Source organism: Phodopus roborovskii, unplaced genomic scaffold (assembly GCF_943737965.1).
Source record: "Phodopus roborovskii unplaced genomic scaffold, PHOROB, whole genome shotgun sequence".
NCBI lineage: Eukaryota > Metazoa > Chordata > Mammalia > Rodentia > Cricetidae > Phodopus > Phodopus roborovskii.
The window spans coordinates 8,936,964-8,997,677 of NW_026126546.1; the positions used below are offsets into that span (position 1 = coordinate 8,936,964).

At 48.0% G+C, this 60,714-nt stretch overlaps 3 protein-coding genes and 1 pseudogene across 3 annotated transcripts; 2 read left to right on the forward strand and 2 right to left on the reverse strand.

The window, feature by feature from the left end:
• Positions 1–17,819: 17,819 nt before the first annotated feature.
• Tacc3 (transforming acidic coiled-coil containing protein 3) lies at positions 17,820–31,115 on the reverse strand. The gene is made up of 15 exons (XM_051200300.1): positions 30,800–31,115; positions 29,044–29,206; positions 28,767–28,909; positions 24,878–24,959; positions 23,894–24,584; positions 22,535–22,587; positions 22,163–22,266; positions 21,309–21,396; positions 21,123–21,224; positions 20,598–20,674; positions 20,475–20,518; positions 19,705–19,865; positions 18,514–18,620; positions 18,303–18,423; positions 17,820–18,069 (listed from the first exon to the last, which is right to left on the reverse strand). Exons 2-15 carry the CDS (start codon positions 29,203–29,205, stop codon positions 18,004–18,006), a joined length of 2,001 nt encoding a protein of 666 aa, XP_051056257.1. The 5' UTR covers position 29,206; positions 30,800–31,115; the 3' UTR covers positions 17,820–18,003.
• Positions 31,116–31,186: 71 nt separating this feature from the next.
• Tmem129 (transmembrane protein 129, E3 ubiquitin ligase) lies at positions 31,187–36,214 on the forward strand. The gene is made up of 4 exons (XM_051200313.1): positions 31,187–31,819; positions 33,599–34,073; positions 34,533–34,692; positions 34,797–36,214. The coding sequence occupies exons 1-4, from the start codon at positions 31,615–31,617 to the stop codon at positions 35,043–35,045; spliced, it is 1,089 nt and encodes a 362-aa protein (XP_051056270.1). The 5' UTR covers positions 31,187–31,614; the 3' UTR covers positions 35,046–36,214.
• Positions 36,215–37,284: 1,070 nt separating this feature from the next.
• Slbp (stem-loop binding protein) lies at positions 37,285–50,274 on the forward strand. The gene is made up of 8 exons (XM_051200316.1): positions 37,285–37,416; positions 37,530–37,646; positions 40,596–40,700; positions 45,351–45,410; positions 45,644–45,781; positions 47,360–47,509; positions 48,568–48,649; positions 50,027–50,274. The coding sequence occupies exons 1-8, from the start codon at positions 37,358–37,360 to the stop codon at positions 50,141–50,143; spliced, it is 828 nt and encodes a 275-aa protein (XP_051056273.1). The 5' UTR covers positions 37,285–37,357; the 3' UTR covers positions 50,144–50,274.
• Positions 42,703–43,214, reverse strand: LOC127233745 (60S ribosomal protein L23a-like; annotated as a pseudogene).
• Positions 50,275–60,714: the final 10,440 nt, after the last annotated feature.

Sequence of the window (60,714 nt, forward strand, 5' to 3'; positions counted from 1 at the left end):
TAGCCTCTAATAGGCATATTGACTATTCCTCTGAAACTCTACAGGGGCAGAGCCGTGCACACTTCTGCTATGCCCATCCCAAACTCAGCCGCTGATAGGGCTGTTCTCCCAGTTTTAGGTCTAATCTTAAGGAGTCTCTGATCCTGCCCACCCAGACTTCCAGGCCTGGCCTGGTCTATTCTGACTGGCCGTGGTCTGGTCTCTTAGGAGACCTAGGTAGGGCTCACCCTGCCATCCTCAGCACTCTTCAGCTTCCCAGTTAGGGTCCTGGGCTTTCCATAGTTCTGCCTTCTGCTTTTTGCTCAGGCCTCGTTGTTACAGGCTTCTGACTCTCAAGCCGCTTTAGAAAGGCTGTTGACCAGAAGGACCAGGAATCCTGGTCCTGTTTTCTGAGTCTGTGGGTATACTTGCCTAGAGGGGTCAGGCAGAGTTAGGAGACCTCCTGAACAGCAACCTGTGCCTGGAGCAAATGCAAAAGACAAAAGGCCTAGGGACATACAGCCATGTCTGGGCTTTAATCTCCTTGTCCAGTGTTGATTTCAAGGCTGCTGGGTCATATTCCTGGGAATGGGGAGATCAGCACTTCTAAAGCCTTTTACCCACTGAACAGTTTGTACTCCTTTCCCCAAAATGCTCCTGGTGAACTCTGCCAGCATACCCACTTGCCTCCAGGGAAGGGCTATCCCCTTTTAGCCTCCAGTCCCTGAATGCTGTCCATATACCACCTTGTGCCCCTGGTGCAGCCTTAGGCTGCTCCTCCCTTGCTCAGGGCTTTGGGGTCGCTAAAGCTTCTACCCTAGACCTCACCCTGCCTCCTGTACCACCAACCCTACCCTTGAGGTGGACTCTCATTCATTCCTTAAGACAGTTACCTGCTCCGTGGCCACACATCTCTGTCTGTTAGAGTGGGGAAAGGGAGGCAGGGCCTGAAGTCCTCCTAGGGGCAGAAACTGGTTCACAACTGGTTCTGAATTTCTTCTACCTTCCAGAGTCGGATCTTCCAGGGATGGGGGAGGTGGACAGCATTCAGAGTCCCACCCAGGCAGGCAGGCTGTGCCAGCGCTTTCAGTCTGGAGGAGGGCAGGTTCTCACATACAGGAGACACGCAGGCTGGACTCGTGTTCCTGGGTCAGGAAACGGGAAAGCCTCAAGTGTAGAAGGAAATGATGGCGGATGGGCGTGCGGTGTTCTGGGCCTGGGTCCAGCCGTGACCCACCCACTTCACAGCCTGCTCTGTACTGGGCAGCAGCTGGGTAATAAAGGGTGGGACCCTGGCCCTGTTTCTGGAGGTGAAATATGCACCTTGTTTCCTGAATCTCCTTTGGCTAGCGATGGGTACAGCAGAGGGGCCTGGCCAGCATCAGGTGGGCCCAGTATGAGGGCCTGACAGGGTTAATGAGCTGCCTCTGCTCCCACCATTATAGCGTGGTCATTAAAACCCCATCTCCTGCCTCAGTCCCAGCCCTCCCAGGGCCTCCCAGGGCCTTTGTCTCTCTTTCTAAGGCTCTGACAGGATCAGGCGGGTGGGGGCCCCAGGAAGAGAAGGAGGCTGCAGCGTACAAAGCCCCCGGCCCCTGGCCCTGGTGCTTCGTCTGCCAAAATGCCAGCTATAGCCACTCCCAGGATGCCCTCCTCAGGGGCTGGCACGGGCCAGGCTGGGAGGGAGTCTCCAGAGTCCAACCCTGGATGGATCCACCCTGGCCGCACCCCATGGCCACCCCCGCGTCTTTCCCAGGCCTGGTGAGAGCCCCCAGCCCTTCTGAATTTGTCCATGCTTGGCTGCAGGTTGCTAGGAGCCGGACGGGAGTGGGGGTGTGCGGCCTGCCGCCAGGCCAGGCAGAGGATCCGGGTAGGGGGGCTGGTGCCCAGGGACAAAGCCCGCCTGTGATTAAGTCATCTGCAGGACGGCACCACGCGCACCGTGCAGTCAACTGAGGGCTGGACCTGCCTCAGGCTGGGTCTTCAGCTCTGACTCATTCTCTGGGGTATCTGCCTACCCAATGCCCAGGTAGCTTCTATGCTCCAGTGCCCATGGTGACCTACCAATGCCTGTCATTCTCCTGCCCTTCAGCACCGCTGCCAATCTGTAGGTGACCAGACCCATGTCCTCGGACCTCATTATGCCTCCGGCTGGGGAAGTATTTGGCCATGTCCAAAGTCTAAAGTATCTGCAGCTCTTGTACTCTGTAGCCTGTGATCTCCACGGCTGTCAGCTCCCAAAGTTGGAGGGCTGAGCAGGGCAGCTGGTGGGCACAACCACTTTGTTCAGGTATCTGACCCCATCTGTCTTTCTGTGGTCCTGCCTGTCTACCTCTGGGACCTGGGGGAATTGAGACAGTTTCCCCCAATCTGGTCAAGCAGATTCTTTCCTGCAAGCCCGGCCTTACTCCAGGAGTCTGGCATGGTGGGAAACAAGCTGTGGCAGAGACATCTCGCTGAATCGTGGGCTCCCTGGGCATCAGCCATGCAGAGCTGGCCAGAGTCAAGATATAGAGAACTTACTTTTTGTGTGTTTTAAGGCATAAATGGCACAGGTCAGTTCCTGCCTCATTTCGGTCACCTCTTAAAGTAAGGCTGTGAGCCCCTGGAGAGGAGGTGGCTGTTGATAGGGATGATGACAACGGAATTATGGCAGTGAGTTAAAGAGATGGGGTTTCAGGATGGGGTGGAAACTTCCTGGGATTTGCAACTAATCAGGCCCGGGGCGGGACACTAGTTGTATTTTGTTTTTTCTCCCTCAGACCTTATCTCTGAGCCTGTCTTCTGGCAAGAGTCTCAGGAGTTGGGGAAGGGAGTAGGATGGGAAGGGGTGTGGATGGGGCTCTAGGGCCTCCAGCCTCTCTGTGGGACTGAGCCAGTTTTCCCTTCCAGTAGTGAAACTGGGGCCAAAGCCCAGCAACTCCTTAATATGCCCCTGGAGTCCAGCGGTGGAGCCCCCAGGATCCCACTTAGCTTGACCTTATCCTCTGTGGGTGACAGGTGAACATGGCTGAGATGCCCAGAGAAAATGAGATGAGGGAAGGTCTTCTTGCCGCATTCCAGGCTCACTGAGGAAAGGGAGTACTGGGTCAGGCTGGACCCTGCTTGCCACCCCAGATGGGAGACAGACATTGGACATGACTATGCAGAACCATGTTCACGCTCTGCTGGCGTCAGGCCCAGAGCACAGGGCACAGGGCTAGCCCAACGAAGACACACTTATCCAGTGCTGTTGTCCTGGGAGGTCATGGCCACCAGAGGCACATGAGGGCTCTCTGAGTCAGTACAAAGCTGTTCTTCATGGCCAAGCCAGAAATCCACCAGTAGCAGGCTCGAAGTGTCATGAGCTATTTAGGAAGGAGGGTGGTGAGGACCCTGAAGTTCCCAGTCAAGAAAAGGTGCCAGGCTGGAGGCCAGCAATAGGGGAAGAGGGGCTTCCATGGCGATGCCTTTTTTTTTTTTTTTTTTTTTTGAAACAGGGTTTCCCTGTGCAGCCCTTGCTGTCCTGGCACTTGCTCTTTAGATTAGATCAGGCTGGCCTCGAACTCACAAGACACCCACCTGCCTCTGCCTTCTGATTGCTTGGCTCTGGAGGCTAAGGCAGATGGAGGTGGCAGTGTGTGGATGTGACCTGCCACTCCACCTGTACAGTCCTGGGCAAAGGGCTCCTGTATTCCTCTATTTCAGTGAAGCCTCCCAGACAGCCCCAACACTCAAGCTGGTCCATGGTGCACTGAGTTCTGCTCAGTGTTTCTCCCACAGATCCAGAAGCTCTGCTGCAAGGTCCCCTGAGTTCTGCTCAGTGTTTCTCCCACAGATCCAGAAGCTCGCTTCCTTCCTGGGAGCCCTAACTTTAGGTACACAGTGGGTGCTCAGGAGTTCTACCCTGGGACTGTCCCTCCAAGTACTTAACCTTCATGGGCTCCCTCCCCTGACACCTGCTATCCTCTCGACCTCTCCCACCAGGTCCACCCATCATGACCGCCAGGACACCCATCAGAGCCAGCTGGTGGCCCCTCCATCTGGCTTATTTATTGACAACAACATCACACAGGCAGGGGGCAAGCTCCATGAGAACTTGGCTTCTCCCCAACAATACAGGGACAATACACACAGTTGGTAAATGTTTGCCAGCAGATAAATGGACGGACCACCAGCAGGTGGACAGAGTCATCTGGGGGTGGGGTGGGGCGAGCAGGGTGGACATGGACAAGGCTGGCTAGGACCCTGGGGACGAGGGGAAGATATGGTGGGTAGGCTCCATAGTGGGCATGGAGGGTGCAGCTGTGGTGGCCAGAGATCTGGAGGCGCTGTAGTCTACAGATGGCTTCACTGCCCCTAAGTGTAGTCTCTGGAGTGAAGAGTATGAGGGGTGAACTCAAAACAGGGGTCAAATATGTGGGAAGATAATAGGAGGTAGAGGGACCATGAGCACCCGATAGGAATGCTATGTGGAGAGAGGGGTCATACAGTAAGGCGTGGTGGAGGTGTGAGGGCAGTGTGGAAATGGAACTGGTATTTTGGGGGACCCCGGGAGCGGGCACTTGCTTGGGGTAAGAAGATAGGTGATAGGGGTGTGGAGTATAGAGAGTGGAAATTGAGTTGGCATCCCCAGAGATCCTGGCACCTGCAGGTATATATGGTTTCTGAGCTGCCTGCCATGGGAGAAATGAATCTCGAAGGACAGGCAGATAGCCCGTCAGTCCAGGTTACCCCATCTCCTGTGCTGTTGGGCCCCAGTGAAACTACAAAGAGCACTTAGAGACAGTGAGGGTCTAGCTTGGAGATACCTGGCACAAACAAGATTGCTTCTGTCTCCCCCTGCCTAGAACAGAGAGCTGGGGGCCTTCAGTGGGCAGAGAGAGATGAGTCATTGCCTTGGAAAGCCCATGTAAACAAGCACCCGTACTTGCCTTGGTGGGCCCAGTGGGTGCCCCCACCTCTTCTGCACCCAGCAGGCATGAGGCTAAAAGAGGATGAAGTCATGTCTGCTGTGGGTGCCCCAGGCCTGGCGGCAAGAGTGAACTGGCCTGGAGCCCAGGGCACCATGTGCCTGTACCTTGACCCTGGCAGCCTATATCCACTTAGGTCATGTTGGGGTCACAAGGAAGGTAGAGAATTGTGAAGGAGATAGAATAGAGTCTGGGTACCCACCCCTAATAAGCCAACCGGTGACCTTCAGACTGGAAGCCCCTCCGTGGGTTCTAGGCACTTCTGAGCTCCTCACATTCAGCACTAAGCTGTCCTGCCTAGCGTGGCCCAATGTTCCTCTTTCCTCTGGCCTCCTGGTAGAGCCAGGCTGGGGCTGGGGTTACTTCTGTGTTGCTGGCTTTGGGCAAATGTGGGCAGCAGAGCTTGCCCTATGAGCAAGGTCATGACCTAGATGTTATTGTTGGTGATCCATGTGTCTTTAACCTAACAGGACCACTGGGTCACCTGCCCCTTCACTTCTAGATGTTCATTTCTCAGAATTGAGGCAGGTCTGCCGGCAGCCCTGACTCTGAACCCAGAGCTGGTCCACCTGTCTGGGTAAGCATCACTGGGCTTGGGCCAAGGCTGAGCATAGTGCTCTTCTGCTACCCAGGTGCACTGTAATCACACTCAGAGGCTTGGCCAGTTCTGCCTCCAAAGCCTTGTAGGTCCAATTCCTTCATACTCATTTGTTCATTTGTTTTTTGAGGTTTCTCTGTGTGGGCCTGGCTGTCCTGAAACTTGCTCTGTAGACCAGGCTGGCCTCGAACTCACAGAGATCTGCCTGGCTCTGCCTCCTGGGTGCCGGGACTAAAGGTGTGTGCCACCATTGCCTGGCTCCTCTCTATTCTTTAAAGCTGTCCTGTTCCTTAGCCTAGCTGGCCAGCTTCCATTGGACAGGGTGAGAATGGGTTTTGGATGGGGTCTCCTGGAAGCCCTCTGGTCCCTTGCTGCCCATCCATCTCCTGTACAGACCTTCCAAGCTGCAGTAGAGTGCAACCAGGCAGGATAAAGGATCTCTAGACTGACCATCCAGGCAAACCCTCCATGGGAAGTGACAGGAAGACAAAGGGGGCAGATCTTATGAGCTGGCAGACTACTGAGGTCCCCATCATTGACCGTCTAGTGCCCCTCCTCCTTGCTGCCCAGGTAAGATGAGATTTGGAGCCATCCGTCCTGTGTGTGGGACCCTTGGATCGGTTCTTCTAAGCAGGTTGCATGAAATATCATCTTGGACTCTGCCAGTCACTGTTCTGAGTTTTGTTCTAGGCTTTGTTCACCCCAGCAATTTCCCAGCCTGAGCACCAACTGCCATTCTTACTGTGTCAGCTCCTCCAAACTTAACTCCCCGAGCCTCAGTTTCCCCATCTGTCAAATGGAAAGTACGCTGGAGAGTAATAGACACTCCTAGCCAGCATAGCCTTCTTGGCAAACACTGGGGCAAGCCCTGTGCCAGGGGCCATGGTCAGCATGGGGTGGGTCTGTGGTCTATGTCCCCTCCTCTACCCCACTTGGCTGGGAAGAGTGCCCATTCAGGGTCCCCATCTGGAAACAATTGCACTGGTGGTGTTCAAAGATATAATTAAAATATATCGAGTTATATGCTCCATTCTCCACTGGGGCAGAATCCAGACTAGTTATGAAATCAGATCATGCTGACATTGAGCTTGGGGGCACACGGACATAGAGAGCTTTTCTGGCTCATCTGGCTTCATGGCTTTCTTCTATTATGGTATCCCCCTGGAGAATGAGGCCACAGCTTCTTGGTGACAAAAGTCTCTGCCTCAGCAAACTGGTGTTCATGAGCAAGGCCTAGGGCAAGGATTCATACCTGGGACATCCACAGAGGCAGCCACCATGAGCATCAGGAGGGACATCTACGCTTGCCCTTTGCTGGCCCTTCCTATAGGTGCTTCCTAACTTAGAAGTACCTGCTGATTGAGGGGACGCCCACCTCCCCATAGGGTGGGGTGATTACTGTGTGACCAGGAGACTCAGAGCTTGGTTATTATACCCCCAGCCCCGGCTTGGCAGCTGCTGCTCTAAGACTCTCACGATGACTCCTTTAAGAGGGCACAAAGGGCTGGGCATGGTGGCACACGACTTCAATCCCAGCTCTCAGGAAGCAGAGGCAAATGGATCTCTGTGAGTTCAAGGCCAGTCTGGCTACAAAGTGAGTTCCGGGACAGCCAGAGCTGTTACACAGAGAAAGCTTGTCTGGAAAAAAAACAAAAACAAAAACAAAAAAACAAAACCAAAAAACCAAACAAAAGAAGGCCCAAAGGAACCCCATCTCCAGCACTAACCAATTCAAGTCTCAGAGACCATGTAACCACTGCAGATGGCACTCAGCACATCTTTACCCTGTCCTTGGAGCTCCCTGAGTCCTGTCACTTTTTTGGACTTGAGTTTCCCTGTTTAAACATCCCCATGGTCTCAGTAATCTGTGACTTGCAGCCAGAAAGCTGACCACCCTCTTCTTCTCTCAAGTTCAAGTTCCAGCTGTGTCTCAGTTGTGGGGGAAAAAAAAAAAATGTCTGTCTATGGCTAGGTGGAGCCCATGGTTCCCGAGCAGGAAGTGCTCTTAGACTGTAGGGCCTGAAGCTAGAAACTCTGTGAGGGAGGAATTTCTGGGCTCAGGCTCATCCAAGGACCTCCTGCTCTACAGGTAGTTGCCGGGCTGGGCAACAAGGGTCTTGAGACCTCTCACTGTATTGGATGTGCAGCCAGAGGGGGCTTCTTTCTCTTCCCCATGGAAGCTGGTGGCCAGAAGTTGGCCCAGCCTCCTATATCAGTAATTGTCACTATGCTGGATCCCCTGCCTCCCTGCCTCCCTGCCTCCCCCCTCCCTGCCTCCCTCCCTCCCTCCCTCCCTCCCTGCCTCCCTGCCTCCCTCCCCCCCTGCCTCCCTGCCTCCCTCCCTCCCTCCCTCCCTGCCTCCCTGCCTCCCTCCCTCCCTGCCTCCCTGCCTCCCTGCCTCCCTCCCTCCCTGCCTCCCTGCCTCCCTGCCTCCCTGCCTCCCTCCCTCCCTGCCTCCCTGCCTCCCTGCCTCCCTGCCTCCCTCCCTCCCTGCCTCCCTCCCTGCCTCCCTCCCTGCCTCCCTCCCTCCCTGCCTCCCTGCCTCCCTGCCTCCCTCCCTGCCTCCCTCCCTCCCTGCCTCCCTCCCTCCCTGCCTCCCTCCCTCCCTCCCTCCCTCCTTCCCTTCCTCTTTCCCTCTATGTAGCCCTGACTATCCTGGAACTAGCACTGTAGACCAACCAGGCTGGCATCAGACTCACAAAGATACACGGCCTTTGCCTCCCGAGTGCTAGGATTAAAGACATGTACCACCTCTCAGCATGGCTCTTCTTTCCGTGGACTGTTGTTGGTCTAAAGAGGCTGCATATTCTCTTTATGGGTAAGATTAAGGGTTTGGGTTTTGATGTTCAGGTCTGAAGTCTTTAGGAAGATGAGGTCCAGGGCATGGATGGCTATATAGAAAAATGAACGGCTAGGGAAAATAGGTAGTACCCTCAGCCAAGGCCCCAGAGCTACTACCACCTGCCTCTGAGATGAACTCCTCCTCCCTGGAGCATCCTTCATCAGCCCAGCCCACACCTCTCCTTGGCCCCAGTCCTATACCTTTTGAGGCTCAAGATCCTTCCTGCTACAGGAAGCCTTTTCTTCTGGCTTCTCTGGCCTCACCCAGTTATCCCCAGCTGAAGGAGGGGACACTGCAGCGGGGCCTGGTGGGGCACCCGGAACCAGACAAGCCTAGGCTCAGGGCAAGGGTACATTCCTGTTTTCTGGGTGTGTGGGGAGGGGGGTTCCCAGAAACGCCAAGGAGGCCTGGCTGTCAGCCCACAGGGAGAGCCCCTGGCACTCACTTCCTGCTTGGCTAGCAAGAGCAGAGGCGAAACATGTCAACAACAACGACCCTAACTGCTGGCCTATGCTTGCACAGAGCCCCCTCTGCCCTTGGCCTGGAGTGGTTTTGCTGGTGCCTAGGCTCCCGTCTTTCGAAGCCTGATCCAAGGGGCTCTGGCATTGCCTGCCTCAGATGGGACATCTGCCTTCACATCTCTTGGTGTCTTGAGCCAGTTGCTAGGGCTCAGTTTACTGAACACAGAACCCATCTAGTGAGCCTGCAGGACCCCCCTGCTCTCCCTGGCTTCTGGTCAGAGCTTATTGGCAATATCACCATGCATACGAGACTGGGATTTCTATGAGAAACCAACAGGTCCAGGCCCCCTGGAGTGTTCCAGGAAGTGGTGGGCTGGGCAGTTAGGGGCAGGGTGGGGAGCCAAAGAGATGGCTTTGTGACCTCGGGCAAGTCACGTTGCCTGTGGGGTGGGGACGCCTCTCCCATCCTGCCCCAGGGTCGAGGTGAGCTCATGTTCTTGGCAGAGCAGCAGCACCTGGCGCATCAGGCCTCCTGAGGGAGCAGGCAGGCACGTTGGGGCAGCACAGATCTGGCCCAGCCCTCCTGCCTTGGGCAGTCCTGGGACCAGGCAGGGCCTCCCAGAGACATAGTAGATCCCTTGGAAACTCGGAGGTTGGACAAGTGAGGCCTTAACCAGCATTTGAGGCCTCTCCTAGAAGGAAGGCCCCTAACCCTGAAGGCCTTATTCTCTCTGCTCTGGGAAGCCCCTGGTTTGGTAAAAGGGCACTGCCCCAGCCCTACACACACTAGTCTGGCTCATAGTGTCTTCTGTGGAGGGCGATAAGGAACAGATCTGGTCTCTGCCATTGGTGTTTAGTCTCTAGTGTAGAGCAGCAGGGATCCGTTAACAAAATGCTTAGGAGTGAGCACAGGGTGGGGAGACTTCCTGAAGTCTCTAGGCCCAGGTCCTTTAGGCCAACGCAGCTAGCTAAAGCTAAGACTAGCTAAATGGTAGATGGGCTGTTATGTCTCTGATGGACAGGCACTGGGAGACTAGAAGACCCAGCAGTCCCTGTCACATGGGGTCCTACGCTTACGTGACTGTGGGTAAGTTGCTCATGGGCTGGGTGGGAGACACTGTGGGAGGACAGTTCCAAGGCCATCAGTTCCCCCAGGCAGAAGGCCTAGCCCTCAGAGACCATACCTGAAGCATATTCTCTGCTGTCCTCATGGGCTCAGCTCTGGTTACTGCCCTGTTAGATGGTGTACGATGTACCCAGTACAGCTCAGAGTTTTCTTTAGGGGCTCCCTGGATTATCTGTAACCCAGCTCTGCCTCAGCTCTTCCTACTCAACTCAGAGGATTCCAGGATGCCTTCACCTCCCAGCCTTAGTAAGCACAGTGTAGGGGGCCTGGGGTTCTACCTGCACTGAAGTTCTTGGCAGAATAGCATTTCAGGCATAACCCTCCATGACTTCCCACAAATCACCCAGTCCTCCAGGAGTAATATACCTTAGAGAACTAGGGACCAGATGACAGGCCTTTCTTCATCACAGGGCTACCACCAGCAGTGCACACAGACAACTCACAGGTGGCTTGTCTGTCACATGGGGGTCCTGTCTCTTCTAGAAGGCCCCTAGTGAATGTCACACTCAGCTAACAAACGGCTCTTCTTGCTCTTGTTCACTTGCTGTGGACAAACGCTCCACAGTTCTGGCTGCAGCCCTGCCAGCTCTTGTGAAAGCAGCCCCCTGCCCCTGTAAGTCCAGCCCAGACTGGGGCTGTTAGCACCAGGAGTGTTTGAGGGGTGGGCAGAAGGTGAGGGGGACCCTGCAGGATGTCACAGCAAGGAAGTGGCCTTCGAAGAGATGTGAATGAAACTCAAGTTCAGATTGACTTTGTGAACAGGAATCAGACTTCAGGGAGTCTAATGCCAGGTGGTTCATTGTCAGTATGTTTAAAACACAGGACAATCTGGGGGAAGTTTCCAGGCAACAATCAGTCCTTGAGGTGTGAGTACTTAGAAACTTCTTACAAAGTACATGTGATCATGAGAATGGGTTCTATAGCTAAAAGGCCTGGGATGTAGTGTGGCCTCTGACCAATAGCACAGATGTCAGCAATACATGTGACTTCTCCCCTAAGGGTGGGTTCCATTAACTGGGAGCTAGGGAGGAAGAATCTGGAATAAACATTCTGGGGAATTTGGGTGAGGTGTGCTTCTGTAACAAAAGGTGGGTAAGGTCTGCCTCTGTAGACAGAAAAAAACAAAACAAAACAAAACAAAACAAAAAAAAAAAAAAAAAAAAAAAAAAAAAAAAAAAAAAAAACAAACAAACCGGGTAGTTAACAGTACCCACTCTAAGCTTTCTGGATGGAATGTGGGTATTTTATTTCATTTCCCCCACTGAGGAGATACCCCTGCATGATTAATATTCCTGGTTTTCCTGGATGCCTGAGGTGCAAGGAACTTCATGCTACACAGAGGGCCCCTAAGATACAGGGATGATGGCCTTCGGGAGCCGCTTTCAGCCTTGCTGGGCATGGTATCTCATCTACTTGCTGGCCTGAATAGAAGAGAGAAGCATGTGTGAGTGCCTTAGTCTATATAATTCATTTAATTCATTCCACATATACTTGTGATCTTTCAGTTTGGAGCTTGGTGCCAGGTTTTCTGGTGGTTTGATATAGATATGATAGGGTAAAAGGGTAGATTATTGAATATATTTTTATGGGGGAGGTGTTCAAGACAGGGTTTCTCTATATTGCTTTGGAGCCTGTCTTGGAACTCGCTCTGTAGACCAGGTTGGCCTTGAACTCACAGAAATCTGACTGCCTCTGCCTCCCAAGTGCTGGGACTAAAGGAGTGTCCTACCCAGCTATTGAATGTACTTTTAAACCAAAAAAGCAACTACTAGTCTTAAATATTTTACATAGGTATGGATTTTTGTATACTGAAACAAATTTAAAGTTAATTTGTTATACGTATATATGTTTCTACTCTTGTTTGGATTATTGTGCTTATGCAACTCATTTTAAAATATATAATGAAAAACACAGATTAACAGTCTTCTATAATAGTCAGACTTATTGTCATATTAGATATATTTTCAAGTACATAAACATATATTTAGGTAGATGGTCTTCAAATACTTCAAAGACCTACAGAATATGGCATTTAATATGTCTAATAACCTAAGGCTTTTCATGACAGTGAGACATGTCTGCTTCTGGCAGCACCAGTCTACTTCAGAGAGGATGATGGGCACTGAAGAAACTCCATATGGAGTTTGCTTTCTTTGTGGCAAAAGCTATCCATTAGGGCAAGAAACTGCCCTTGCTTCAACTGTTGACAGTATGTGCTTATCCATATTGGACAAGCAGAACACAAAGAAAGGCTACTTCTGAATTTTGCCAAGATAGGACAGTCCTTCAAAATTTCCTGCTTCTGAAAAAAAAAATCTGTCAGATATTCTAGGTCTGTAAGCCAAAGATGGATGCCCCAACGTTGCAAAGGAACTTTGGGTGACTGTCTGGGCAGTCTGATATCCCTGTCATTAGGTAACTGCTCATCCTTCTGAGGTCTTTGATGGAGTTGAAGACTAGATAGTTACAGTTTTTCTTAGTTATGATAGAAGGCAAATTAGCTACAAAACGTTGGAGTTACAAAGGTAAGTAAAAGAATATTTTCTTTTATGTTGTCAAATACAAATGGACTGGATATTGTAACTGTAATTGTTACTTAATAATTGTTTTTGTTGCATATAATCTTACTATGTTAAAACCTTCCTTTGTAACTTGACAAAAAGGGGGAAATGCTGTGGAATTCTTCTGTACATTGTGTCAATATATGTCACTGTGTTTGGTTTAATAAACATACTGACCAGTGGCTGAACAGGAAAGCCAACCTGAGAATGCTGGGAAGGAGATGGGCAGAGAGGAGTTTCCAGAAGTCACACAGGGAGCAGGACATGCTGAAGAACACGTGAAGCCACAAGCTGCATGGCAATGGATGAGTAGAAATAGGTTAAAATATGAGTTAGCTAGTAACTAGCTAACTGGATGGCATTTATAATTCATATTAAGCCTCTGTTGGTTATTTGTGAAGCAGCTGCTGAAACACAGAAAAACTCCACCTACAGGGGTTTCTGGCCTGCTCTTTTAATGTGAAGGGGCATAGGGTAGCAAGCCCTACGTTGATGATGGTGACTGGGAGTTTAGGGGACTTAGTGGTTCATAGGATGCAGGGTCCACATATGCTCACCACCAAGCCCTGGGCAAGGTTTTATTTTGCTATGGACTCCTGTCCTACGGCGTGGGATGGTGCCTGCTATGACTAGTTCCTACCCTTGAGGGCCTGGGACCTCTTTGCTATGGCCTTGTATGGGGTTCCTCCTGAAGAAGGCGGATTTGTGAGGGCATTCATGATCAGAGCTATAACTAGCTGGTCAAGATCTGATGAGGGCCAAAAGGGTCCTTAGCGCCCCAAGGGTATGCGACTAGAGGTCCAGGTGCAAGAGCCTGGAAGTATAGGACTGGCTTGATACAGCTCTCATGCGCTACCTAAGCGGTTCAGACCTGTCCAATGGTGCCCCCTGCAGGTTGCCTGACCTGATGGCTGATAAATGCAAGGCTTGGGATCAATTCCTGGGGTCAGGGAACAGAAGCCACTAAGTAGCACATACATAGGGCCACCATAGGAATTCTCTTTATTCCTTGGATATACCTCAATTCTGTTATCGATCCTTGAGCACACCCCAGGAAGACAGAGTCCATTTCACTATTGAGGTGAGTCTACCCATTCCAGAGGGTAACTATTTCCTGTGTGGCCACCTTATAAACCTTGCCTCTCTGAGGACTTCTCCAGAGAGACAAGAGACATGGATTGATCCCACTTTAGGCAGAAATGGATTCAGAAGAGGGAATTCAGGGTTCTGGTTTGGGTGGCGAGGTTCCACTAGCACAAACACCACTGAGGGCTTTCTAGACACTGGGGCTCACTAGTGAGGACTCTGAGAGGGTTTAGGGTTCATCTTCGGCTGGGTCCAAGAGGGGACAGTGCTGGAGTAAGCCAGGGCTGTGGATGGGCAGGGCACCATCTTGTGGGTGATAATGGTCAGTTTAGAGATCCAGTTGCAGGGTCCACTTAGCCCTCTCTAAAGGGTCTTGTCTGGCCCAGAGAGGCAGCTTGGGCCCTCTCACTCTTATGTGGTCTTGGAACCCGGAGGTGACTAAGCTTCTTCTGATGGGGTTCAAGCTCCCAGGAGCATCACCCTGGCCTGTGACTACTGATTAAAGGGTGGGCTGTGGCCAGGCTGCTCCTCTGATGGTGAGCTTATTTTACCAGGCCTGTAAAAATTACATGGGTAGGGGACATAAACAAGACAGTGATCCCTGTGGCTGGACAGTATGTACAGCACGTTCAGTGTCTGGAAAAGCAGTTGCCTTGGCCTGTACTATGCATGGTCATATGGCAGAGGATGGTTTGAGACAAGGTCTCATTTTGTAGCCCTGGCTGTCCTAAAACTTACTCTCAAACTCAGAGACCTGCCCCACTCTGCCTCCCAAGTGCTGGGGTTAAAGGTGTGCACCACAACACCTAGTTAACACTCCTCTTATCAGGCTTTCTACTCTCATGACCTCACAGATAATAATTACTAAGATCTCATGCCATCCTGTTGGGAGCTGGATGTCAGCACATATACTTTTAGGGAGACTCGCATTTCAACAGTGGATGGAGTGTGAGTACTAGCTGGCAGAGGCTGTGGCACTGTGGGAAGGGTTTCTGTGATGCTTTTTACCTCTGTGCACTGCAATAGCCACTCCCTCCAGTTGCCTCTAGGGTATTCCCTGTTCCCATGTTCTGCCCTGGCAGGAGGCCCACAGCACCCACTGTGTAATATCAAGGGACACAGGGCTACGGAAGTCTGGCCCTGCTGCTGTGTGCCCAGCTAGGGTCATGTTTACTCATGGAGGACCAGTGCCAGAGTCCCCTTCAGCCCCCAGGATAAATGCCCATTCAGCCATACAAGGCTCCTTTGTCCTGAAGTGGCTCAGCCCAGGCTGCTGCTGGGCGGCCGGTGTCCTTAGCATGGCCCCAGGCCAGGCTGGCTACCCTACCACATCCAGCTGCCCTACAGGACTTTCTCTGGACAGACTCTGGCTTGGCTGGGAGAGGCCCTAGCAGGGGATAGATAGGGCAGCTCTCAGGACTGGAGAAGCCAGGCAGACAGAGCCAGTGAGGAGGCCTGACTGCAACTTCTACCTCTTAAGGCCTTTTTAATAATGCTCCAAGCAACAGGAAACCCTTGCAACCATATTGCTGCCCTGTTTGTGGGTAGCTGGTCAGCTCCAAGGCTTCGGGCTCTGCTGGGCCCTTAAACCAAGGTGAGAGAAGCCCTGCATCTGACTATAAGTGCTCAGCTAGTGAGTGCTCTGCTTCTCTGAGCCTCAGCACCCCTGTCTGTGGAGTGAGCCTCACAGGCTCTGTCATCTCAACAATGAAGAGCTTCAGGGGGGAGGAGAGGAGGGGAAACTGGTTAGAATTAAAATAATGATGAACCCCCTAGATGAGAGTGTGCCTGTCCTAACTTTATCTGTGTAGGGCTGCTGTGGGTGGATGGGTCTTTGGCAAGCATGTTCCTAAGAGACTATCCCATGGATCTGAAAGATCATGGTAGTGCATTTGGAGACTTGGGCTGAGGAGAGAGACCCAAGGCCCAGGGACAGCTGGCCCCACAAAGCTGGTCAGGTATCTGTTCCAGTAATGCCTAATCTAGCTCTACTGGCCTTCTGTCTTAGTCAGGCACTATCCTCCAAATAGCTTCAACACAGGATACTGGGCTTCTAAGTCTGTTCTCCATAAAGGTCCCCATTTACCTCTGTGGTAGCTCCCCTAGATTCTTGTGGCCCATGAGTGGCTTTAACTCCTGGTGGTAGCTACCTGGGGACCTCCAGCTGCAAACTAGCAGGTAGACTCCACAGCAGGTCCTGGCTGAGGGGTCCTTGCTTCTGGAGTGGCTGGACCTTGGCCTGGGTCTCTTGTTGGGTAGGACCCATATTTAGAGGAAACACTTTACCTCAACTTCAGCCACAGGCATGGGTACCTGTCCCTGTATGCTGTGTTCTAGCCTCTACAGCAAGTCTTCTGGGAGCACAGGAGCAGTACCGATTCTCAGTCCTACCCACACATGCAAATCTCCTCAGCCTGCTTGATGGTTCTTGGGGCTGACTAGGTCACAGATGAGTTTGGGACCAGAGGCTTTGCCAATGCCTGTTCAGAATTCCTGGGCTCTGTAAAGCTTCTGGGCCTGTCCAGGAGTCCTCGGCACACATGTGCCCATTCCCACTCCTGTGCTACAGGCCAGGAGAGCATACAATGGGGTCTGTCTTTTGAGACGCTAACCTTGGTTTGCTGCCTGACTTGAGATGGTCTAATTACCCTTGGCTTTAGACACGTAGCTTTTACGTGTCTGCCCTGGTGTACCATGGTCCACAGATTTCTTTCATTATCTGCAGAATGGTGGAAAGTTGGAAACCACAGCATTTCTTTTTCAGAGAAGTCTGTTTGGGCTCCTTGCTCCATGGAACAAATCTCTAGACTGTTTGCCTTAGCAGCCATTGATGTAGGTACCTCTATATCCTTGTGCCAGGTCAGCAGAAAACTCATCAAGCCTGGTCTGCTTCGCTTTTGGTTTGGTGTAGAAACTTGGGTCTATTTGGATTTGATCAATATAACCCCAAGGTCTCTGGGATAGGGTGTGTGGTGGTTTTGTTTGAGTGCTTGGCTCATGGGTGTAGTGAGATAGTCCTTCTGTGGCACTGACCACGCCTGATGGGGGGGTGGAGCCATGGGCAGAAGTGACCTGTGGAAGGAAGTCGGAGGGAGAGCCGGGAAAAGCTCTCTTGCTGGCGTGACTCGGACAGGAGAGGATTGGGTTGAATTTCCTGGTGTTCATCTGTCTAGGTTGTAAGTTATTTCTCCCTGAATAAACATCTATTCGGCCTATTTGTTTATCCTGATCCTATTTAACCGTGATACATGGGGAGTGGCATTATTAGGAGGTGTGGCCTTGGAGTAGATGTTGCCTTGGAGGAAGTGTCTCACTGTGGAGGGCTTGAGGTCTCCTATGTGCTCAAGCTATGCCAAGTGTGGTACACAGTCTCCTGCTACCTGAGGACCAAGATGTGGAACTGAGCTCCTTCTCCAGCACCAAGTCTGCCTGCGTGTTGCCATGCTTTATAAGAAGTGCTGTGGTCATGGTGCCTCTTCACAGCAACAGAAACTCAAGCTAGGACAGAGTGCCTTTCTCTCAATGTGGCTGACTAGATAGATGCCTGAAAACTGGGCAGGACTTGAACCCACCATCTCCTATCTGCTCATTCTCTAGGGGGATACAAATAAGCAGGCTCAAGAGGTGTTTTCTCCCAGCCAGGGAAATAGGATGACTGATAGGAATAGGTAATGGCTTTCTTTAGTCTCAGGCCAGAGCTGGGCCTTGTGTAGCCAGTTCTTCCAGAGATAACTTTCTGTCTTGGAGGAAACCTCCTTAAGATACAGTATGGTTAGCCAGGAGGTGGTGGCATATGCCTTTAATTCCAGCACTCAGGAGGCACAGGCAGGTGGATACTGTATGGTCTAAAAGGAGGCAAAACATTCCATTCTTCAGGGAACCTCCAGGAAGTAAACAACTCAACAGCTTCAGGAAGTCTCTGAAACTAACCAGATTCACTAGACACTACCTCCACTTCCCAAGTTTCTATAACTGCGGTTCTCAACCTGGGGGGGGGTGTCGAATGGCCCTTTCAGAGGGGTTGCCTAAACCATCGGAAAACACAGATATTTACATTACGATTCATAACAGTAGCAAAATTACAATTATGGCATAGCAATGAAAATAACTTTTCATGGTTGGGGGTCACCACAGCATGAGGAACTATATTAAAGAAAGTTGAGAACCACTGTTATATAAGAACTGCAGAAAAGACACTTTCAAACAAGCTGAACTATCTAGAAAAACAGGTAAGTGAGCTTTATAAACAACAGGACCTGGGTTGCTTTGAAATTAATTAACTTTAGTCATCAAAGTAATGTAACTTAGAAATGAACAGAGATTAAAGACCACACAAAAGAGACAAATCAGACAGACATAGAAATGGGTAGACAGAGGGATGGTGACGGCTGGCTGCAGTCAGATCTTCTCCATCTTAGAGATGAGGTCATCACAGATCCGGGTCAGCTCATCATTTTCTTTAGTCTGAAGGAGAAAAGATAAGGCTAGTTTCTGTAGGGTCTCAGAGGAAGTGGCAACTGAATAGGAAGGTCCCACCCTTCTTAAGTAGGAAAGGAGACTAGAAAGAAAAGGCTGGCCCTGGACTTCCTTAAAGAAAGGGCCAGTAGAGATAAAAAACAAACAAACAAACAAACAACAACAAGAAACCCAAAAACCTCCAGAGCAGGGCCTAAGGTCCTAAGATTGCTGTGCCCTACCTTCTGTTCCACAGTCTTCTCCAGTGAGTGGATCTGCATCTGTGCCTTCCTCAAGCTTGCCTGGAAAGCTAGTGCCTCTGCTTGAGCCTTGCTACGTACTTGGGCGATCTCCTCATTTGCTCTTGAGGGACAGAAACAGAGATATAGGCTAGGCCTGGCCCAGCAACAAGCTAGCTAGCCCTCCCTCCCCAGATAGGTGGCTGGCACTCACAGCTTGAGCTTTTCTTCTGCATGGGCCTTCAGTGCCTGGTACCTCTGGCCTTCCTTTTCAATCTTCACTATATACTCCTCAACACATTTCTTCAGTGAATCTTCATTCTTGAGAATGAGCAGATAGTAAACAATAATGGTGCACTATTCCATCAGAGCCAAAACCTGTCCAGCTTTGGCTATGAGTAGTCTTAGGGTCAGGTGCAGACTGTAGACTGGTAAAGCTTTTGGGGACATTAGTGATATAGAACTTTGCATTTTCCCTTTAGGAAAAGCCTCTTGATGTACATTATGTCTAGAACACCTTCAAGGTACAGACAATTTCTGGACTTCCATCTCTGGAACCCTGGGGGTCTGATTCCCCAGACCCTGTAGTACCAGGTACCAGTTCCTGCCCAAGAGTGCAACTATGAGTAGAACTGTAGTGGGATATTCACAGTGAATATCCCACTACATAGAAGCACTGCACACTGTGGGCTGTCAGCTGCACAATCATGAGGGTTATATGCAGCCTTGCTCTCCACAGCACTCTTTGGGCCTCTCATACCCACAGTAAAAGGTTGACTACCGAGGGTCATGTAGCAGGAGGTGCTAGAGCTCAGTAGCTGGCTCCCAAAATGACTTGTTTTCTCCACAGACACCATAGGGAAAGGCCAGTTTGCTCACCACCTTACCTTTTTTTGTTGTTTTTAGACAGGGTTTCTCTGTGTAGCCCTGGCTATATTGGAATGTACTCTGTAGACCAGGATGGCCTTAACTCAGAGATCTGCCTTCGTCAGCTGCCCAAGTATTTGGATTAAAGGTGTGTACCACCGCCCCCTCCAGCTCAGTTTGCCCTTTCTTGCAAGGTTTGTGTGTGAGTGTGTGTGAGTGTGTGTGTGTGTGTGTGTCTGTGTTGTGGTATTGTTGGAGATTGACCAAGGGCCTCATCTATGCCAAGCATACTAACACTGAACGGAGAAACCCCTAGTCTCCTCTGAGGCTCCATGCTTACAGACTAAACCTATGCTTCACAGATCTGGCTGTGCTCCTCTGCAAGAATCTACTGGGTACAGCTTGTCTTGTCGATAGGACATCACATAGTCTGGTGTCAATGAAAAGTAGTCACGGACCCATGCACACTAACACAGCTCATGGCCCTACTCTTTGGGCTATGCCTTGTTACACGAGGACCAAAGGGGACACAACGCACCTTGCGGTAGCCTTCAATCACTTCTTTCTGCTTCTCAAACCTCTTGAAAAGGTCAGAGAAGGACTTTTCAATGGAGTTCAGGTCTGCAGTAAGTTGGTCTTTCTCTTTTAGAACCTTTTTGATTTTGTCTTCTGCGAGTTCCTTCTGTCTCTCAGCCTCCTCTTTAAAAGGTTAAGTATCTGGGATTAGGAAGCAGCTACTACACTGGATGCCAGAAACAGCCCCCAAACAAAGGGTGAGACAGAGTAGCAGGAGAGATGGGTAGCCAGGAGCAGGATGCAGCAGGTATGGACACTACTAACGGTCTCATAACACAGTAAGTGCCCTTCCCCCTTCATGTTCTCTGGGATGAAACATAGACTGAGACCACAGCTGCCTCTTCCATGTCAGTCTCAGGAGGAGTTTGGCCCAGGACATAGCAGTGCGACACTTCGGTAACACCAGCAAGACTGGAAGAAGCAAGTGACATCGCGGTGGACTTAAGGTTCATGCGAGGGCATATGTCATATGCTTTATGGGTCTCAGGGCAAAGAAGAGTGGTTAGATCCCTACAGGGACACCGGGTTTCTACTTGGATACTTTCAATTATCTCTGGAGAGGGGAAGGCAGGACAGGGCCATGGCACCTGCGCCTCATTAGAACTTTGGCCACCAGCTGTTCAGTGAATGTCACTCATGTGGGTCTCTCCTCCCATCATGAACCCTCACCCTTCGTGGCTTCAGAGCACAGATTAGAAGAAACGGACAGTATATTGTTACCTCAGCACTCACCCATTGATTTGTACACGATCTTCTCAAACCCATCCACGATCTTCCTATAGAAGGAGAGAAGATGATTATCTGTGGCTCCTCATGCAAGTAGACCAAGGTCAGCATTGGTGCCTGCAGTCTTACCCCATCTCCAAGTACTTCGCATTGATGTCCTCATACTTGCTTCTCAGCTCCAAGTTCTCCTGTTGCGTGGCATTCACCTACAAAAGCCACATATCTGGTTGGCAGTTGGACCACAATCACAGGCCTGTGGGTGCCTTTCTCACCAGGCCAGGATTGTTTCATTCATACCCAAGGTCTCTGAAGCCATGCCACTGAGTTAAGGGAACTCCATTCATAAAGCCAAGAAGTTGGGCCATGCTCATGAGGGCAACCTGCTGCTATGGTAGAACCCAGCAGCGAGTATCTCAGTGTTAACCAATTAGCCACAAGGGGGCACCACAAGCCCAAGTTCAGTGTGGGACTCTCAGGCCTGTCCTGGTGCTGTTCATTGATCTCTAGACAGAAGCCTGCAGGAAATCCCTGTAGACAGTCTGTGTGTATCTGGTCAGAGTACACACTGCACTTACAATAGCCTGTACCTAGCTCTCGGCTATTCTTCCAAAACAGCCTCCCATTTTTACAGCGCAGACACCAGGCCGTTCTCACCAATGCGTCCAGGTCTTTCTGGCTGTACTGCAACACATCCACAATAGGCTCAGCAGGAAGGAGACCTCTTGGCTCAAGGACACACAAGGGTGGGCCTGGCACCTGTGGGAGTAAAACATGGGCCTTCAAGATGTCATTCATCTCTTTAGTCCACAAAAATTGCCCCAAAGATGCTGAAGTACTTACAGGAACATCCAGAGCTCCCAAGAAATCTAAGTCCACAAGCTTGGCTTCCATTGGATTTCCCGAGCCAGCCTCATCCACGTCCTGTACACTGAAACCAAACAAGCAGCAAGATCACCTCATGCTCCTGAGTACTGAATAGGGTGAAAAAGTCAGTTGTCTTGACAAGCTTTGTGTGAGGGACTTAGTCTAAAAATAAACGCTAGACACCCAGAATGTGGAAGCGGGCCTGGCAGTTACAGCTCATGTCCTCCTTCTCCCTCCTGTCTACTCACTGTCCCTATGAGCCATGCCTTGCTCACAGCAAGCTGTGCGGATGTTGTAGATGCCTTACTGTGGTGTCTTCAGAGTGCACAGGGGGCATACCTAGTTAGAGATGTCAACTCTTCTCTGGCTTTCAAGGGTCTCATGTGAAATTTAACAAGTAATTCTCAATAATACTTGATTACATTTTCTTCCAAAGTAGTAGACACTAGCCTGGATTTGAAGGCCCCAAGGCTTCTGTCACAACTATTCAGATCTGATTTATAGTATAAGTTGTCATAAGTGATTCATGAAGGAACAGGCATGCCTGTGGAACTAGAATTCCACTCATAAAAACAAATACTATCTGACCTGGTTCAGTTTGTAAGTTCTTGTATATTTAATGCTTGCGTCTACTAGGTACCCTATGTGGAGAGAGCATGGCAAGCTCCTTACTAAAATATGGACTACCTCATAGATGTCCTGTTTGTCTGTCCCCATTACTAATTCTAGTTCAGTTAGCCCTTTCCTAAAAATTTTGAATCAGTTAGTACACTTAGTAACAGCTACTAGTCTGCCTGGCTCATGCTAACATCTTCAAAGGAGGGACATACCTATTTGTCACCGGGACCACTGGCATTGGCCGCAGAGGGCTCTCTTTCAGGAGTGGATCAAATTTCAAGTACAAAGACTGCTTCCTCCATGCTGACTCCTTAAACTGAGAGTTGGAGAGATGGGACAAGGAAAATAAACAAGATTCACCATTGCTTTAACAGATACAGCCCCAGAAGCCAGGGTGATCTTATTGAGCAAAGGGGGCTAGGGAGACAACACAACCTGGTGAGTCCAGAATTATCTGGGAGTGAGGGGTGGACACAAGGCATGACCAGAAACTATACAGGAACTAAAGGATGCTCCAGGTACCAAGGATAAATGACTGGATTATACATTTCAGTTGAGGCTGCCATCAAGTGCTAAGTACCTACCGAGGAAGTTCCAAACTGCTCTAGATAATCCACTTCAGCACCAGTACCTAGAACTGAAACAGTGAATAACAATTGTTATTTACCTCGAAAGCTGCAGGCTTGAGGGCTGCACACTCAAGTACTTAACAGTGAGATCACTGTTTTTTATTTGGGGCATGAGATTAAAGGTGTGCACCACCAGTACCCAGCAGGATCAAGGATCACTGTTCTTTGAAATATATTCAGAGACTATTCTGTTCCCAGCAGTCTAACTAGCAGCTTCTCTGCTTCTATGAAGAGAGGCCCAGCCAAGTCCCTGGTTTTGTACAGGGGGAGAAATCCTTCCTCTCTCCCCTTCATATTCAGTAGACACTTAAAAATTCTATCCAAAGTCGACTGAATGTGATGATGTGGAACCAATAGAGTGTCCCAACTATTACTTTTTCTTTCTGGAGATAAGCCAGACTGGCCTTGAAGTCCCTATGTAGCTAGCTAGAGGACCTTGAAATTTTTTGTTTTCTCTTTTTCATCTTTTTGAGACTATTTTTCTGTGCAGCCCTGGCTGCCCTAGAACTCACTCTATAGACCAGGCTGGCCTCAAACTTAGAGATCCACTTGCCTCTGCTTCCCCAGTGCTGGGATTAATTAGAGGCATGTGCCACCACAAAATTTTTCTTTTAAATTAACTTTACTTATGTGTATGTACGTTTGCCCAGGTGAAACTATGTAAGTAAACATGCATAAAGGAGCCTGTGGAGGTCAGAAGAGGGCACTGGACTCCACGGTACTGGAGTTTCAGGTGGTTGTGAGCTACCACATGGGTGCTAGGAACCAAACGCAGGTCCTCTATAAGAAAAGTAGGAAGTGCTCTTTTTGTTTGTGTTTTGAGACAGGATTTCTCTGTGTAGCCCTGGCTGCCCTGGAACTTTCCTTGTAGACCAAGCTGGCCTTGAGTTCACAGAACTCTTTGCTGCCTCTGCCTCCTGAATGCTAGGATTAAAGGTTCATGCCTGGCTGATCATCGTGTATCATCACAGCAATAGTTATTAGTCCTAAGAAAATATCTCATCCCCCCCCCCCTTTGGTTTTTTGAGACAGGGTTTCTCTGCCTATCCTTGGCTGTCCCAGAACTTACTCTGTAGGACCAGGTTGTCCTCGAACTCGGAGATCTGCCTGCCTCTGCCTCCTGAATGCCTCTGCCTCCTGATTAAAAGTGTGCACCACCACTGCCTGGCACATTATCTCATCTTTTTAAGGACTAAAAGTTTACATGTGAATTAGCGAGACAGCCTCTGGAATAACTACGTACAATCTGTAGGAATTTATGTGTCCACAGGGATTTTAAGGAAAACTGATGGTGAAAATATTGGGTCCACATACCTTCTGCTGGGTCTCTGAAGTTCTCTTCCTCTGGGTCTAAGATAGGCTCTGGTTTCTGATGAGAAGGCTCTAGCACTGGCCCAATAGGAGGGGCAAGGTCACCATCCACAATAGGTTCTGGTCCTTGATGAGAAGGTTCCAGCACTGGCTCAATATAAGGCGCATTATCACCATTCATGATAGGTTCTGGTCCCTGATGAGAAGGCTCTAGCACTGACTCAACAGGAGGGGTGGCGAGGTCACCATCCATGATAGGCTCTGGTCCCTGATGAGAAGGCTCCACAATTGGCTCAACAGGAGGGGTGGCGAGGTCACCATCCATGATAGGCTCTGGTCCCTGATGAGAAGGCTCCAGCACTGGCCCAATAGGGAGGACAGCGAGGTCATTATCCACGCTGCCATCCATGACAGGTTCTGGTTCCTGATGAGAAGGCTCCAGCACTGGCCCAATAGGGGGGGCAGAGAGGTTATCATCCATGCTGCCATCCACGATAGGCTCTGGTCCCTGATGAGAAGGCTCCAGCACTGGCCCAATAGGGGGGGCAGAGAGGTTATCATCCATGCTGCCATCCATGACAGGTTCTGGTCCCTGATGAGAAGGCTCCAGCACTGGCCCAATAAGAGGTGTCAACAGGATATTGTCCTGAGAGCTCGTAGAAGCTGAAGTGCTTGAGGAATTCAAGATTACCTCCTAGAGAGAAAGTCAGCATCACCTTGCACAGTGAGGACCCATTCTTCTTAAAATAAACCCAGAAGGGGAAGCAGCTCTAGGGGAAGGGAAATAGTAATATATCCCACCCTGTCACCAGAGGACTGCTAGTGGCCTCATCTGCCATGTTATTTTTCTTTGTTTCGAGACAGGGTCTCACTCTGTAGCCCTGGCTGTCCTAGAACTCACTCTGTAGACTAGGCTGGACTAAAACTCAAGAGATCTGCTTGCCTCTGCCTCCCAAGTGCTGAAATTAAATGTGCACATATACATACCTGGATCTCACCTTCTGCTCTTAGGATCTCGGCTGCCATCTGGACCACAGGTGTATCATCCACTGGGGCTAACGGCAGCTGACTGGAGAGACAGAGTCATCAGAGCTGGGTCTCCCCCATGTTCCCTGCTCTGGCATTAAACTATTATTTACCTCCCTCTTATGTTGGTTCACTTGAGAAGCTGTTCATGCTAAAAGATACATGAAAGTTATCTGGAGGTAACAGACTACTTGGCTGCTGGCACGTTAGCACCTAAGGACAGGGGCTTGCTGTGTTACCAACCAGCTGTCTCTTACCTGAGTAGTAACCTATACTTTTTCTTTTCCTTTATTTTTTTGGGGGGGAGGGTGTAGAGAGATGGTCATACCACATAGACAAGTTTGGCTTCAAACTCTTGTCTGACTCAGCTACAATGCTAGGGCCAGAGGTGAACTACCTGCACTGACTGTTAGTTAAGCTGCCCACGTGCTGCTGTGCTTCACGAAAGACAGCACTGCAGTGCCTCCCTCAAGATCTCAGGGCAGGGACTATGAAGCTATGCCACTCTAGTTTTAAACAAACCTGAAACCTGTTTGTCTTGAGACTATGGAAGGGAAGCAGTATGATGGGTACATAAACAAGTGACACTGGGATTAAGAGCACTGGCTGCTCTTCCAGAGGACATGGGTTCAATTTCCAGTACCCACATGGCAGCTCACACCTGTCTATGACTCCAGTTCCAGGAGCTCTGACACCCTCACACAGATATACATGCAGGCAAAACACCAATGATCGGAAAAACAAACAAAAAAAATCCCAAAAAACTATAAAAAAAAAAAAAGAAGTGGCATTTTTGGATGTAGGTCCCAGATTACACACACCATTAAGAAGCTGCTCCTGACAGAATGTTCCCCTTTCCTACTTACTATGGAGAGTTCTCCATATCTGCAGGCCTAGCATTCAGCTTGCTCAGCCACAGGCAAGGCCAACCTGCTTTGGGGACTTTGTGGAAGCTTAGTCTTTTTGCCATTATATCTGGAGTCACCTCCAAATAAGCTCAAGTTTGGGTCATCCAAATGTTCCCAGTTAAGGTGGTAAAAGCCCCAGGAAGCAGACTGGGGACATTCATCTCTCTTGTCCCATCTCCTGCTTGTTTGGGGGCCTGCTCCTGGCTGGCCTCTGATTTCTTCAGGAGAGGCTGGAGGCCAGTTCTCTCCACCAGTCTCCTTGGTGAAGACACCTTTGTGTTGGTGGTATCATCAGAGAAGTCAAATTCTAGCCTTATGGAGTCATGACTTGAATGGATGACCATTTGGCCAATGGATTCTTCTTGAAGACTTGGGTCTGTGGCCCCATCTGTCTAAAGAGGGCCAATTGGGATTGAGTTCTTAGAACTCATGAACACAAATGGAAAGGAGTTTGGGTGCCTGCTGCTGGCTCAAGGGTGCCTACAATCCTGGGGCAAGCTGAGAACTCATACTTCAGGTCTGGAGTGTTTTGCTTAGCTTTACTAACTAAACTGGTTCTATACTAAATGAACTCTTACTTAAACTGCCCATGTCTCTCTTGAATGAATTCATTCTTTCATAAGAACTGAAAGGCTGCCACACCACCTCCTAGATTGGGACCTTGGCCATACTAGAAGATAACCCCTGGAAAATCAAATACCTAGACAACCACTCTGGTCATTCCCCCACCCTCCACCAAACAAGCTCCATGAGCTACCACCTCGGCATCATGCTGTCTTTAGTATGCAGGCTCAGATGAATACTTTAAAAATAATGAATGGCAATATGGCACATGCATGGCTAGATCACCAAGGATAAGCTAACAAGTGACATTCATAACAGGTACTACTCAGAGCTGTCCTCCCAGCAGTACAGATAGAGACAAGAACTTCCTTGGCCTCAAAGGCTAGATTCACAGCAACCAAGAGCCACCAATTGCTTGCTCTGTGTTTCTGAGGTTGTTATAGACCAACAGTGTTCCACTAATCTCATCTGGCTGAGTTTCAGAAAAACACAAAATGAAATTGTAAATTAACAAGGACACCTGAAAAGAGCAACAGATTTAGAGGTGCTTTGAAAGGACAGAGATGGCACAGAGCTGAGAAATGCCGTGGCATTAAACTTAAGAGCACAGGAATGTTTTATTCCTCATATATATATGTTTCAAACAGTGGAATCAGTAAAAAAATAGAACAAAACCATACCAGACACCCCTCCTGCTCTGGATAAAGATGTGTGTTCCTGGTACCAGGTTGGTGAAGTAATAATTCCAAGGCCCTCCTTTCTAGGCAGTCTTAGAAAAATGGGTTAATATTTAAAACAGAAATAGCCAATAAGAAATGCTAGTAACAGGCTAACAGCTTTATACTTAATACAGTTTCTCTGTGTGTAATTTGGGGGCTGACGTGGCTCTGGGACCAGGGTGGCGGGCAAATTGCTAGTAATCTGCTAGTATCTGCTTGCCAGTTCAGTAGGATTTCTGCCAGGGAAATGCCTAATGCACCTGTGGATGAAGCTTTTCCCCATCCTTTTAGCCACATCTATTCTTTTTCTTTTTTTTTTTTTTAAAGGCCACATCTATTATTAGTTCTTCTTTTGTGGATATTTGCATGAAGATATGTGGATGCATGTGCACATTGTACATGTATGGTATATGTACATATATACATATGTGTGCCTAAGCAGCCAGGAGTCAACACTAGATATATCTTTCTCAACCATTCTCCACTTTATATCTTGGAAGTCAATGATTTGGCCAGAAAGCCCCAGGTTCTCCAATGCCTACCTCACTAGGACTGGAATTAAAGGTGTATAGTTCTGGTTTTTGTTTAAGATTTATTTATGTAAGCCTGGCGTTGGTGGTGCCCACTTTTAATCCCAGCACTTGGGAGACACAGGCAGGAGAATCTCTGTGAGTTCGATGGGAGAGGGCAGCCTGATCTACAGAGCTAGTTCCAGGACAGCCTTCAAAACCACCGAGAAACCTGTCTCGAAAAACCACCAAAAAAAAAAAAAAAAAAAAAAAAAAAAAAGATTTATTTATTTATGTACTTTATTGACACGAAGAGCTGTCTTCGAGAACACCAGAAGAGGCATCAGATCCCAATATAGATGATTGTAAGGCACCTTGTGGGTGCTGGGAATTAAACTCAGACCCTCTGGAAGAATAGCCAATGCTCTTAACCACTGAGCCATCTCTCCAGCCTGTGTTCTGGCTTTTTAAAATGTAGATACTGAAGACCGAACTCAGGTTCTTATGCTTGTGTAGAACAGTACCAAGGGAGTCATTTCCCAAGCTCCGAATACTTTCTCTACATGAGTCCTATCTGCTCTGTCCAAGTGTTGAGCGTGGGAAGGCAAGTGCTGATTTCAAGCAGAAGGGAGAGATGAACAGAACTCAATACGAAGGAAACTATAGGTAATTTTTTCTGGAAATGAGATCTTCTCATTTCATCAAGTTATAAAAAAAAAAAAAAAAAGACTGGACTCTTTCAGCCTAGATATGGGTGGGAGGGCCTAGGCCCTGCCCCAAATACTTGACAGATTTTGATGATCCCTCATGGAAGGGCTCACCCTCCCTGGGAAGTGGATGGAGGATGGGGCAGTCAGTGGGGGCATGGAAGGGAGAGGGAACTGGTATTGATATGTAAAATAAGGTGACTTATAATAAAATATATAAAAAAATAAAGACTGGATGGGAGGGGCACAGCAAAAGAGTGAAGCATGGAATTAAAACAGTCCAATTATCTGATGACTAACTCCACTAACAACAGCCAGATTCTGCACTTCCAGGCAGTGATCAGAGAAAAAGAATAGTCCAGCTATGGTGACAGGGCTGAAGGCTTTTGCAGCAACCCTAGAGAGGACAGAATTGCAGGACACTAAATGTGATCAACACTTACTTCTCCTTCTGTAAGCAGATGTATCGATTGTTTTCTAATCCAATATCGTCATCCAGAGCAAAAGGGGTCTCGAGTTTGCAGGTCATATTAGGACTTAAGATCCGGTGTGTCTGTGGATCCCGAAGAGGTGTCTGAAAAGTCACCTAGGGAAAGGTGAAGAGTGTGTTCATGCTCTATGATACAACCCCTCACAAGCAAGCCAAAGCGCTACAGGGTAAGGGCCTCAGAAGCTGACCCCAGAGCACCTGATGAGTAAACACATTACAGTCCAACTCACCTTTGCAGCTTTGGCCTGGTGCTTGGGTGGTACATTTTCTTTCTGTGACGGAAGAAGAACAGAGGATCTTCCGGTAAGTTCCGGTTGTGAAAACAGGAAGTTAGAGCTCTCTGAACTCTTTTCTCTGGGGACATTTTCGTCATTTAAGATATGCAGGCTCATTCTGGAAAAACAAAACAAACAGAATATATTTGTCATAAGGAAGTCAATGATGCTACAGCCTATGTACAGAAATGCCCCACAAATACATCAAGGAGACACCTCTTCCTGAACAGGTAAAGCTAGTACCCTTCACAGGTATAGTTAGTACTTCACATAGGGGTCATCTGCCAGAGAAAGCCTCAAAGTCTCTTGTATTAGGTATACTGCTAGCTCCTGAGCCAACTGCTAATAGGGTTCAGGTGGAGAAAGAAAGAACCAGGTGTTTATAGAATGACTTGCATTAATGTATTACACTTCAGGGCAAGAGCTAGGGGATTTATTTAATCCTGGCTTTAAGAAAAATCAAAGAGCTGGGTGGTAATGATGAATGCCTTTAATTCCAGCACTAGGGAGGCAGAGGCAGGACGATCTCTGTGAGTTCAAGGCCAGCCTGGTCTACAGAGTGAGTTCCAGGACATGCTCCAAAAGTACAGAGCAACCCTGTCTCTAAAAAGTAAAACAACAACCAACCCCCAAAACAAACAAACTAACAAAAAAACCCCAAAGAAAGTGGGCACTAGTGGCACATACAAGCCTTTAATCTCAGCACTTAGGAAGCAGAGGCAGGGGACCATGGGTTCTTGGGGGTGAACCCCTGGGAGCTCCCTGGTTGAAGAGCAAGGAGAGGTACTGGGGAGAGGCTGCTGCTGACTCTGCTTTAGGAGCCTGTGAGGAAAGACAGGAGGGGAGAAAGGACAGAAATAGCAGTTCCTATAACGAAAGAGAGCCAGTGAGCTCCAGGGATCCTCCAGTCTGCCTGCCCAGTGTTAGGACTACAAGCAGGTGTGGCCACGCCATGCAATTTTTAGGTGGGTTCAGAGGGCCTCAAGTCAGGTCTGCATGCATGTTACTGAATGAGCCATGTCCCAGCCCCTGGAGGGACTGGGTATAAAGATTGACAAGCCAGGCTTGGGTTCTGCGTCTTCTTGGTGCAGGAGTAACTGTGGGGTGGGAGAGGAGTACACACAAGCTTTTGATTTTGCTGTGCTGTTGCACCTGTCTTTGGGAGATTAAGCATGGAGTCAAGATGCCTATGGGAGATGACACAAGTGAAATTGAGATGTCTCCCAGGTGGCGTGTTGGGAGTAGGAGGAGAATAAAGGAGCTAAGATGCGCTGACTCAGGAACAAGAAACTGTCCCTGGGACAGTGTTCAGGACGACAGCCAACAGTTACAACAGTTTTTCAGAAAGGTGGAAGAAAAAGACCTGGGGCATAGGACGTTCTAGCTCCGAGACGCGTGTCTCATACACGACACATTCGACAAAAACAGGGGCCTGGGGAGATAAATAAGCCACGCGCGGCCTCTTCGGAGGACATCAGTGGGTCAGACAGAGATCACCGGCAGGCCGGCCGGCCGGCCCAACCCGGAATGCAGCCCGCGGGCACCAGTTCTGCCTAGGAGGCTTGGTAGATCCGTTATCCCAGAAAAGGGCTCTTGAGCCAGGGGTGGGCCCTCAACAAAGGGAGACGGCGAAGCTGAGCGTAAGGAGCCGCAACCCAGCGCGGGCTGATCCCCACCTCTCGCCCACGGGAAATGGGAAGTCGCCGTTTACCTGCCTACTGCTGACGGGCCCTTGGCCCGCGCCGCCGCCAACCGCAGGAGAGGAGCGCCGCCCTTGCTCTACGCTGGGAGTCCGAGCTGAGAAACCGAGGCGAAGGGACTCCAAAAAGCTCTGCTTTCGCAGTTCGTGACTGTCGTCCGCTGAGCCCGCCCCAGATTCAAATACCGAGAGTTGACGTTCCGCGGCCAATCAGCGCGCGGCAGGAGAACGCCACAACCGCTGAAGGCCAATAGTGGGCGGCACTGGTCCCGCCCTTCACGCGCAAGCAGTTCCGTTTCCGGGGCTGAGGGCACAGTGGGGAGCGTCGGAGCGTGTGGGCACTGTGGGCTCGCATCGCAGGCCATGTCGGCTAGTCGGTAGCCAGTTGCTGTAGGGTCCGACAATCTCAGCCGTTATATGGGACCAGCTGCAGGGTCTTCCCCGAGATGCTTATAAGGGAGAGGCTGCACCCATGAGGGGACCTCTGGGTGGCTCGCAACTTGTGGGCCGGCGCGAGGTTCCGAAAGGCTTCTCAGAGTGCCCCGGGAGGCCTCACGAGACTCGGTCTCCCAGAGGTCTCTCTGGGTCACCTGATGGTGAATTGTCTCCCACAGTGCCCCGCGGGCAGCAGAAGGCCGTACTCCATCTCCTAGAATGCTTTGCGGGTCCCTAGACAGGAGATACTCAGTCTCCCAGAATGCCGCGCGGGCAGCCTGACTCAGTCTTCCAGAGTGCCTCGAGGGCAGTTTTGCGGTGGCTGCGCCAGGCTACCAACTGTCCGGGACTGGACGCCCCTGTGTCTTCCCGGCGCGGTGAGCCTCGTCACGATGGACAGCCCTGAGGTGACCTTTACGCTGGCCTACTTGGTCTTCGCAGTGTGCTTTGTGTTCACGCCCAACGAGTTTTACTCGGCCGGTCTCACTGTGCAGAACCTGTTGTCGGGCTGGCTGGGCAGCGAGGACGCCGCTTTCGTGCCCTACCACCTTCGTCGCACTTCCGCCACGCTCCTCTGTCACTCACTGCTGCCGTTGGGTGAGCCTCCTGTGCGCGAGCCGGTTGTTAGCGCTTGACAGGGCGCTTGGAGACTCCGAGAGTGATGAGGCTCCCCGCCATAACCGGCTCAGAAGCCGGTCAGTGCAGATGCAAGCGGGCAAGGGTCCCCGTAGTTGAGGCTGTAAACAGCTCTCTAGGGCACCCTGTGCTTTTCCCAGTTGGGAGGCAGCAGCTCAGGCGCTGGCCTTTGAGTGGTGCTCAGGTGGGGCCGTACTCCAGTCTGACATTACTGTGGCTGGAGTGCAGAATCGTTCAGCCTGTGTGCGATGTTGGGTGATCTCTAGGAAAGGGCGTCTGTGGACTTGACTCATTACAACAGGGGTCGGAGGGCTACCCGGGAAAGGGGTGTGGTGACAGCAGGTAGAGATGAAAACGTTCACGGTTGGGTACAGTGATGCAGTCTTGTTTTCAGGCCAGGTTTTCAGGTCCTGTCCAAGGGAGAGCGTGTGTGGTGCCCCATGTGTTACTGTAGCCTCTGACAGGTCCATCTGTCAGCTATTGGGAGGATGCATCGGCGAACTGCTGGGATAGAGCAGTGATTGGAGGCTAGGAACCGGGTGAAGGAGACCTGTGGAGGGTACAGAGACACGGAAAGCCAGGTCTGGGGGAACAGGTGTCTGACAGCCTGCCTGCCATATTTGTAGCCCAGGGATGATTGGGGTGAGGATGCAGCTTCCTAAGCTCCAGGGAAGTGGAGGCAGGTGTGGTAATAGAAGGACTCAGGCCTGCTTTCAGAGGAGGGTGGGTTGAGAAGACTCCTTGCAGAACTGGAGATGGAGCTGGCATGCCTATGAGGTTGTGTGGCTTGAGAACCTACTGCCTTGTAAGGAAAATAAAGAAGGCGGGCTCTGAGTAGGACTGCTGGACAAGGGCTGCCCAGCTGGTTTTTGATGCCCCCTAGCGCTGCTCATTTCATAGGCACTCCCATGCCTGAGCAAGGAACCCAAAGTTAGTAAGCACAAGTCACTCAAGGATAGAGGCTATGTGGAGACCTGACAGACAGTGGAGCTGGCTTTTTTGTTGCTCCATAACTATAACAAGCTATTTTGACATGAAATGAGTTGGCTAAAAGTAAACATTTACTATTGGTTTTGAGAGTTGTTCCTGGTTGGGCCAACAGGGCACTAAAACTGGTTCCTTTATTCTTACAACATGCCTTATCATTGAGTACTTGCTTACTTTCTTGTACAGTCGTCCTGGCTCTGAGATGGGCTATGTTGGATCTGCCTCCTCAGAGGAGGCAAAATTGAGAGACCCAAGATGTATCCCGAAGAACTGCCTCAGGTCCACCAGTGGTCCTTTTGTTTTTTTTTTTTTTTTTTTTTTTTTTTTTTGGCGGGGGGTGGGGGGGTGGGGTGGAGGTGAGTTTCTCCAGACAGGGTTTCCTTGTGTAGATCTGGCTGTTCTGGAACTCGCTCTGTAGACCAGGCTGGCCTCAAACTCACAGAGATCTACCTGCCTCTGCCTCCATAGTGGTAGGACTAAAGGCATGCACCACCACTGCCCAGAAACTTTTGCTTTCTCTCCACCCTCCTCCCCTTACTTGGCTATTTCTGTGAAATTATAGTAGTAAACTGAAAGCATTTCCCTGTAGTATGTGGTACCACTGCTGTGACTAAGGGCTGAGGCAGGCCTGCTGTGGGGGTACAGGAGTAAGGGCAACATGTTCTGGGAGCTAACCATGCCCTAGGTGGGTCACCATGGGGGAGACAGCACCCAACAGCCAAGACTTCCCCTGAGATGTCTTTTCTTCTGCAGGCTACTACATGGGCATGTGCTTTGCAGCCTCCGAGAAGCAGCTCTACTCCCCTGGTCAGGCCTCAGAGGCCTGGCAGTTCCTCCTTCTCCTAGCTGTGACCCTTCCCCTTGTCTCCTGTACCCTGATTTACTACTGGTCCTGGGACAAATGGACCCGACACCCACTGGCCCAAACCCTGGCCCTCTATGCCCTTCCACAGTCAGGTTGGCAAGCAGTTGCCTCTTCCATCAACACAGAGTTCCGGCGGATTGACAAGTTTGCTACCGGGGCACCTGGTGCTAGAGTGATTGTGACAGACACATGGGTAATGAAAGTGACAACATACCGTGTGCATGTGGCTCAGCAACAGGATGTTCACTTGACTGTGACAGAGTCTCGGCAGCATGATCTCTCACCAGACTCAAATCTACCTGTGCAGCTTCTTACCATTCGTGTGGCCAGCACCAGTCTTGCTATGCAGCCCTTTGATATTCGGTAAGTGTGGTGGTTTTGGAGGGTACATGACTTATCCTGTCTGTACTTCATGCACCTCTTAGGAGGCGCTGAGGGTGGGGAGGACTGAGGCACTCCTGGGGCCTATGTGACATCAGTCAATTGACTACTTTAGTGTCATTTCCTTCAAGGTCCCTCTTGCCTTCTGCTATTTTTGTTGCTCCTTCTCCTCTATTATTGAACTGTCCCTACAAATTCTTGAGATAGCCTAGGAATGTAGATTGGTAGCACCTCAGCTCCAGGCTCTTCCTATCCTCTCTACTGGGGATGCGTGACCACTGAGTCTATATACTCTGCCTGTAGGGCTGTCTTTAGTAATTACTTTACTAAGGTGACTTGTTTTCCCTGGCCTTGCCTGCTTTTGGTTCTGGGTGCCTTTTGGTTCTGGGTTGTGTACCCAAGGGCAGATTGGCTCAGCTCATCAAGCCATGCCTCTTCCAGGCTGAACTCAGCGGAATATGGTGAACTATGTGAGAAGCTCCACGCCCCAATCCGAAGTGCAGCCAACGTGGTTATTCGCCAGAGCCTGGGTGACCTCTTCCTAGAAACATTTGCTTCCCTAGTGGAGGTCAACCCAGCCTATTCAGTGCCCAGCAACCAGGTGGGGGCTGGACCAAGTTGGAGGGGGGGGTTACCCCACCTTCCTCCCAGGAGCACCTTGTAGGCCTTTTTGTAACCCATTTTGTTCCAACTGCCTCTTTGTAGGAGCTGGAGGCATGTATAGGCTGCATGCAGACACGGGCCAGTGTGAAGCTGGTGAAGACCTGCCAGGAGCCAGCAGTGGGCGAATGCCAGCAGTGTTATTGCCGTCCCATGTGGTGTCTCACTTGCATGGGCAAGTGGTTTGCCAGCCGCCAGGATCCCCAGCGCCCTGACACTTGGCTGGCCAGCCGTGTGCCCTGTCCCACTTGCCGTGCCCGCTTCTGTATCCTGGATGTGTGTTGTATACGCTGATCATCACAACCTAGTCTTTATCTCCACTAGCCACTTACAAGGGGCTGCTAAAGCTCCTTGACCTTGGCAAAAGGTTCTAGTCAAAGCACACACTTATATACAGCCTCTATCTGCCTTGAGTCTGTGGTAGGTTGAGGATTCTGATTTAGAAGAAATTCTCATGGAAATACCCTATCCTGTACCTTCAGCATCTTCTCTTCCTACTTACCTCCAGGTGGGGCTGGTATTTTACATAGAATGCTCCAAAGCCCCAAGATGTTGGCGTTTGGCCAAAGAGCTTTCATTTGGCCAATTTGCCTTAATTCTATTACAGATCATATCTGCCCCTCAGAACATTGACAGTTAAAAGCCAGACCTGTATCTGTCCCAGGGCCTGTGGTGTTCGGTGGAGGCTGACAGTGCAGAGGGTCAGTGGGGTGCCACTCTAGTGTGAAATCCTTTTCTAGGGTATCCTGTTGGCTACAGCCAGCTAAGGGACCACTTCTAGGTAGGGAGGCAGGGGCAGCAACCCAGGACCAGGCCATGAGTGCTCTCCCAAGTTTCTCATGAGGGTTGCATATGCTTTAGAGGGCCACTGTACTTTTGGTGTCTTCTCTTGCTTCTTTAGTCCAGAGGAGACCAAGACCTGGTGCTCCTGGCCCTAGGCAGGGGTTTTAGGGAGCTAAGGACCAGAGAACCATGGCACTATGCAGAAGAAACCCACCAGAGCTGCAGTACAGGGTTAGCTAGGGCCCTTGTGGGTTGCTTGGATCAGGAGAGAGGACCTCAGTGGTCAAGGTTCTGATGGGCATACTATTCATTTATCTGGTGCAGATGGGAGGGGAAGAGGTTGCCGTTTACCCTCCATCTCTGATACAAGTAGCCACTGGAGGGAGGACCTCTCCTTCAACTTGTGGCCCTGAAGCCCTACATTTGACTGTTTCAAGCAGTATTGACAGGCCAGCCCTTTACCCAGCCAATGCTGCACGTAACCCCAGGGATTTGCTAGCAGAGGGAGCCCAGTTCTGCCTGTCCATGAAGGATGGCTAGGACTGAGCCAGTTTCAAGGGTTCCCTCCAGAGGCCAAATGGTTTGAGGTTATTTTTTTTTAACCACAGAGGAGTTAATTTTATAAGGAGAAATGTAAATGTCGTAAAATGATACAGCATTTAATAAAGAGTTACTTTCCAAGTGATGTACTTCATTTTGTTTACCTGGTAGTAAAAAACAAACTTTTCCAACACTTGGCAATGGCTGGGGGATGTTGGGAAAGTGAGATGAGTATGGCTATAGACCAGAAAGCCGAATTAGAAATTAGTGTCAGAAAGCCAGGCAGTGGTGGAGCAGGCCTTTAGTCACACCATTTGGGAGGCAGAGGCTGAGGCAGGCTTCTAACCTGATCTACAAAGCTACACAGAGAAACCCTGTCTCAAAAAAAAAAATGTCAGCGTTCGGAAAGGGACACGGGACTAGCATTCCAGACCAGACAGTGATAAATGGTTTGGCACGGTGCCCTTCGATCGGCTCTCCAATCTACTCTCTTTCCCGCTGCTCTGGGCCAGATCCACCTTTAAAGTGGTATCGCGAACGCCCACACCATCTGCAAGTAGGACAGATGGGGTCTGCAGAGGTCTGACCCTCGTGCTAGTGACTCAAGCATAGAGGACATCACCAGAAACCGAGCAGACAGACAACTTTGGAGGGAGAAAGAGGCCACTAAGTGAGCTGGCTACTAAGGAATCTCTCACAGCTTCAAAGTCACGGGTTTAAACTATAGGCGGGAGCTCACGGAGTGTGGTGGAGGCGGGGAGGAGGGAGGGGCCAGTCCCGGACCTGGGCGGTGTCTTCCGTGTTCCGGCCCGCAACAGCGACGTGGTCACGCCCACCTACTTTGAGTGGCAGTGGCGCGCACAGCCCAATCTCCCGCCAATACTCCTCGGCCCGCGAAGACGCAACCAATCAGAAACCAGGCAGGCACAGCGCCAGCCTCCTGGAAGGCCGTCGGGAGCCGCCAGTTTCTTTTCACTTTAGTCGGGCTATGGCATTTCCCCCACCATCGTGGGCGGCTGCATCAGGCGTTGGAGTCTGGTGACTGCCTGCCGTTCCGGGGCTTAGGTCCGAAGTGGGGCCGCCAGCGGGGCGCTCAGAGTCGAGAGGGCCTCCCCTACAGCTGGGCGCCCGATGGTTTCGTCCGACCCCGCGCGCGCGCGGGAGTTGCTGAGGGGCGGGGCCGCTGCGCATTTAAGGGCGGTTGGTCGCGGCGAGCTCAGACCTCGTCAGCTGTCGCCCAGTGAGCTTGTTGCTGCTGCGCCGCCCTTCGATCCTCTCCCGCCATGGCCTGCAGACCTAGAAGCCCACCCCGGTATGGGAGCCGCCACGACGCCGGTGAAAGGTAAGTGGGCCATGCAGTCTACAAGTCTTCGTCTCCAGTTGTCTGTGAGGTAGGGGTCCCTGAAACACCGAGCTAGTAGGGCCCCGCCCACTGACCGCAGTCTGTGTCCTCAGCCCGCGGTCCCCTGCGAGATGGAGTCTCGGACGGAAGCGCAGAGCCGACGGAAGGGACCGGAAGCCCGAGGACTCTGAGGAAAGCGAGCGCCAGATTGCGGACCGTCGGCCTGAAAGGTGGGCGCTGGCCCAATTCAAACGGGTTGGTCACTTGGTGGTCTGGAGGAGGGCCAAGGGACCCTCATCCCATTGCACTCGCTTTCTAGGAGCTGTTGGAATAATTAGGTGACTTTGGATTCTCTTTATTTTCGCTCAGTCTTAGAAGCAGCTTACCAGCGACTGATAGGTGGCAGCAAAACTGGTTTTATCCGGAGTGGGGGAGCCTTTATATTCGCACACCTTGCTAAAATGTTTTGACACTCCCTCCCCCGCCGTGTGTGAGAGAGAAATTAGGTTTTATTACCTGAGTGAAATCCAGATGTTAAAACCAAAGTTGAATTGAAACCTCGTGATGTGCCTGGGTCCCTTCCATCTGATAAGCTTTTGCCACAGTGTTTAGTTGTTGTTGCTTTTAAGGTGAGGCACCGTGTTGTAGCCAATGAGGTCTCTTGGTAGTCTCATGGAGGAGTGCCAGCAAGTAAAATAGTTAATTCAGAGAGATCAGGAGTGTGAAGATTAAGCTGGTGATGTGAGCTGCTCAGGGATTTGCTCTGGGGACCTTTGTGTAGTGGTGACTGATGAGAAGAATAAATGATCTCGGGATATTTTGACCATGCCTTTCTATGGGGATATGTGGTCTGCTAGCCAGGGACTAGAAGAAGGGAAGGTAAGGACAGCTGCTAAGCCCAGGGAAGGGAATTGGTGGTTCAGGGAAGGTGGTGTGGAATTCAGACTTGTGAATACACTGACCGGAGATAGAAAAGTCAGACTGATTCAATCCTTTGATCATCTCTCCTTAGAGTTAACCCCCATGGGTGGTGGCAGTGGGTGGACAGACCTGTCTTGGGAGAGAGGCTGTCAAGTGTGAATGTGATTTACCAGCACATATTTGAAGGCTTTCAACCAGTTATGGGAGTATAGGGGAGGCCAAAGGACAGCCCTAAGGTAGGTAAAAGGAGAGGTGATACTGTATGCATCAGTAATCCCAGTAAATCTTAGGAGTTAGATGCAAGAGTATCAGAAGAAGCTCAAGGTCTTCCTTTGCTACCTAGTGAGTTTGAGCTTAGCTTGTCTCAATGACTGACTATCTTGTCTCAATGAAAATAAAACCAAACAGAAAACCTTATTGAGATGAAGATAGAAGCACAGTCATGGTCTCAATTAACCGAAGATAAAATGTTAGGTTGTTTTTTGTGTTTGCTTTTTGAAGACAGGGCTGTCCTGGAACTTCTAGGTAGATCAGACTGGCCTTGGACTCAGAGGTCCACCTGACTCTTAAGTGTTGGGATTAAAGGCATGTGTTACTACTACCCCAGGTTAGGATTATTTTTATGTGTATGAGTGTTTTGTAAGGTGTATGAGTGTACCACATGTATGCCTGATTCTTGTGGAGAAGAGGGCGTTGGATTCCCTGAAATTGAATTTATGGGTGATTGTGAGTTGCCGTGTGGGTGCTGAGACACCTCTCCAGCCCCAAGTGTTAGAATCCTAAATTCTCTAGGTCTTGGTATCTTGAGCCCTAGTTCATAGGTGGTCCCATAGCCACTTCATTTTACCAGTGACAGGGTGCTTCTGTGCATTAGCATTTTACTTTTTTTCCTCTTAAGAGATTTGTTTATTCACATCTGTCTTCATGCACACCAGAAAAGAAAATCTGATCCCATTACAGATTGTTGTGAGCCACCATGTAGTTGCTGGGAATTGAACTCAGGACTTCTGGAAGAACAGTCAAGAGCTCTTTGTGCATGTCTGTCCGTGCATGTGTGTGCTTTGAGAGGGTTTTTGTTTGTTTGTTTGTTTGTTTGTTTTTCAAGACAGGTTTTCTCTGTATTGCTTTGGAGCCTGTCTTGGAACTAGCTCTGTAGACCAGGCTGGCCTTGAATTCACAGAGATCCACCTGCCTCTGCCTTCCAAGTGCTGGGATTAAAGGTTTGAGATACCACCCTCCAGCATGGTAAACTAATCCTTAGTGAAGTAAAGTTACAGCTGCCAGGCTTGGTGGCACATGCCTTAATTCCAGCACTTGAGAGGCAGAAGGCTCTCGAGTTCAAGGCCAGCCTATATAGTGAGATCCTGTCACAAAAACAAAAGAAAAATTTTTAAATTCACGAGACTTGTTTATTACCTTTTCCACATAATTGTGGTGCAATCTCTCAAAAGTCTTCTGGACATCATTAGACAACTACTAACCCACTATGAGTCAGTGCTAGATTATGGGAAGTCTACTAGGAAGAGTCAAGTTGCTAAAAATATTGTCAGTACTACAAACAGTACCTACAATGGAATCTTGTGAGTCTTGTGTTTCTGAAAAGTAAACAACCTCATCTTACTGGCTTCTCACCATGGGTTTTTCAGTGTTTAGCACTACAATTTTTTTTTTGAGCCTTAAAAATTCCTATAATATGGGCTGGATTGATGGGTCAGGTTAAGAGCACAAGGTGTTCTTCCAGAGGTCCTGCCTGAATTTTAATTCCCAGCAACAATATGGTGGCTCACAACCATCTTAGATCTGCTGCCCTCTACTGGTATGTAGGCATTCATGCATGCAGAGCACTGTATACATAATAAAATAGGTTTTTTAAAAAATCCTATAATACTTTGTTTTACAGCTAGCACATTGAAGCCAGTGGCTAACACCTGTATTGCCAGCACTTATGAGGTAGCTGAGGGAGGAGAGTTTTCAAGACTATATGATGAGACTGTTTGAAAACATAAAGCCAAATTCCATTGTAGGTACTGTTTGTAGTACTGACAATATTTTTAGCAACTTGACTCTTCCTAGTAGACTTCCCATAATCTAGCACTGACTCATAGTGGGTTAGTAGTTGTCTAATGATGTCCAGAAGACTTTTGAGAGATTGCCTAAACTCACCTGTTTCCTTGGCATCCTGCCAAAGCAGTGCCATATTCTTTCCTCAAAAAGCAGAGATAAAGTGCTCATTTAAATGCATTTTTCCTTTATTGTAGCTTTACGACTCCTGAAGGCCCTAAGCCCCGTTCTAGATGTTCTGACTGGGCAAGTGCAGTTGAAGAAGATGAAATGAGGACCAGAGTTAACAAAGAGATTGCAAGGTACACACTTTGTAAGATTTTGTGTGTGTGTGTGTGTGTGTGTGTGTGTGTGTGTGTGTGTGTGTTTCAGTTACTATATTCATAGAATGTCTTAGAATCATGGTTCTTAAAAATCTATTCTTTAGGGATTGGGATTGTTGCTCAGTGGTAATGAGTTTACCTAGCATGATGAATTCCTGAGTTTATTGATCCCTGGACAGCCAAAAAGGGAAAATATCTAGTCCTTAGGCTATCATTAGCATCTCTTGGGAACTTGTTAGAAATACATATTTGCAGGCTCTTCTATTTAAGAGCTTCCTAGTTTAAGAACTACTGTCTTAGTAGAAATAGGTGAGGTGCTGTGGATGGCAGTGATGGGGGCTTTCTTTTCATGTTGCTCTCTGACAGAGCTAGTGTCTTACTGAACTCAGAACTTGCTAATTTGGTTATTCTACTTAGCCGGTTTATCCTGGAGATGCCATGTGTCTGCCTCACAAGTACTGGAATTACAGGTGGACCACCACACCCATCTAGGATTTTATGTGGGTGGTACAGATAGATCCAAATTCTGGTTCTCACATTTATGTGAAAAAATTCTTTATCTATGGATTTACCTTGGAAACCCTAGGTTTTGTTTGTTTGTTTTTCAAGGCAGGGTTTCCTCTATTGCTTTGGAGCCTGTCCTGGAACTCACTCTGTGTACAAGGCTGACCTTGAACTCACAGAGATCCACCTGTGTGCTGGGACTAAAGGCGTGTGACACCAACACCTGGCTAGGTTTTTCTTTATTGTTTTTAGCAGTACTGGAGGTTGAATCCAGGTACTTGTGTATGCTCTCTGACAAGAGTACTTACTTTACTTGGTTGGCATAATGAAACCAGTTCATGTCAGGTGGTGATGGTGGTGTATGGCCTGTTCTACAGAGTGAGTTCCAGGACAGCCAGGACTACACAGAAACACAGTCTAGAAAAACAAAAGAAACCAATTTATAGTGTTACCCATAGCAGCCCACGGAGTTGCCTTATCTTTTAGGTAGCTTGACTAAGGTAAAACCAGATCCTTGGCTTTGCCAGAGAAAATTTCAGGATGAACCATTAGGAAGCAAAGTTGGAGGTTATCAAAAGACATTTCTAATGTTTAGATTTTAAACACAGACTACTAGAAAGAGATGCTGGGAAAGAAAGTAAAATACCCCAGAGTTTGGATATGGACTTTTCAAAGGAGTAACATTTTGTTGTCTTTATGGTGGTTATATATAGGGTTTTAGTGATGCAGAATTATTTTCAAAGGATTGTTAAAGAATTTAAAAAGTTATAGGGAAGTTCCTGAGGTGTACATAATTTCAGTTGATAGTGTAAATAAAACTAAATCGGTGTAGAGAGATGGTTCAATGGATGGAGTGTTTGTTTGCACAAGAGTGAGACCTGGAGTTTGGTCCTAGCACCTATGTAAAAACTGGGTGGGCACAGTGGTTTACCTATAATCCCAGAACACCTGAGAAGCAGAAATGGAATTCCCAGAGGCAAACTGGCTAGACTACCCAGATCAAGGCCAGCAAATGGCTCTGTAGGGAAAGGCACTTACCTAATGATCCAAGTTCATTTTCTGGGAACCAGCTCCTCTGACCTCCATGTATGTTTGATAACACATTAGAACCCACACACAAATGAAAATGTAACAGATTAGCTGAACTGTGAGCTCTGGGTTTGTGGAGAGACCTTTCCTCAGTAAATAGAAAGTGCCTTTGGAAGATAGCTAGTAGATTCTCTGGCTTGGTGTTACAAAATTCCCAGAAAATAGATGGGTGTAATTGCATACACTGTTAACCTAGCGCTGGGGAAGCGATGAATATCTTGAGTTCAAGGCCAGTCTGATCTACGTAAGTTCCAGGAAAGCCAGGACTACACTTAGATGCCCTGTTGTCAATAACAACAACAAAAATCCAAAATATCTGGGAGAGAGAGAACCTAATGAAGGTTTAGCACATAGTAATCCTTAAACCCAATTTCTTTTTTTTTTTTTTTTTTTTTTTTGGTGAAAAAGTGTGTATTTGGATTAGCCAGCTGGACTCAGTTTAAATGATCCCAATTTTGTTGGCAACATCCAGAGCATCATAATCAGGAGCCAACCGAACATACACCTTCTTCTCTCCGTCAGGCCTTATGAGGGTGTTGACTTTGGCCACATCGATGTCATAGAGTTTCTTTACAGCCTGTCTGATCTGGTGCTTGTTGGCCTTGACGTCCACAATGAACACAAGTGTGTTGTTGTCTTCTATTTTCTTCATGGCTGACTCAGTGGTCAGGGGGAATTTGGTGATGGCATAGTGGTCAAGCTTGTTTCTCGGGGAGCGCTCTTCCCAGGGTATTTGGGCTGCCTCCGGAGCCGCAGGGTCTTGGGCCGACGGAAGGTGGGTGATGTGCGGATCTTCTTTTTATGGCTGTGGACGCCTTTCAGCACTGCCTTCTTGGCTTTCAAGGCCTTCGCTTTGGCTTTGGGAGGGGCAGGAGCTTCCTTCTTCGCTTTCGGTGCCATCTTGGTGAAAAGCTAAACCAATTTCTTAACCTTTTTTTTTTTTTTTTTTTTCCTTGCTCATAAGGTTTGGCCTTAAACTTCTGATCTTGTTGCCTCCACCTCCCGAGTGCTGGGATTGGAGTCATGTCACTGTGTCCTAATTATGTAGAGCTAGGAAATCAAATTCATGCATGCTAAGCAACCACTTTAAGACTTTTTGAGACAAGATTTCAATGTGTAAAACGAGGCTGGCCTCAAACTTGGGGGCACTACTAATTTTCATTGATTTTTGTTACCTGTTCTTGTTTTAGTCTCCAGTCAAATGAATAGTTCATTATTAGTTGAAATATATTGTTGGAATAAAAGATGTAAACCAAGTAGTTAGGAGGTCAGATAGGATTTGTTTGCCAATTCTGTGTGGCCTAATGACAACAAGGCTTCCTGTCTCCATCTTGGCAATAGATGATGTTTGGGTTTTGCTAATCACCTTGTCAAGGTTTTTTAGGGCCCAGGGAACCTCTGCAAAGGGTGTGTTTTCTTATAAATGGGTTGTTTTAAACAACAGAGTAGGCTCTTGACAAATAATATACCTTCTGAAATGATGTATAACTTAGAGATGTTGAAAATAGACCAGCTGACATTGAAGCCAGACAAGGCAATTTAGACTTTGCCTTTTAAGAAAAAAGGCAGAGCTAAGAGAGCTTAGTAAAGTGTGTGCCTTGTACTAGGGCATGTGTTAGGTACCCAGAACCCATGTAAAGAAGCCATGTGAGGTGATGTATGCTTGTAATCTAGTACTGGGGAGGCAGGGTATGAGAATTCCTGAAGTTTCTGGCTAGCCAGTCTAGCTGAATTGGCAAGCCCTAGGCCTATGCAGGGCCCACAGAGATGGGTTCTCTTCATCTTGATTTAAGGTCAGAAAGTTCAAACCCACTATTACTCTCTCAAGGTTCAACAACAGAATGTTTGGCCTAATGTCTTACTTTGACAACAGGGTGGGTATGTAGCCTAAGGTGTGGCTATTGTCTTGTCTTGATAATAGGATGTTTGGTTTGAGGTGCGGTTGCTTGATGTTTTTGGTATTGAGAATGTAATTATGCTTGTTCTTTGTATCTTGGCCAGGAAGTCTCTTTTCCTTTCCCCCACTTTTGATTAAGGTATATAAATTCTGTGTGTAATAAACTTTGGGCTTTTCCCCAGTATTCTTGATGCACCCTCCTGACTCTATCTCCTATGACGCTGTCTTTAGTATTTATAATTTTTTGGCCTGTCATTTCTTAATCCATGCTCCCTCCTCTGAGGCACGGACACTGCTTGCAGCCTAGACCTTGTGCCAAAGCAAAGTGGGATGGCTCTGAGGAATGATAATGAAGTTTTTATGTCCTCTACGAGCATACATGAGCATGCCTTAAACACAGGAAAGGAAAGAAAGTTTTGAAATTTTTTTTTTGAGGGACAGGATTAAAATTTACTTGGAACATGAATAGCAAGGAAATAGACTCAAGAGAAATAATGCTGGGCCAGTGAGATGATTCATAGGCAAATATGCGTCTAAGCCTGATGACCAGAATTTGGCTTTCACAAGTTGTTCTGTGACCTCTGCACATGTGCTATGGTATGCATGCACAAACACAATACAGTTTTTTAAACAGGGCTAAAGTGATGGCTCAGGTTAAAAGTACTGACTGTTCTTGCACAGGACCTAGGTTTAGTTTCTAACACCCACATGGAGGCTCACAGCTGCTTGTAGCTCAGATCTTTTGTATATGGATGTTTTGCCTCTATATGTGTGTCTCTGTACCCTATGTATGTGCCTGGTGTCCACAGAAGCTAGAGGGCATCAGATCTTCCTTGTGCTGGGGAATAGAACCTGGGTTCTCCGGAAGAGCAGCCAAGTGATCCTAACTGCTAAGGCCAAAAAACATGTTTCTAGAAATTAAAAGAAAAAAGTTCATCTCCTGTTCTAACCCACCCCTCTAAAGTTTTTAGTCAGGGCTAATGTAAGTAAGTCCAGGCTAACCTGAGACTCAACATTCTTCCATTCCCAAATTATGCTATTCAGGAAAAAAAAGAAAGGCTTCGTTCTTATTTTAGAAGTACTATTTTTTGTTTTATGTGTTTTATGCTTTTAAAAACAGTATTTTATTTTGTTCTCAGATACAAGAGAAAACTACTCATAAATGACTTTGGAAGAGAGAGGAAATCATCATCAGGAAGGTACGTGCTGAAACATTTCTAGTTTGTTAATGAAACTTTTGAGTAGCTTGTCCCAGTAGCATTTATTGATAATTTGTTCTTCATTGTTGTGAACTGGAAATCCCTATAGTATAGATTGGGTTTTTTTGTTGGATTCATATCATTTGAATGAAGAGGGGGACTATTACAGTATTTTCTTGGCACACAATGATCTTAAGTCCAAGGCATGTTTAGTTTACTCTCTTTCTTTTTAGTTCTGATTCAAAGGAGTCTATGTCTTCAGTGCCAGCTGATGTGGAAACAGATGAAAGTGTTTTGATGAGAAGACAGAAGCAGATCAACTATGGGAAGAACACTATTGCCTATGATCGATACATTAAAGAGGTCCCCAGGTAGTGTTGTCACATAGGCCTGTCTTATCTTGCCCGACAACCATATCTTCTATTTATTAGCAGCTCGTAAGAACTTAAGTACAGGAATAGATTGTCATTTGAAAGGCTGGGAACATGAAGATTAACAAGCAATTCTTTTCATAGCTTTGACTATTAGCATTTTATCCTCAGGACTTACAAAGTACATGATTTTATACAAGCACATAGTTACTACAAAACACAAAAGAAAGATAAAAGTCAAGTTAAAGAATGTGTAAGTATTTAACTGGAGGGCTAGGTATGGTGGTTTTTGTTTTTAATAATTTATTTAGCCTTTATTTTATGTGCATTGGGGTGAAGGTATCAGATCCTCTGGAACTAGAGTTACAAACAATTGCAAGCTGCCATATGGGTGCTGGGAATTGAACCTGGGTTCTCTGGAAGAGCAGTCAGTGCTCTTAACAGCCCTGTGGTGGGTTTTTCTTTTTAATTTTTTTTCTTTTCTTTTTTTTTAAACTAAGATTATGTGTATGAGGTCAGGTAGTGCTGGTTCATGCTTTTAATACCAGTGGGGTGGGGGGCAGCAGAGACAGGCAGATTTCTTGAGTTCCAGGTAAACCAGGGATATGCACAGAAGTCCTGTCTGGGGAAGGAAAAAGAAAAGATGTGTATGGATGTTTTACCTTTGTGTATGAACAGTATACCATGTGCATCCCTGGTCCCTGCAGAAGCCAGATGAAGTTGTCAGATTCCCTGGATCTATAGTTTGATGGGTTTGAGCCACTATGTAGGTACTGAGTGGGTCTTCTGCAAGAGTAATAAGTGCTCTTAATCACTAAGCCATCTTTCAGTTTGTAATTGGAGGGAAAAAATGTCATTACTTTGTTTAATGTAAACATGACAAACATATAGTTTTTTTTGTTTTTTTGTTTTATCTTTTGGAGTCTTTTGGGCAGCATTCAGAAGCAGGGTTTCTCTGTATTGCTTTGGAGCCTGTTCTAGAATTAACTCTGTACACCAGGCTGGCCTTGAACACACACAGAGATCTATCTGCCTCCTGAGTGTGCCACCAACACCCGCCCCCCCTTTTTTTTTTTGTTTGTTTGTTTTTCAAAACAGGGTTTCTCTGTGTCATGGTCCTTGCTGTCCTTGAACTCACTGAGATACACCTGCCTCTGCCACCCAAGTGTTGGGATTAAAGCTACAGCACCACTGCCCAGCAAAACAGGCTTTTAAAGTATGGACTCCAAAGGAATAGTAAGATTTGAAGAAATGGTCTTTCTGGGTGGCCTCATTTACCCATTCTTTTGCCCTAGCCTCCTAAGTGCTAGGAATACAGGTTCATGCTTGGTTGAAATACTGCTTTTAATGCATTTCTTTGCTCATCTTATAGAATCTCAGTTACTACTGGGTGTGGTGAAACATGCCTTTAATTACGAAGAGACAGGAGGATCTCTGAGTTTGAGACCAGTCAGGTCTACATAGGGAGTGACAGGCCTACAATGAGAGACCCTGTTAATGTTAACCTCAAAGTATGCTTAGTCTTATCTACTGTGCAGGTGTGAATGCCTTGTACTGAAGTAATATTATGTTCTACAGACATCTTCGACAACCTGGAATCCATCCCAGGACTCCCAACAAATTTAAGAAGTATAGTCGGCGGTCATGGGATCAACAGATCAAACTGTGGAAGGTGGCTCTGCATTTTTGGGATCCTCCTGCTGAAGAAGGATGTGATTTGCAAGAAATGTATGTCTTTGTTGCTTTCTCTTTCCCTGTCACAGTGGCAGATTATCCTGGAAGTTGTCAAGAGAACATACACACTAGCCAAGGAAGAGCTTATTCACTCCCTGTGCTGGGTTTAGTCTTTTGGAGCTAGAAAACAGTCTAGGACAATTGGCTATATATGTGCCAGGTCAGAGGTCAGCCTTGGGTGTCAGTCCTTTCTACCTTGTTTGAGACAGGCTCTCACGTTTGTGATGTTTGTCACTGTGGGCCAGGTGTCCTGTGAGCTTTCTTTGTTGTGGGTTTGGGAATTCATAATTAGGACCTTATGCCACATAGGCATTTCCCACTGAGATATCTCCCCAACCCTATTTGAGGGGTTTTGGTTTGGATTTTTGAGATAGGGTCTCCTAGTACTCTGTCTTGAGGTTAGTCCAGGTAGGCCTTGAACTTAGAGATTCTCCTGAGTGCTGAGATTAAAGGTCTGTGCCACCATGGCCTGTCCCCATTTGATTCTTGGGTAGTCTGGGGCCTCCTGCATGCTGAGCAAGCACTCTGCACACTGAGACACATCCCTAGGTGCATTTTTGGAGTTTTGACTAGGGTCTTAATTATGAAGCATAGGTTCAACTTGAAGTGCTGCCTCAGAAGGTATTGTGGTACTACCATGCTCAGCTTAATAGCATTCCATTCTGCTCACCCCAGAAGAAAGGTGGTCTTGCTAGCTTTGCAAGAATGTTTACAGGGCCAGGAGTGAGTCCCAGCACAACCAGAACTATATAGAGAGACTTTGTCTCAAAAACAAAACTAAACAGGACATTTACAGGTGTGTATGAATGACAGCACAGACTGTCAGATTCTTGTTTTCTGTGAGCCTGGGCAGGTCTTTCACTTGTTGCTCTCAGCTTTCTATGTTGAGTTGAGTGGTCAGGTTTTGACAAATGTAACTGGAAGCTGACCTTGGGGGCAACACACATACTGTGATGTGGGTGATGTTTGGTTTTAGTGAAAAAACTTAAAATTGTCATTTTCTGATGGTAGCAGGTAGGTGACTGACATGCTTGTTAAATTTATTTTCTCAGACAACCTGTAGACCTTGGGGAAATGGAGACAGAATTTACAGAAAGCAGCTCTGAGTCCCAGACGAGTTCACAGGACAACTTTGTAAGTGCTTCCTTTGGTTTTGTCTCTCAGCTTGGGTGTTTTAAGTCACTTGAAAAAACATACCACATTAAATACCGAGGTGTACATACTGATTGTGATGTTAGTGAAAAGGGGATTTCCCCACCCCCCCCCATCAAGAAACACCATATTGATCACAAATTGGGTTCTGAACATGTAACCTCAATTTGGGCTTTTGGTTCATTCTACCTTTAGTCACACCACTTTTAGTGATGAGCTACTGGTGTAGGGATTATCTCCTAAATGCTTGTTAAGTGAATAATTGTTTGGGTTTTTTTGTTTTGTTTTATTTTTATTTGAGAAGGGATCTCTTTTATAGCCCTGGCTATCCTGGCTCTCACTGTAGTCCAGGCTGGCTGGTTTTCTGCTTATAGAGGTTGCTGTTATCTGTGTGCTAGGATTTTCTTGGCCTGGGAAATAGTTTTTAAAGTTGCATATTTTAAAGCTAGTTGTGGTGTATGCCTGTACCCTCGGCCTTTGTGAGGTGGAGGCAGGAAGATCAGAGATTGAAGGCTAGCCCAGAATACACAAAATCCTATTTAAAATGGGTTAGCCAGGCGGCGGTGATGCACACTTTAATCCCAGCACTGGGGAGGCAAAGGCAGGCAGATCTCTGAGTTCCAGGGCAGTCAGGGCTGTTACACAGAGAAACCCTGTTTTGAAAAAAACAAACACCCAAAACCTATTAAGTTATGACTGGGGGTGGGGTGCAGTGGGGGATGAAGTATTTCAGTCCTAGCATTTAGGAGGCAGAGGCACTTGGAGTTCTAAATTCTAGGCCAGCCTGGTCTGTGTAGTAAATTCCAGGCTGCCAGGGCTACATAATGAGCTGCCCCTCTTTCCCCCTCCTCCCAAACTGAACTATACAGAATTGCCTTATGAGAGACTCAAACATAAGCTATTATAAGCTGTTTACTTTTATTTTGGGGGGGACAAGATATCTTTGTGTAACAGCCCTGGCTGTCCTAGAACTCACTCTGTAGACCAGGCTGGTTTCAAACTCAAGAGACCTGCCTGCCTACTTCTGCTATCCAAGTCCTGAGATTAAAGATGTGTGCTACCACCGCCCATTTATAAACTGTTCTTACTTGAACATATAAACAAAGGTTCATTGCTTTATTCTGGTTCCCAGCTGTGTCACTCCAGATGCACTCAGGTTGATTGAACTTTTTTTTACACCATTTTATACCATACAATATGATAGTGACAAACTGGAATATGAATGTGCACTATAGAAATGGCAAAATGATGCTGGTTTTGTTGACTTTGTCTTGCTGCTGAGCAAGCCCACTTGGGCTGGGGGTAACTTAAGAAGCCTGTGTGATCAGCTGATGTAGGTTGACTGCCTCTGTTTTCTAGGATATGTATGCTGGCACACCCACCAAAGTCAGACATGTAGACTGCCAAGTGGAGGATGAATTCGATTTGGATGCATGTTTAACTGAACCCTTGAAAGACTTCTCTGCCATGAGTTAACTGCCACCTGGTGGCAACTCTTGGAAATATTTGGCTCTGCCTGGTCATCTGGAAGGCTGGCTAAGCATGAGCTACTGTGCATTTGTATTTGTTTTCTCCTTTAAGAGTTTATTTTCTCATGATAAATTGGGTTTTTTTTTTTTTTTTTTTTTTTTTTGCCTTATTTTTATGTATGGTGAGTATTACACATGTTTTGAATTGTAAATTAAGCTAAATCTGGTGAAGACTATATCCCACACCCCCAAGTTAGAATGACAGCAGGATACTTGTGGTTTTTCACAAGAACTTGAGATTTCAGTTGCTGCTTTTCAGATGGGTTGGCAGTGGATTTTAACCATGTGTTTATGGGACCAATCTATAGTCAGCTGTCTTTACAGGTAACTATGAAGTCTTCTCAGTCAGGCAGCTCCAGTGACTTTGTAAAAACTTATTTTCTGGTCTTTATCAATGTGAATGTGGTTTTCTATCATACAGAGCTCTGAACAAAAATGTTAGGCTGTTATATTAATGGGCTTCATGTAAGTTATATAGTGTTAATTTGGAACTTGGAATAGCACTAGTGTGAGGTAGTATTTTAGCATGTGCTCTGAGAATTGAGGCAGAAGAGAGGGATTTAGAACTTTTTTTATGATCAGTTAATTTACCATGTAATATTGCTGTAAATGATAATGTGTACAGATACTCTGTTCATGTATTCAATTGTAAACTTGTCAATATTTGCATTTCTATTGCTTTTGTATGGAATGATAATTGCAAAAATAAAGATGTTTTAACTGATTTATAACATTGCCCTATACTGTGTGTCGAGAGGATCAGGGCAAGCTTTTCTTCTGCGCCTGAGGCACTTGCATAACATACGGTAATGGCATCTCCCTTTGAGTTAACCATGCCCAGATCTGGTGGGTAGTGGCCAAGTACCAGGCACTACTGTCATGTTAAGTCCCCACCCATCCCATCTGTAAAGGGGACCGTGATAGGTATCCTCTGGTTACATGTCAGTGTAGATCCCCACCATTCTCACGTGCCTAACCACAATGAAACCCGAGAAGCCAGCATGTCATCTCACCTGTCTTCAGTTCTTACTCAAATGCACTTGGGGTGTTAGGACTGTCTTAGGGTTTCAGTTGTGAAGAGTCACCATGACCATGGCAACTCTAATGAAGGAAACCATTTCGTTGGGGGTGGCTTACAGTTTCAAAGATTTAGTCCATTATCATCTTGGTGGCATGTAGGTAGGCATGGTAGTGGAGGAGCTGAGAGTATTCAACAAGAAGTAAACTATCATACTGAGCATACATAGCTTGAGCAAAGGAGACCTCAAGGTCCACCCGACAGCGACACTTCCCCCATCATGGCCACACCTGTTCCAACAAAGCCACATTTCCTAATAGTGCAGCTCCTTTTTGAGGGCCATTTTTTTTCAAACCACAAGGAGTCTTCCACATCTTCTGTGTTAAACTCTGGGCAAAGTGAACACTGGACCCTGGCATCTCTGTAGGTAGCCATTAGCTCAAAATGACATGTCCCAAACTTTATTGGAAGTGATAATGGACTTGACACAAGCAAGAGGTGGATAACACAGGCAGCTTCCTTCAAGGAGTTTCCAAAGGGCAAGTGCCTTTGTATGCTTGACACCTGTCTACCTGTAGGTTCTATGACAGCCACAGTAGATGGTCCCTGAAGGCTGTATTCTTTATATAGTGGGTATGAGGTCATCTGTTTAGTGGTCAGGTTGAGGTAAATGAGTGGATAAGGTAAGGGAAATGTGGAAATTGCTACTTTTTCAGGGAGTCTAGAGATGGCCTCATAGGCAGGCTGCATTTGAGTCATGCCTTGAAGGGCAAGCAAGTACAAAGGCCCTGAGGATAAGTTGACGATAAGCCTAAAATGTGGAGGCTAGGAGGACTTGGAACAATTAGTGAAAGCTGGAGGAAAGTGAGAAAGCTGGCCTTATACCTGCTGTCCTTGTGCTGGATAATCCTGACTGATACAGATAAGCTGTCTGCCTTGTGTGGGGCAGGCAGTACCTCCTGGCTTCTCTGGATAGAATGGTTACTGATACATTCAAGGTAGGCCTATTGAACCCACAGAGTGGGATGAGTATCTTTTCATTCCTGATAGCCAATGGTGCTAAAGTTAAACATATACCAGAATTCAGATTTTCTGTTAAAGGTAAGGATTGTGGCCTTTTAAGATTTACGAAGTTGAGAACTTTCAACTACTGATCTTACAAACCTGTTGTTTCCCAACAGAAGCCCCCAAAAAGGGGTACCTTTTCAAGAGCATATATATGTATTCACAGAGGTAAAATAATTCCTGTTTTGAAAGTTTGGCTGAACAAGAGTGGGCTGTGGAAGTGAAGTCAGCCTTTTGGGCCCTTGGGATCCTGCAAACAGTAAGCAGGCTCAAGAATCCAGTGACTTGCCTGGTGTGATGGCAACATGTCCCCTTCAAGTATGCAAGCTGCAGGCAGTAGTGGAAGCTGTAGGCTGTGACCAGTTTCTATCTAGCAGAGGATCACAGCAGTTCATACCTATGTGTGATACTTGATTTGTTCTAAGTGGGATAAGCAGCCAGGAAAGGCTAGAGCCTGGGTCAGGATTCAGACTCAGATTTAGCAGTGCCTGAAGTACTAGATCTTGCCATGTGTTCTAAAAAATGCCTTTTTTGTTTTTTTCCCCCTGAGACAGAATCTCCCTGGATCTTACTCTATAGACCAGGTTGACCTCAAACTCACAGCAATTCACCTCCATAAAGGCCATGGGGCTCTGCATTTGGCTCTAAATTTTTTGAATGCTCTTACACAGCAAGAAAATTAATCTTCATGCCTAGCAGTGGTGGTGCACGCCTTTAATCCCAGCACTCAGGAGGCAAAGGCAGTCAGATCTTTTGAGTTTGAGGCCAGCCTGGTCGACAGAGTGATTTCCAGGACAGCCTCCAAAGCTACAAAGAAACACTGTCTCAAAAAACAAACAAAAAAGCTTCAGACTTTAAGTCTTGCCTCTCAATGCTGGTAATATAGTCTAGTATTTTCTATATGAATTTATATTTGAATAACTAGTAGAGACTGAGTTACGTTTTTAATTTATTTGTGTGTGTATATTCCAAAAACATGAGCCATTGTGTGCATGTAGAGGTCAGAGAAAAACTTTCAGGAGTTGGTTCTCTCCTTCCACTCTAGATTCTGGAGATAGAACTGAGGTCATCAGGTCTGAGCCTCAACTGGTCCTAGTTCTCTTGACTCTTCAACATAGAGCCAAGAAATGTCAGAACTAAATTAAGTTGGTCCCAGCATGGTTAATTCTTCACAATCCCAGGCTAATTGCTATCTCGTCTCTCTCCTGTCTAGGGTAGATGGGTCAACTTATCGGGGTTGTCATCCCACAGCCTCTGGCTGGCTTTCTTTGTTGTGAAGCTGTCCTTGTTTCTGACTGCTGTCAGGATCCTGTCTTTTTAGTAGCTGCTGAATTGCTAACATCTTTGTCTCTGGTGGGAAACTCAGTCCAGACTCCTGGGTGAGTCCTCAACTCTGCCGGAACCTAAGGAATGGTGGGCAGCTCTTCTGATGAGCTAGCCCATGGGGTCCAGTGTTCTCCCCATCATCGGCAGATCTAACTGGTCTACGGAACAGTTATATTATTTCTTCTGGGCAAATGATATCCCTTGTAAATTGGCATTTAGGCCACTTGTCTACTTTTGTTGCTGGAGTTTCTTTCCAGCCTAGTCCCACAGCTACGTTGCCCCAAATAAACACACGGACATTATATTAATTGGCCAATGGCTAGGGCTTCTTATTGGCTAGCTTAATTATTAACCCATTTCTACTAATCTAAGTATTTCCACTTGGTCTTATCTTACTGGAGAAGGGTCCAGACCTGTTACTCCTTTCCTTGTTACATGTCATCTCTTTCTGCACCCTCTCTCTGCCTTCTCTCCCCAGAATTCTGCTCTCCTAGGTCTGCCTATCTTCCTGCCTCTATTGGCCAATCAGTGTTTTATTCATCAACCAATAAGAGGAACATACAGCATAACACCCCCCTCATACCATCTGTACTGGTGGTACCTGCATAACTCTATATTTCACAATGTTGAAGCTGGTCAGTGATGGCACACACCTTTAGTCCCAGCACTTGGGAGGCAGAGGCAGGTGGATATCTGTGAGCTTGAGGCCAGCCTGGTCTACAGAGTGAGTTCCAGCGGGGGGGCGGGGGGGAGAGACTGTTGAGGTTTTGTTTTTTTTTCTTTGCTGCTGTTTTAAACTATTATTACTTTAGTTTATTTTATCATGTGTATGGGTGTTTTGCCTGCATGTATGTATATCATGTGATTGCATTGTATGTGGAGGCCAGAGAGGCATCAGACCCCCTGGAACTGGAGTTAGAGATGCTTGTGAGGCACTATGTGGGTGTTGGGAACTAAACTTGGATCCTCTGCAAGAGGAGCCACTGCTTTCAACTTGAGCCATCTTTCTAGCCCCCACTTGTTTTAATACGCAGACTTTAGACATAAGGCACTTTATAAAAGCTGTGGTGATATTGCCTGAAGATCAGAGGGCAGAGCTAGCCACTAGCTAACCATAGAGATCTGGAGGTCTGTACAGACAGACAGGAAGTGATATAAGGAGAAAGAAACTCTTTTTGGTTGGGAAGTTGAAGAAAGGTGTGGCTGTGGTTTGCTTCTTTGTCTTTCTGATCTTTCAGCATTTATCACTATATCTGACTCTGGGCTTTTATTAAGACCTATTAGAACTCAAGCTACAAAGATGCATAAGAGAGCTGGCGTAGTGGATTATATCTGTAATCTCAGCACTTGGGAGGTGGAAGCAGGAGCATCTGGAGGAGATGAAGATGTCTAGGTGAGCTTCAGATACACAAGACCCTTTCTCAATAAAGCAACAAAGATGCCTTGATATTTTCAGGAGGGAGAAAGGTTCCTCTAGGTAGGAGCAAAGCTTCAAATAGGGTCTGTAAGGACTTGATGGCTGAGGGTTCAGCACTGGCTGACTCTGCTCTGTCATTAGTGTCTGCCCTGAGGCTGTCATACAAGAGAGCTTTCAGTGTGACAAGACCTTTCCTTCCCTCCCAGCCCTGTGTCCTTGTGGCTGCATGGCTTGCCTTCAAGATAATGTAACACCCCCCCCCCCCGAGATCCCAGGGGTGATAATGAACACTGACTTCTGACGAGCCATGCTGGTAGCTGGCCATGGATGAGGCGGTGCTCTCCTCCATGTCTTCCTTTATGTGCTGCTTCCTCATAGGGACCCTGGAGGTATGAGCGTTAACTGTCCAATCTGAGGTAATGTGCTAACCAGTCACAGTTGATACAGGTGGTTGCTCATGTGCAATATGGTAGATAGACACCTGTTCCCCGAAACTGTCTCTGGAGTGGTTTATCTCCACGCCCTTTATGGGCCCATGGCATTGCTGTATTGTGGAAGGATGCCCCTGTAACCACCCAGCCCCATACAGAGCTGGGTAAGAGTGGTCTCCAGGGGTGACAGCAGCAAAGAGTAAGAGCAAATTGATCGCAGAGCTGTCTCAGTTGCTTTGTGCAGCTGGGGAATAACGATTTGCACAGAGAGAACCTGGTCACCCAGACTGGAACTGTCAGCTTCTTCACATGAGCTCGTGAGGGCTCTAGTGGTCCTGCATGAAATCTGGTCTAGAAGTTACCAACTGGTATGTGAGACTATTAACCACCTACCTGTGGGTAGCAAATTATAATACATATGACCTGCAGGAATATTGGTCCTCTAGGTATCTGTCAGGAGTCTCTGGTAGCTTCTTGGTATGTGTGCAGGGTGTTGGTTGAGGCTACACTCTTGTCTGAAGGGAAAACCTGTAATTGGACATTTCCTGTCCCAACTGTCTACTCCCAAGTAACTGACACAGAGGCCTAAAATTACTTATAAATGCTTGGCCAATTGCTCAGGCTTGTTGCTAGCTAACTCTTACATTTAAATTAACCCATTTTGAGGGAAGATTTATTTATTTATTATGTATACAGTGTTCTGCCTGCATGCCAGAAGAGGGCGCCAGATCTCATTATAGATGGTTCTGAGCCACCTTGTGGTTGCTGGGAACTGAACTCAGGACCTCTGGAAAAATAGCAAGTGCTTTTAACTTGTGAGCCATCCCTTTTTTTGTTTTTTTGAGACAGGGTTGTAGACCAGGTGACCTCGAACTCAGAGAGATCTGCCTGCCTCTGCCTCCCCAGTGCTGGGACTAAAGGCGTGTGCAACCAGTGCCTGGCTAAATTAACCCATTTTTATTAATCTATGTATTGCCTCGTGCCTCATGGCTTTACCTGTCCTCTAGCATGTCTTGCTTCCCGGGCAGCTGCTAGAATCTCTCCACCTCGCCCTCCTTTTTATCATCCTTAATTTGGCTTTCCTGCCTAACTTGCTGCCCACCTACTGGCCTGTCAGCTTTTTATTAACCAATGAGAGTAATAGATATCCATAGTGTAAAAAAGGATTGTTCTACAGCAAGAACCCACTTCAACTTCACTGTTACAGGTTTGAGCCTGAGGTCCCTTCCAATCCTCACACAGGTAGGGGAGAGAATGTGACCAAAAGATGGTCACTGCAGTGTGGCCTGTCATCGCTGTAGTTAGAAGCAAACCATTTGTAGTCCACCAAAAGGATGAGCTAGGTTGTGAGTCCTAGGAGGTAGGGTGTTAGCTGTCCTAGAAGTCAGCCTACACCAGAGCCCCAAGGCTGGTTGTTGGTACCTTGGCTTTTTAGAAATCTCCCTACTTTTCTGACCACACCTAGAGTAAAGCTGATTTTCTTGCCACTGAAGACTTTATAGTAGGGGAAGGGGATTCTGCAGGTGTAGTTAAGGAGCTTGAGTTACTCAAATGATCCCTAAATCCTATAACCAATATCCTTAAAAAATACCAAAGAGGGACTGGAGAGATAGCTCAGTGGTTAAGAGCATTGGCTGCTCTTCCAGAGGATCCAGGTTCAATTCCCAGCACCCACGTGGCAGCTTACAACTGTCTGTAACTCCAAGACTTGACATCCTCATACAGACATGCATGCAGGCAAGACACCATTTAAAATAAATAAACTATTTAAAAAATATCAAAGGGGAGCTGGGTGGTGGTGGCGCACACTTTTAGTCCCAGCACTAGAAGGCAGAGGCAGGCGAATCTCTGTGAGTTCAAGACCAACCTGGTCTACAAGAGCTAGTTCCAGGACAGCCTCCAAAAAACAGAGAAACCCTGTCTCAAAAAACCAACCAACCAACCAAACAAACCAAAAAACCCCAAAGGGACAGGAGAGTTGGCTCAACAGTTAACAGTACTTGTTTCTCTTTCAGAGGACCCAGATGAGGTTTTCAACATCCAAATGGTGGTTCATAACCGTCTGTAATTCAAGTCCCAGAGGACCTGACACCCTCTTCTGACCTCTGCAGGAACACTGCACGCATGTGATATACAGACATACATGCAGGCAAAACACTCATACACATAATAAAATTTAAAAATTAAAAAATACCCAAAAAGTGAGAAATCCAAAACCAAAGCGGAGGAACAAATCACAGAGGAAAGGAGCCAGAGCCTGGAGTGTGACATGGACAAGAAACAGGAAGGGACAGAAGGACCCTCCCCAGAACCTTTGGAAGGGAGAGCAGGCTTGTGACACCTGCATTTCACAATCCTGGCCTCAGGAATATGGGAGAATAGGTTTCTGGAAGTTTTGTAGTTTTTAATTTTTTGAGATTGGATCTTGTTCTATAGCTAAGGCTGGCCTTGAATTTACACTGTTTCTCAGCTTCCAGAAGGCAGGGAGTCCAAGTACCATTACATTTGGTGATTGTTTCTATTGTTGAGAGATGCCTACTTGTAGCAGATTATGTGGCAAACACAGAAAAATAATAGTTATTGCCATGTAGAACATTCAGCATCTTTGGACAGGAGTCTGCATGAGATCTCTGCATATTATCCCAGATGTGTCTGATTGGAGCAGGTGACAGCCATTATGTAGAGGTTGGCTACTGACCAGCTGGTTTGGCTCAGATATGTCATGTATCTGGGATACCTGTCAGCTCACTAACGCCTCCTCTGGTCTGATCAGCCTTGGATAGGATAGGAGGCACTAAGGGCAATGTCAGCAGCCTGAGGCCCTTCTTCAGACTACCCTCCTTATCCTATGCTCTGAGGCATCTAAACCCTGTGCTGTGCTTAAGCATGTTGGGTGTGCTAGAGTCTGTTGGGGTGATTTGAGATGTCCTGGCACATGTCAGTGTGTGTTTGACTGGTGTGCTTGGGCATATTAAGGTGTGTAATGTATTGGGGTTGCTGAGGTGCCCTGGGGTGAGCTAAAGTAGACCAAGGTGAGCTAGGGTTTGTTGGGGTGATCTGATGTGGGCTATGACAATGCTCCTTTGGCACCCACCCATCCTTGAAGCTGTGTTAGCAAACCTATATACTGGAATGGTCTGGGCTGTCCCAATGCTCTAGCAGTATACTAGTGGAAGTGGGAGGTTAGGCCAGCACATCCTTCCCCTCAGCAGGGTTTCAATCTAGGTAGCATGGTCCAGTGAGGAGTTGGCTTCTTCCAGATCGCTGTATGTAGCATTCTCAGAGGGAGGTGAAGTCATGCACTGAGGAAAACAGACTGGTGACATTTCTACTTGATGTCACAGGAGGGGACACAGCCCAGCCCCTTGGTGGAGCAGCAGCTTCCTTATCTCTGAACCAAGGGTGATTTTAGTACCTCCCCTTGGCTGATCACCTTTGAGGCTTGATAAACACTTGTGATACTGGCACAAGTCCTCAGCATCACCAATGGCCAAAGTGGGATTATCACACATTGGATGAGACCCCACTGCTGGCCTTGCAAGCCATTCCCTACAATCTGACCTGCAGGAGGGTTTGAGACACTTTTTGGTTTTATGTGAATTCATCAACTCAATGAATATTACCCTAAAAGGGCACAGACTCTCAGTCCCTGAAAGCCTTTAGCAATTATTCAAACACAGCTGAGCTGTGTGGTGTATGTAATTTAATCAGCCACAGGGCTTGGGAAGCACAAGGTGACCGTGGTGATTTGAGAAGGCCACCATGGGTCCAGATCTGCCCAGAGAGTGGGGATGAGGGCTGTTCTGGGCAGAGTTCCTCTTAGGCACAGGTGCCTGCCAGATGTCTGCCTGCTAGGATCCAGGTCACAAGCCCCCTGTCCTCAAGAAACCTGGAGAGAATTAAAGGCCTGTAGCTGGCTATGCAGCAGGTGAGGACATTTTTGTTCTGTTATTTTTGTTTGTTTTTGAGACAGGGTCTCTCTGTGTGGCTTTGGAGCCTGTCCTAGAACTCGCTCTGTAAATCAGGCTGGCCTCAAACTCACAGAGATCCTCCTGCCTCTGCCTCCTGAGTGCTGAGATTAAAGGCTGCACCATCAATGCCCCACTAGGACATTCTTTCTAGTTGATCCTGACCCCAACTGGCTGGGCCTCTGAACTGTACAGGACTGGACTTCCTGGGTCCACAACCTGTGGAGGCCTGGCCTGACACCTAGTGTCCCTAGCATCCAGAATACCAGTGGCTCTCTAATGTATTCCTTTTCAGGTCTTACTCCAAATGCTTTCAGAACTACTCCATTTTCCTTCTCAAATAGCAACTTTTTGACTTTGTTGTTTGGGGACAAGGGTGTCTATGGATCACAGGCATCTGCCATTGCAGATGGGAGTCATGATATCAAGTCCTAGCCAAGTAAACATGTATTCTCTTTTTGCTGTGCCTGGGCTCCAGCACTCTGGGAAGTGCTTCTCAGTCACACCAACCTGTAGAACAGCTTTCCTTGCTTGTATCAATGTGGATGCAGCCAGCCTCCTAGTCACACTGCAGGTCCAGAGGTGAGGCCCCCCCCCCCCCCCGGGGCAGGAACTTCCCCAAGGTCACATTACCAACCAGGAAAAGGAGGGAGAGCAGGACGTGATTGGCCTGCTTTTAATTCCAGTACTCGGAAGGCAAGAGGCACAGGGAGTTCGAGGCTAGCCTGGTCTACATACTGAGTTCCAGAACAGTTCAGAACTACATAATGAAACCTTGTTTCAAAAAAGAAAAAAATAAAATAAAGAAAGGCAGAGAGAGAAAGGAAGGCGGTCACAGCAAGCCTTGGAATTCCGGAGCCACCGAGGCGCTACCCATAGCCTTAGGTGGCAAATCTCCGGCTTGCCACCCCGCTAAGACCTGGAGGTCAATGTCATACCCCGTGCGCGCCGGCGCACACGAGAGGGCGGAGATCCCGCCGGGGGCGGGGTCTGCGGCGGCGCACATTGCACGCGGGAGGGAAGTGAGAGAAATGGAGGGCGGGAAGTCGGGGGGGCCACGCCTACAACAACAAGCAAGTCAGGCGGCGGCGGCGCCCCGCCCGGCGGCGCAGCTGAAAATCGACAGCTTGCGGCGGCTTCCTCGCGTCCCGGCGCGAGCGGGCTGCTGTCGGCTCGGGGCGGCGGTAACGGAGCGGCGGCCAATGAGGGCGGCCGGAGGGGGCGGGGCGTCGGCTGCGGTTTTGTTCCGAGGTGGCTGAGGCGCGTCGTCCCCACGCGCGGAGCGCAGCCTGC

Excerpts from the sequence above, each read along its gene's own strand:
- Tacc3 (XM_051200300.1), bottom strand. The coding sequence starts at position 29,205 with ATGAGCCTGCATATCTTAAATGACGAAAATGTCCCCAGAGAAAAGAGT. Across the intron at positions 18,621-19,704 it reads TGATTGAAGGCTACCGCAAG|AATGAAGATTCACTGAAGAA; the intron begins GTGCGTTGTGTC and ends CTCATTCTCAAG. Across the intron at positions 18,070-18,302 it reads AGAAGACTGTGGAACAGAAG|ACTAAAGAAAATGATGAGCT; the intron begins GTAGGGCACAGC and ends TTTCTCCTTCAG.
- Slbp (XM_051200316.1), top strand. The coding sequence starts at position 37,358 with ATGGCCTGCAGACCTAGAAGCCCACCCCGGTATGGGAGCCGCCACGAC. Across the intron at positions 47,510-48,567 it reads GGATGTGATTTGCAAGAAAT|ACAACCTGTAGACCTTGGGG; the intron begins GTATGTCTTTGT and ends TTATTTTCTCAG. Across the intron at positions 48,650-50,026 it reads CGAGTTCACAGGACAACTTT|GATATGTATGCTGGCACACC; the intron begins GTAAGTGCTTCC and ends TCTGTTTTCTAG.
- Tmem129 (XM_051200313.1), top strand. The coding sequence starts at position 31,615 with ATGGACAGCCCTGAGGTGACCTTTACGCTGGCCTACTTGGTCTTCGCA. Across the intron at positions 31,820-33,598 it reads TCACTCACTGCTGCCGTTGG|GCTACTACATGGGCATGTGC; the intron begins GTGAGCCTCCTG and ends TTTCTTCTGCAG. Across the intron at positions 34,693-34,796 it reads ATTCAGTGCCCAGCAACCAG|GAGCTGGAGGCATGTATAGG; the intron begins GTGGGGGCTGGA and ends GCCTCTTTGTAG.